Source organism: Ascaphus truei, chromosome 4, assembly GCF_040206685.1.
Source record: "Ascaphus truei isolate aAscTru1 chromosome 4, aAscTru1.hap1, whole genome shotgun sequence".
In the NCBI taxonomy this organism is placed as follows: Eukaryota; Metazoa; Chordata; class Amphibia; order Anura; family Ascaphidae; genus Ascaphus; species Ascaphus truei.
The window spans coordinates 406,538,678-406,610,766 of record NC_134486.1 but is presented as its reverse complement, the minus strand read 5'-3'; the positions used below and the strand labels follow the sequence as shown (position 1 = coordinate 406,610,766).

The 72,089-nt window shown below is 42.7% G+C and overlaps 1 protein-coding gene, 1 long non-coding RNA gene and 1 pseudogene across 2 annotated transcripts in view; 1 reads left to right on the top strand and 2 right to left on the bottom strand.

The window, feature by feature from the left end:
- PBK (PDZ binding kinase) overlaps nucleotides 1-13,665 on the bottom strand; it is a 14,482-nt gene extending 817 nt beyond the window's left edge. Inside the window, exons 1-7 of the mRNA XM_075598715.1 lie at nucleotides 13,361-13,665; nucleotides 8,625-8,721; nucleotides 3,590-3,732; nucleotides 2,502-2,671; nucleotides 1,341-1,470; nucleotides 465-638; nucleotides 1-209 (exon numbers count right to left, since the gene is read on the bottom strand). The exon at nucleotides 1-209 is cut by the window's left edge and continues 817 nt beyond it. Of these exons, the coding sequence (XP_075454830.1) occupies nucleotides 7-209; nucleotides 465-638; nucleotides 1,341-1,470; nucleotides 2,502-2,671; nucleotides 3,590-3,732; nucleotides 8,625-8,721; nucleotides 13,361-13,418 (975 nt within the window). The 5' untranslated portion in view covers nucleotides 13,419-13,665 and the 3' untranslated portion in view covers nucleotides 1-6. The remainder of the gene's footprint in view (nucleotides 210-464; nucleotides 639-1,340; nucleotides 1,471-2,501; nucleotides 2,672-3,589; nucleotides 3,733-8,624; nucleotides 8,722-13,360) is intronic.
- Nucleotides 13,666-37,702: 24,037 nt separating this feature from the next.
- On the bottom strand, nucleotides 37,703-50,009 carry LOC142492210 (uncharacterized). Its single transcript, XR_012800812.1, has 3 exons — nucleotides 49,922-50,009; nucleotides 38,452-38,820; nucleotides 37,703-38,366 (listed from the first exon to the last, which is right to left on the bottom strand). It is a non-coding gene; the product is annotated as an uncharacterized LOC142492210 (long non-coding RNA).
- Nucleotides 50,010-58,342: 8,333 nt separating this feature from the next.
- Nucleotides 58,343-64,389, top strand: LOC142492448 (uncharacterized; annotated as a pseudogene).
- Nucleotides 64,390-72,089: the final 7,700 nt, after the last annotated feature.

Here is a 72,089-nt window from a genome sequence, read left to right as displayed (position 1 = left end):
AAATGCTTAGTTTTTAGCATCTGCCTCTAAAACCTCCAGAATTTGGACAGCAGAAGGTCGCTCCTTTGGGTCTTCACTTGCGCAAATGTAGAAAAGCCCAATTACTTTCTGATAAGATTCATCAAGTTCTTCCATATTAAGTGGGGGTCTTGTCCCCAAAGCCTCGTAATATGCATCCTCATCAAAGTCATCTTCCTCAAAGGAATCATCTGTACAAGTAAAAGTAGTAAAGAAATGATATTCACATCACTGTTAAGATGACACAAACTACACATAGGAAATAATTATGCCTGGCCATTAGCATGTTTACAAAAATCCCATAATAAAAACAAGTTTATGTAGAGACTACAAACCCACTAGATCCAGACAGTTCAAAAAGAGTCTATACAATATATTTGACTATTGACAATATGCAATTGAAAAATGAAACACTGAAAAGTGACGTAGTATTATCTGCAGTGTACCTTCATCAGTCTCGGGCGGCAAATTCATATGGGGGACAGAAAGGGTCATCATCTCCCAAAGGGTGAGACCAAAAGCATAGATGTCCGACTTGTGTGTCACGACCCCATCTTCATTCAAGGTTTCTTTCGGGTTCCATGGCTCTGTGCCGATGTAATTGGCAGTTGGATCACTCACTAAGGCAGACAGAAAGATGATTAAGTTTCACAATTTACCCATGGTCAGATGTTAGTGCCCCATACGTGTAGGTTTGCTTCATTATGGCATCTACAGTTTCAAGGCCGTTTTTTCCCTGCATGTTAGATCTACTTCTACAAAAACTAGAGGAAGTCAGAACTGTAACACAAGGCTGTTTTCTTGTGTACAAGAATGATCTTACAGACAGAATAATAGCCCTTGGAATCCTGGAGAGAGTATATGATGTCAAGAGATACCAACACATGTTCTCCGATAAGGCGAATGGCCCTAAAGTCTGTTATTTGTCCAATGAAGACAAAAATGGACAGGTCATTTGATGCAAGGGATTTTGCTCATGTAATACAGATAGATGTAGCAAAGCTTAGTTTCTCCGGTGTCACGCAACCGAAGGATAACCGCTGCGGCATGTCCCATTCAGCCCAGACCCCTTCCTCCCTCCCCAGAACTGACGACTTTTGCTTCTTCGTGTGTGGCGCCGGGGATGTAAAGTCTTGCTACATCTGTACCTACTTTACTTACTGTAAGATACGATCAAAAAAAATCTCAACTGTACGACTTACATGGACAATGGTCATGGTGAAGACCTGCTTTGCTGGTCCGTGTGTGGGTACCTTATTTCGATAAAGCCTCATCACTGGGTGAGGGTGATACAATATACGCGGTCCTTAACAGTGACTTACCAGTCATGTTTTCATCCAGTGGCAGGGATACTCCAACATCACAGATTTTGATGGATTCAAAGTCACCTTTAATAACAATATTGGATGACTTGATGTCCCCGTGGAGTAGTTTTTTCTCATTGTGGAGGTACTACAGGACAAGTCAAGAGAATATAATTTACATGTTCATTTATTCCACCCCCTCCACACCAGTATCAATGTAGACACACAGACACACGTTTGATCCAACAAAGCATCCCAAGCAGATAATATACAGGGTTCCACATACATTATATTTAGGTGCCATGCCCAAGTGGTTTCTCACTTGCCCCCTTTTGACCCGACACTGAACGGGGAACACAACCCTAGAACTAAAAGCCCACTTGAACAACAACTATTTGATCTCTGTGGGATCAATGTTTTGCAACTGATAACATTATGCAATGGCAAACACTGAAAGACATATATACAATTGGTACCTGGACACAGGAGTGCATCAGAAGCTCTTGTGTACGAGTGTATTAAAAATCTACTGGCCCAATAAACATCAAGCGGTTTTACTTTTTTATAATACGAAGTGTGTGCCCTCTACTCAAGGAACATTGCGGACCGCTTCTCAAAATAATTTATACACTTGTACGTATATATATTGTTTTATAAGAACTTTCAGGAGCACAGCATTGCTGAGAAAAGCCAAAATGTTCGATATAATAAAATATGACCAACATCCAATGCTCATTTAAGCGAGTCCAGTTAAGGGCATCACAATCTCCCAAGAATGAGTGTCTAAAGCACAACTAAATACTATTGGAATTCTATATTGCATGAACAATACTCACACAGACGAGACCCAAAAGGTAGAAGCTGCTGTCTGTGAGTAGGGTCACTGGCTATACACTTCTTTAATCCAGGTTGTGCTGAAAAGCTGTGTAATACGGCGGGCATACATTTATAGGGGTCCATGTTAAAATGGACATTAAGTCACAGGTAACACTGTGCTGATTTGCATGTCATTTCCCAGAATCCATGGCTGTAGTGGAAGCACTGAGATAATGGGGAAAGGAAGGGCTGCAGACCGGTCTGAGAAGTGAATGTGCTCACAAGTGATATTTTTATTTGCAGTATATAGTATGAAGAAAGGTTGGATGCATTTATTGAAACATACACATGGTAGTGCCGTACCTTCAGGCCTCGCGCCATATTCAGAGCAACTTTTAGAATGGTTGAAGCAGGAAATGGACCTTCCCCATTTTCATTCTTTGCCTCTATGAGGGCATTAAGAGACTTCTCACCCCCATATTCCATCACTAGGCACATGCTGCCATCATTTGCTTTAGCAAAGGCACGATAACCTTAGAGAAACACAGGCATGGGAAACATCTGATTGAGTCGAGAGTACATTGCTATCTAGTTAAGATAACAAATCACAGTACAGTACTTTTATTCATACAATGGCAATATAGCAAAATATAACCTTCAGAAAATAGGTATTTGTTACATACTACAACAGTCCAGAGCAGTTAGTTAGCATATAAAATCCTTGCTGACAAGAACAGATAGGCACACATTACTCTTGTAAATCTTTTTGAACCTGTACCCTCTTTATGAACTTGAAGCTTTATTAATCTCCTGTTCGTAACAAAAACTAGTTGGGGGAAAAAAATAGACAAACTGTGTTTGTTTGACAGCTGTTAACACTTTAGGTCAGGGGTGTCAAATTTACTTAATATGAAGGGCCTAATCAGATTTCACTGTACTTAATCTGGGCCATATGTACCATAAATGATCAAAATACACCAGCTACTCATCCACATGCTCCCCTCACCCTGATTCTCCCCCTCATCACCCAGTTTCTTCCCTACATTCTCTTTCACCTGCCTCTCCTCTACACGTCCCCCCCTCACGCTTTCTTACTCCCCACCTCAACTCTAACAATTTCACAGGAGCACAATATTACATGCCCTCACTAGCAGAGGGGCGCCACAAGTCCCGCACCACCCCTCCCTCGCCCCCCCCCCCATCCCTCTCAAAGACAATAAGGGTGGGGGCCACACCTCCCATCACTGCAATGACAAACAGGGCCGCAACTCCACCCCGTGCTGCCCGCCCGACCATAATCTGCCGACTACGCTACAGTGGGCCACATATTTGACACACCTGCTTTAGCCTCTCCTAAACCTCATTAGCATAAAATAAAATGTAAACATGAGAATCTCTCAGAAATACCGTATACTGTAAACACATTGACAGCGGGTCTTGTTTACACTCACCTACAATGTTAGGGTGTTGCAGATTTTTTAAGATACTGGCTTCCTCGTTTAGTCTCTGTTCATAGACGTCTCTGCTGGAGTTGTCACACTGACGATTAATTTTCTTCACAGCCCAGGGAGAATGAGAAAGGCCTTTTGGAGATCTGTGGATTGAAACATAACATTAAGTTCTCATATCTGTAGTCTAGCACATTAGATATTTGCGTGTAACATTATAGAAACTCGGCAAAAAATAAAAATAACACCAATGATTTATTCTCAATTTTGTTACAACCACTGAAAAACATTTGAAAGCAGCAGTCTGGCCCAAGTACAGTTTCTATGCATCATCTTGCAATAATAGTGTGTAGCCAGGTGTCCCCATCCCCCCGGTCACCTTACCTCGCGTGCGGAGGCGCCACAGGCAAGGCATGCCGATGCCCGGTTATGCATAAAGCTACGTGAGGGTAGTAGGGGCGAGCTGTTTGCCACGGGTTGCCATGGTGACGCAGGACACACCCTTATGCAAATATGCAGCTTATGATTGTACAAACAGTATCTACGACGCTACGATTGGTCGCGCATGCGCAATCACGATAAGCTTACACCAAGCGGCCACCATACTTTATGTATCATGGTGACGCCGTACACTCCGATATGCGCATGCGCAGTCCCATAATCTGCCCTAATGGAGCCACGACGGTGCACATTAAACATAAATAGTGCTCTTGTTTGCGCATGTGCAATTACGATATGGCAACAGCAGATTGAACCCAGGCAACCACCATACTCTTTGCTTGCTGACATCTGACCAATCCCTTAAGCAATAAAGACACACATGACCATCAGCCTGCAATCTAACAGGTAAGGCTATTACTGACAACAGGTGAGCTATTTTGTGGGCTTTTCTTATGCTCCGATTGGTGAATTGGGTGTCATGAGTCACAGGGTGTTGGTATAAATGCATGTCACGGTCATTTGACCATTGCACTGCCCTGAAGAAGGTCGCTCTCTGCAGACCGAAACGTTGGCTGGGGTGCCTGTATTTTTCTACAATACAGAATAATTTTGAATATCATTCCTGGTGTGCTGTCTCCGCATTGCTGGACTCCAATCTGGTAATATCTACATTATTCTTACCTATGGGATTAACATCTGGATTTTTCATTACTACAGGGTGCTGGTTGTTGCTTTGCATTATATATAGAAATATATATATAAAATTTGTCCACTCCCACTTGAATACTACTCTGTAGTTTTTTAGTGAACCCCACAGCCGAATTTTTGCTGATCAATCACAGGAGAACGGATACATCGGCAACTTGGCTAATGACTTATTGTGTTGATTCTATTGATGCACATGTTAAAGGGGGGAAAAAAAGCTGTGTGTGCTGTGCACGCGCATAGTAAGTGAAACTTCTTTGACTTTTGTCACAGAAATTGACTTATAACGCCCGTGCTCGGCACACATGTGTCAGTCAGTGTATGTGTCAGTCAGTGAGTATGTATGTGTGTGTGTCAGTCAGTGTGTGCATGTGTGTCGGTCAGTGTGTGCATGTGTGTCAGTCAGTGTGTGCATGTGTGTCAGTCAGTGTGTGCATGTGTGTCAGTCAGTGTGTGCATGTGTGTCAGTCAGTGTGTGCATGTGTGTCAGTCAGTGTGTGCATGTGTGTCAGTCAGTGTGTGCATGTGTGTCAGTCAGTGTGTGCATGTGTGTCAGTCAGTGTGTGCATGTGTGTCAGTCAGTGTGTGCATGTGTGTCAGTCAGTGTGTGCATGTGTGTCAGTCAGTGTGTGCATGTGTGTCAGTCAGTGTGTGCATGTGTGTCAGTCAGTGTGTGCATGTGTGTCAGTCAGTGTGTGCATGTGTGTCAGTCAGTGTGTGCATGTGTGTCAGTCAGTGTGTGCATGTGTGTCAGTCAGTGTGTGCATGTGTGTCAGTCAGTGTGTGCATGTGTGTCAGTCAGTGTGTGCATGTGTGTCAGTCAGTGTGTGCATGTGTATCAGTCAGTGTGTGCATGTGTGTCAGTCAGTGTGTGCATGTGTGTCAGTCAGTGTGTGCATGTGTGTCAGTCAGTCAGTGTGTGCATGTGTGTCAATCAGTGTGTGCATGTGTGTCAGTCAGTGTGTGCATGTGTGTCAGTCAGTGTGTGCATGTGTGTCAGTCAGTGTGTGCATGTGTGTCAGTCAGTGTGTGCATGTGTGTCAGTCAGTGTGTGCATGTGTGTCAGTCAGTGTGTGCATGTGTGTCAGTCAGTGTGTGCATGTGTGTCAGTCAGTGTGTGCATGTGTGTCAGTCAGTGTGTGCATGTGTGTCAGTCAGTGTGTGCATGTGTGTCAGTCAGTGTGTGCATGTGTGTCAGTCAGTGTGTGCATGTGTGTCAGTCAGTGTGTGCATGTGTGTCAGTCAGTGTGTGCATGTGTGTCAGTCAGTGTGTGCATGTGTGTCAGTCAGTGTGTGCATGTGTGTCAGTCAGTGTGTGCATGTGTGTCAGTCAGTGTGTGCATGTGTGTCAGTCAGTGTGTGCATGTGTGTCAGTCAGTGTGTGCATGTGTGTCAGTCAGTGTGTGCATGTGTGTCAGTCAGTGTGTGCATGTGTGTCAGTCAGTGTGTGCATGTGTGTCAGTCAGTGTGTGCATGTGTGTCAGTGTGTGCATGTGTGTCAGTCAGTGTGTGCATGTGTGTCAGTCAGTGTGTGTATGTGTGTCAGTCAGTGTGTGCATGTGTGTCAGTGTGTGCATGTGTGTCAGTCAATGTGTGCGTGTGTGTCAGTCAATGTGTGTGTGTGTGTGTGTCAGTGTATGTCTCTCTCTGTGTTGTGTGAATGTCTCTCTGTGTCGGTCAGTGTGTGTATGTGTGTCAGTGTGTGTGTGTCAGTTAGTGTGTGTATGTGTGTCAGTTAGTGTGTGTATGTGTGTCAGTTAGTGTGTGTATGTGTGTCAGTTAGTGTGTGTATGTGTGTCAGTCAGTGTGTGTATGTGTGTCAGTCAGTGTGTGTATGTGTGTCAGTCAGTGTGTGTATGTGTGTCAGTCAGTGTGTGTATGTGTGTCAGTCAGTGTGTGTATGTGTGTCAGTCAGTGTGTGTATGTGTGTCAGTCAGTGTGTGTATGTGTGTCAGTCAGTGTGTGTATGTGTGTCAGTCAGTGTGTGTATGTGTGTCAGTCAGTGTGTGTATGTGTGTCAGTCAGTGTGTGTATGTGTGTCAGTCAGTGTGTGTATGTGTGTCAGTCAGGGTGTGTATGTGTGTCAGTCAGGGTGTGTATGTGTGTCAGTCAGGGTGTGTATGTGTGTCAGTCAGGGTGTGTATGTGTGTCAGTCAGTGTGTTTATGTGTGTCAGTCAGTGTGTTTATGTGCGTCAGTCAGTGTGTGTGTGTGTGTCAGTCAGTGTGCGTCAAAGTGTGCGTGCGTCAAAGTGTGCATGCGTCAGTGTGTGTGTGTGTATGTGTTTATTGGCAGCAGTACCAGCATCATGAATGTTGAGCGGGTGGGGGAGCTCACAGGGGGGGGGAAGGAATAGGCACATCATTCAGGGGCGGTGTTCGGTACATCACTGGGGTGCGCGTGCATCAGAGTGTGCGCGTGCGTGCGTCAGTGTGTGTGCGTGCGTCAGTGTGTGTGTGTCAGTCAGTGTGTGTGTGTCAATCAGTGTGTGTATGTGTGTCAATCAGTGTGTGTATGTTTCAGTCAATGTGTGTATGTGTCAGTCAATGTGTGTATGTCAGTGTGTGTGTGTGTGTGTGTCTGTCAGTGTATGTGTATCTCTCTGTGTGTACACACCGTATGTCTCTCTGTCTGTGTCCTGACCCCTCTCTCCTGACTCCCCCCACCCCCGGCGGAGCTGCGGACCCGGGGGGCTCAGTCTGAGTCTTCTGAGCAGATACCCCCCCCCGGCGGCGCGCTCAAGCTCCCCCCTTCCCCACCCCCCGGCAGCGCGCTCAAGCTCCCCCCTTCCCCACAACCCGGCGGCGCGCTCAAGCTCCCCCCTTCCCCACCCGCTGGCGGCGCGATCAAGCTCCCCCCTTCCCCACCGGCGCGCTCAAGCTCTCCCCTTCCCCACCCCCCGGCGGCGCGCTCAAACCCCCCCATTCCCATGCTGTTAGGAGCGGCGCCGGCCTCCCTCCTCCTGTCCATCGGCATGGCAGCGGGCGGGGAACGGCGCCGCTGCCAGCCGCTTCTGCGCATGCGTGGCACGCGGCATGGCAGCGGGCGGCGGAACAGCGGCAGTTAGGAGCGGCGGCTATCGCCACCGCATATGTGAGCAACCGGGTGTGGGGTGTGTAGGAGGGTGAGGGGTGCGGCGGCGATTAGGAGCGGCGCCGGCGGCTATCGCCGCCGCCACATGTGACAGGGGACGTGTGAGCGGAGCGGTGTCCATTACGTGACGTCACTTCCGTTTCACATTTCGCCCCCCATCTATCCAGTTTTATCCCATCAGAGGTGCCACTAAAGAAGTTTCACTTCAAAAATAATAATAATTAAAAAAAAAAAAAAAAAACCGCCAGCTTGGACTGCTGCTTTAATTGGACGGTCATTTTTAGTGGTCAGTGAACATGACATGTCGCTGTAAGGGAAGAAGTTGCCATAATTGGGTAAAGATTTTACTAGAGCAGGAGTGGCCAACACCAGTCCTCAAAAGCCACCAACAGGTGAGATTTTAAGGATATCCCTGCTTCAGCACAGGTGGCTCAATCAGCGGCTCGGTCGAAGACCTTGGAGATTGGATTTGCCACCCCTGTACGAGGCAGGATCTCTGAGAAATACCAAAGACTGTGGTAGCTTCTCGAGTTTACATTCTAAAAGTATTCTTAGGAAAAACATTTGAGCCCCGTATGCTTGACAACTGCTTGCGTGAGAATACTGAATGGAGGAGGCAAAGTGACGTTTCAGAATATAGCAAAAACAGATCCTTTTCCTTGTGAAACATTTGATTGTCGTGAAATTGTAACAGTGTTACATTTATGAAGAATCCCTGTCCTTGGTGACATTTGGCCCTATGTGGACCTGAGCCTTTAACACCGCATAGGATTGCGAGCGGTTCATGCCTTTGATCTTACCTTTTCATAAGGTACACGCTGACCCCCGTGCCGTACCCAAACTTCTGCATGAAGGGTGAAGCCGGAATCACAAAAGATGGTGACGTTGTACAGACCCCTGAAAAAGATATGATGCAACAGTAATCCACATTTGTGAAGCGGACAGCAGTAATTCAGAGTTAGTGGGGTGTATTGCAGGAGATTCAGATCACATGAACAGGAGTTTTGTGAAGACATTTTTTTCCTCATTTGAAGACCTTCTTAAGTATAACGGTATGACAAAAATATCAAAACATTGACTGCGTTCCATAAATTCCCCTTCATGTGATGTACCTATGCCTTTTTTCCCCCTCAATATTTTTTTATTATTTTACTAAAAAAAATTAACATCTTACTTATATGTACAATTTTGATAAAAGAACAATATTAATACATCTTAGTAAAAACAATTATCTTCATAACAATATTGCTTTCCTATTTTCTGTATGTTGCATATCAATATATAAATCTCTTTGGATTCTTTTAATTTCAAATTATTTTTTAAACATAGAAAAGATAAAGAAAAAGGATAGATAAAGATGGGGGGCAAGAGAGGAAAGGAATGGGAAGAGGGGGGGGGGGATGCTTAAGGGCTAAAAGGTAAAAGAGACAAGGGATAACAACCAACCATGATCAGGATTCTACCTAAAAACCAGAGGCCACAGTTCCCACACCTTATAGAAATTATCTAATTTTTGATTAAGTTGATCTGAAAGTTTCTCCATTAATTTAACTCCATTCACTCTTAATTATTGTATGTCTCGATGGTACATTTATATTCTTCCACGCCGCTGCTATAGAGCAACGGGCTGCTGTAAGAACAATAGAGATAATTTTTCTCATCGTATTAGATACCTCTTCAACAGGCTTTGCTAATAAATACGTTAGTGCGTCTAGAGGGATTCTTGTATCTGTCATTTCCTGTAACATATTCTGGATTTTTGTCCAAAACTTTTGAATCTGTGGACATGACCACCATATATACAGGAGGGCCCCGGGTATATGGCGGGTTCCGTTCCAGAGGCCCGCCGTGAAGTGAAAATCGCTGGAAAGCGGATCCCGCGATTTTCAGTTCTGTGCATGCGCAAACCGGCATTATTGTGATATTAACATCAGTCAGCCTTGGATGCCCATGAAATTGTAGGAACAACTATTACATGCAGTATAAAAAGGGCTGTAACCTCTGAGGCCCGTTCTATACTGCATGCGGCTGTGTGCATGCACGTGCTGCATGCTTTTTCCTGTTATAGAGCTGGGAGCCACAGGTACTGTGTGTGTGTATATGTGTGAGTGCATGGGTTGTGCGAGTGAAGAAAGTCGTAAATAAGATGTTTTAAATGATTTTTTTATTTATTAAACTTTTTTTTATTTGTGTACACACACACACACACACACACACACACACACACACACACACACACACACACACACACACACACACACACACACACACACACACACACGGCTCCACGCTATGCGCGCACGCGGCCCTTGTACAGGAGGGCTGGCTGACTTCAGCCATCTAGAACTGCCGTGCGCGCGCCCGCACTATAGAACCAGCCTTAGAATTTGTATTTGCTAGCTGGGAAGCAGGAGGTTTCCGGAGCTGAACGACATTGATGTCAGCTCAAGGGACCCCCTGCTTCCTGAGACGCTTACTAAAGAAGGTGATGCAGCCCATGCGCACAGAAAATGTATGTTTAAAGGTCCAATAAGAAGCTGCGGCATCATCCCTTGTGGATTCCCATTGGCCTGCATGCCGTGGGACCTTTAAAAAACAGCAGAGATACACCGGCAGCACCTTCCTAAGTATATCGGGGAGCAAGGGGTTCCCGGAGCTGAAATGAACTGAGTTCAGCTATGGAGATCCCCTGCTTCCCAGCTGGGATGGATTGTATATTTATTTTACAGACAATGGTGCTTTAAAGACACACAAGCTTCAAACAAGGCAGTTCTGCCAACCTAAATGGTGTCTTGGCACCCCCCTTTCCCTTCCTACCTCAAAAAAAAATTACATTTCATGGTGTTGCCTCTTTCCTCTTAATCCCTTTTACCATCTGATGTTGAGTAAGAAGGGGCAGTAAGGGTATTATTTAAAATAATTAATTTTGTTATAAAACTGTAATAAAAGTCAGTTATATTTTGAGCATTTATTCAATGGGTTTTAAGGCGTCTTCCAGCTTTGGAAGATGTCTTATGGGAGAACACCACAAAGTAAATATGGTCAAGTTACCGTATGTTGGCAACAGAAATGTACTTTTAAAAATAGAATATATATATGTATGTATGTATGTATGTATGTATGTATATATGTGTGTATGTATATATATATATGTAGGTGTGTGTGTATATATGTGTGTGTGTGTGTGTGTGTGTGTGTGTGTGTGTGTGTGTGTGTGTGTGTGTGTGTGTGTGTGTGTGTGTGTGTGTGTGTGTGTGTGTGTGTGTGTGTGTGTGTGTGTATATATATATATATATATATATATATATATATATATATATATATATATTAGCTTTTGATGGGGAATCCCTCCAAGCACACACAAACCTGTAAAAAGGAAATTAATTAGCTTTCCCTTTATTTCCAGTTTTTCAATAATTAAGAGACATTAACCCCACTTACCCAAAAGAAAACAAATTAACACCTTGCCTGCCAGAGTCCTGCAACCAATAGCATCCACCAACAAAACATACACTGACCCCAGGGTTAAATAATGTAAATTAAAAGGACCACCGCATGCACGCGCGCAGTGCATTTTGCCCGCTGTTGAATGCTTACCGATGACGGGGTGCACCAGCGTCTCCCGACATTCTCCTGCAAGTCCTGTCTCCCCTATAAATCCCATGAAAATGGCTGCCGCCACGTTGCCATGACAAAGGGGCGCTGCATGACGTGACAAGGTGGCACATTGCCATGGCAACTTGACGTCACGTTGGCATGGCAACAAAGTGCCATTTGACACCGCACAGAAATTTTCACGAGTTGGAGGGGGAGACACGAAAGTTGCAGGAAAATGCCGGGAGACGCCGCCGGTAAGCACTCGACAGCGAGATGGGGGTGAGAGTGGGGTGTCCTTTTTGTCTTTTTGGGCGAGCGACATTTTTTTTTACAATTTGTCAAAATGTGTGTGATAATATATATTGTATGTACGCAAGCACGCACTGTATGTATTAATGTATGCAATGTATGTACGCACGCATTGTATCTATATGCATGTACGCACGCATGCATTGTATCTGTATACGCACGCATTGTATCTGTATGTACGCACGCACGCACGCACGCATTGTATCTGTATGCACGCATTGTATCTATATGCATGTACGCACGCATGCATTGTATCTGTATACGCACGCATTGTATCTGTATGTACGCACGCACGCATTGTATCTGTATGTACGCACGCATTGTATGTACGTACGCACTGTATGTATGAATGTATGCAATGTATGTATGTATGTACGTACGTACGCACGCATTGTATCTATATGCATGTACGCACGCATGCATTGTATCTGTATGTATGTATGTACGCACGCACGCACTGTATCTGTATACGCACGCATTGTATCTGTATGTACGCACGCACGCATTGTATCTGTATACGCACGCACGCACTGTATCTGTATGTACGCACACACGCATTGTATCTGTATACGCACGCATTGTATCTGTATGTATGCACGCATTGTATCTGTATGTATGCACGCATTGTTTCTGTATGCACGCATTGTTTCTGTGTATGTATGTATGCACGCATTGTTTCTGTGTATGTATGTATGTATGCACGCATTGTTTCTGTGTATGTATGTATGTATGCACGCATTGTTTCTGTGTATGTATGTATGTATGCATTGTTTCTGTGTATGTATGTATGTATGTATGTATGTATGTATGCACGCATTGTTTCTGTGTATGTATGTATGCACGCATTGTTTCTGTGTATGTATGCACGCATTGTATCTGTGTATGTATGTATGCACGCATTGTATCTGTATGTATGCACGCATTTTATCTGTATGTATGTATGTATGCACGCATTGTATGTACAGGTATACCCCGGTTTAAGGACACTCACGAGTAAGTTAATCGGCAAACGGCAGCTCGCGCATGCGCCTGTCAGCACGTCCTGAACAGCAATACCGGCTCCCTACCTGTACCGAAGCAGTGCGCAAGCGGGGAGACTAGAGCCTGTTACATATGCGTTATTTACATCAGTTATGCACGTATATTACGATTGCAGTAAAGTACATGCATCGATAAGTGGAAATAGGCAGTGCTTCACTTTAAGTACATTTTTGCTTTGCATACATGTTCTGGACCCATTGTGTACATTAAGGCTGAGTCGCCGCTGGCGCTGAGCGCGCTCATGCTTAGAGCATGAGCGCTGGGTGTCCTGCAACTTGCGAACACGCAAGCGGGGGGTGGGCGCAATTGCAGGCTATCGAGCAAGCGTGAAAGTTTAACATTTTTATATACAAAAGCGCCAAGCGTGTGTTCCCACGCATTGCGTGAGCATGCATATATATATATATATATATTTATATATATGCATGTAACCGCTCCAAGCGCCGCCCACTCAGCGAGCTCAACGCCAGCGGGGACTCAGCCTAATGCGGGGTATGCCTTTATGTATGCAAGCATTGTATGCATGTACACATGTACGCATTGCATGCATGTATGTACGCATTGTATGTATGTATGGAGCATATCTCACCGGGTGAGCGCCTTCTCCCCGCTTTGCGAGGGGTTTTGAAGCTGTCGGTTTCTTCCATCGCAGCCTCCTGCAGTATATGTTCCGGCGCCCGGGCCTCTGCGCTTACTGAACCCCGTGTATATTACAGGATTGGGACAATCCCGGCAATGATAAAACCTGCCGCTGCCGCCTCCAGTGTGTGTAATAATAATAACAACTGGAGCAGCGCTCTGCCTCTTCCCGCGCTTCACTTTCAAACACCGGGCACGCGCACTTCCCCCTGCGTGAAACGTCAGCCGCGACACTCGGCCTCCCTGTTGTGAGACGTCAGCCGCGCGCCCCCCGCCTCCCTGCTGTGAGACGTCAGCCGCGCGCCCCCCGCCTCCCTGCTGTGAGACGTCAGCCGCGTGCCCCCCGCCTCCCTGCTGTGAGAGGTCAGCCGCGCGCTCCCCGCCCTTCTGCCGCGACCAAGTTCCAGTTTGGAGGCGCGCTCCCGCTCTCCCACACGCAGCGGGGGCGGCGGTTGGTGGCGCGGTGACGTGATCCGGGAGCGCGCTCTGCGTGCTGTATATAAAAGCACAGTGTGACGGGCAGCTGCGTCAGATAGGAACAGGCGGCGGGAGAGAGAAGCTATAATACATGTGGGGGGAGATGTTAAAATAAACGCGGTGGATGGAGATAAAATAAACGCGGTGGGAGGAGATGGAGATAAAATAAACGCGGTGGGAGGAGATGGAGATAAAATAAACGCACGGGGAAAGATATAATAATCGCGCGGGGGGGGGGGGGAGAGATAAAATAAACACGGGGGGAAAGGAAGATATAATACACGCGGGCGATCAGTGGTCAGGGCCGATGTTTCTTTTGACGGTGTGAACATGACACCTTATAGCAGAGAAATAAACAGCAGCAGCCAGTTATATAAAACATTGTTTGGTTCTCTGGAGGGGGGACATTTTTGTACATATATTTAAATTAACACTGTTGTGGTCCTCCTTCCTCTATAAAGGGACATGCTGCCTGTGTGAGGGAGCTGCTCCCTTTTCTCAGGCATAGTTATATAGACATTTACTCTGTTATAGGTGCAGACCAAGCAATATGCAGGGCCGCCAACAGAAATCATGGGGTCCGGGACAAATGAAAGGAGCGCCCCCCCCCCCCCCCCCCCCGAAAAAAACCCACCCAAGTTTAAATGAAATGTTTTCTTGTTATAATACTGAAAAAACATTTACAGTGCAGTCTGTTTATTTTAATATTTTCAACAAAAGACAAAGATACCCAATGCTACATCAAATGTAACAAAATGCATAGTTAAATACTTCAATGTTGGTATTCTCTTTGGCCGAAGCGTTATAAGCCTGCAGTCACGGCATGACCATTATGCAGGTCCTACACTACCTGTGAAAATTCTCATTTACTTACCTACTAACCTCCAACTAAATGATACCAGTTGAAAATTAATAAACGCATAATTCCAACAAGCTGTAACACCAGGACCCACCACATCATATATATATTTGTTTTTTTCTTGCAAAATGAGTGCTCTGTGAGGCCGAATGTATATAACAAAAGAAAGACGCCCAATGCTACATCCATTGTGATGAAATACATAGGTAGATATGTCAATCTTCATATTCTCATGAATAAGGGTAATTTAGTTAAACATTTTGGCCAAAGTGTTATTGTCACGGGAGACCATAACTCCAAAACCACAGGGATTACTAGCACCAGACAGGACAAAGTTGTAAAATAAAATGGGGTTTATTCTGGCACGCCAGCAGACACGACAAAGATGTACAAAACACGATACAATATCAACTGGAGGCCTGGGGAGTAGACTCTAGCCTCTCTAGGTGCAGGGGCCTGCTTCAAGCAGGCTTGCCCTGTCTGCTTCTCATCCAGGATCTCAGTGCTGATCACACACAGCAGCCTCTCTGAGATATATCTCCAGCTGGTTACTGTAAAGATCAAACTCCTTCACAGAATGTCTCTCTGTGTCTCAGTCCTCTGAGGGTAGATCTCCACACCTTCCCAGAGTGTCTCAGTCTGTTAGTCTCTCTGCTCTCAGATGCTCTCTACAGGCAGATCTCCACACTCTTTCCCAGAGTGTCTCTCTGAAGGTAGCTCTCAGATGGTTCTCTGAGGGAATCTCCACACTCCTTCCCAGAGTGTCTCTCTGAAAGTAGATCTCCACACTCCTTCCCAGAGTGTCTGTCTGTTAGCCTCTCTGCTCTCAGAGGCTCTCTGAAGGTAGAACTGATTCTCTGATCAGCAGCACCCTTTTATATATCCCTCTGTGGCTATCATTTGCATGGGAGATTCTACTGGACAATTCAAGCACAGATTAAGTTAGTGCCACAACAGCCAGAGGGCATGCTAAAACCCATCACTGATTAAATCAGAGTCTGTGCAATACAATGCTTTTCCTTCCAGATATGATCAGCAACCTTTCACCTCCCCCCAGGAGTCCCGACACCTAGCTGTCCCTAATCCTATCAATTCTATAGAAAGCTTCAACTAAGTGGATTGCATTTACAACAAATAGACTTTGAAATACATTCTTACAGACATGGAAATACATTTACACATTCCCTGTTCTTCCCCAGATGTTAAATACATTTGACCAAAATAATTCTTAAAAAGGTGGTCAGGTTACATACATGTAGGGGTAGCTAGCTGGGCTTCATAACCGTTGTGTAATGCCAGCAACCCCTACCGTCACAGTTATAAGCCTGCAGCCACGTCACAGGATGACTAATTGAAAATCCTAAAACTACTTAAAATTGTCATTTACTGTACCTCTGCAGTGGAGGGAGAATGGCCTCAATAGACCTGTCCTACACAAACACATGAAAATAACCTTCTACTTATGAAGTGGGGTGTGGTGAGCTTAAACCCTGAAAGGATGGGCCAAAAAGCTCCAAACAACTGATATAAATTGAGAAAAAAAAATTACATTATCGCAAAGATTGTCATGGGCTACTATTTACATTTATATTAATCTTCAAAAAAAATAATATTTGTAATCGCTCTAAGACTGATGTGTTGCCCAACTCCTCACTGTTAGGCTGGCAAAATCTTGTATCAGGTCGCGAAAATTTAGTTTTTGAGCGAGTTCGTGCTCAATGGACAGCATTGCTAGATTGTTGATGCGCTGTTCATTTGTTTATTTGTGTGTGTTTGTGAAGCTGGGTCTATTTGCATGATGTTGAAGTGATATCCATCATCATCGTTCCAAAATATGAGTGGGTATTGAAGTGCATCATATGTGCGATGTGTTTCTGAAGTGCGCCTGCAACTTCGTTGATTTGAGGATCATTAAAGCGACATTCATGTTGACCAACAGGTGTTTTGTCAGTTCTTAGGCTAAAATGACAGATAGTGAGTAGATTGTCACAGCAGGCATTTTGTGTAAATCTTTTCCAAGACAGATTAATTTCTTCATACAGGTGCAAATAAATAATATATATATATATATATATGTAACCCTCTTTCCTGCTGACTAGACAGGCTACTGATGCTGTAAATACCTGCTGGCTCACCGAGATCTGAGCCTCTGCTAACTTGGAGCCTGGGGCAACAATAGTAAATGGCAGAACCTCCACTTGCCCAGGATCCCCTATATGTGAGATTCCACTGGACAAGAACAATAATAACAACCCACAAGTATATGTAACAGTTTACTATTTTTTATATATATATATATATATATATATATATATATATATATATATATATATATACAGTGGTTGACAAATCACCAAAAAATCTACTCGCCACACAAAAAAATCTACTCGCCACCTAGTACCAAACGTGTGCTGCATGGGCCAATATTTACTCGCCCGGGGGTTAAATCCACTCGCCCGGGGCGAGCAAATGTATAGGTTTGTCGAACACTGTATATATATATATATATATATATATATATATACTTTGGTCCTAATAACACACATGCATGAAATAACATTAGCGAACATACACACTTATATGGCAGTTATAACCTTGAATGACATATACACATATAAGAATGATATAGCTGTATACCAGTAGTTCAGAGTGCATCCACTGTGCAAGTGTCCCTTCCCCACCACCGTGTGCACCCCACAACGTCACTCCACCGACATCAGCGACAATCTCCCCCATTGAACACTGAGCAGCAGCGGGGATTGGAGAGGTATGGATATAGGGCAGGCCTGCACAACACGCGGCGACGGCTGCTTTCCTCCTCCTGAGCCCCGCGAGCCGAGCCCGCTCTCCCTTCCCCCGCGAGAAGAGCCTGCTCTCAAGTGCGGCACTTCCGGTGCCCGCTGCTTGCGAGCGCGGCCAGTCCCGCCGTGATCGGAGGCGAGGAGGTGATGTTATGGGCAGGGGGATATGTGCAAGGGAAGGGGGTTTGATGTGCAAGGGAAGGGGGGGGTTGATGTGCAAGTATATATAAACACACACGTGTATGTGTGTATATATATATACACACACACACATATATATATATACAATGTATATATATATATATATGACGTGTGTGTGTATATATATAGAGAGAGAGAGAAGAACAGAGAGCGCACATACCATAGTGTAAAACAGAACATTTAATCAATAAAAAAGAGGACAAGGGGATTAAGGACACTCACAAAAGTACAAGATAAAAAGGCAGTTTGTGATATAATCACCACCAACAAGGCAACACCGTCCAGGAACACATCAGTTGTTCAATAGTCCCTCCGGTTCACCTCCAGCAGTTTTAGGACGATTGGAAACAGTGTCTCTTTGCATCAATGCGATTTCTGATTTTTTTCAGCCTCAGATCAGCTCCATGCGCTCTCCGGCCGTAAAGCGCACACTGCGTGATGACGTAATGTCGTAGTTGCGTGCCCTGACGCGTTTCGTCACGACAGTGACTTTATCAAAGGGAATACCAACATGGGGAGGGCTCGGTATTTATAGGCTCAACGATACAAAGGGGAGTGGCACCGGGGCAACCAGCGGCCAATCATCAGTGCCCATGCAAAAGACCACGACACTAGTGATCAGCCAATGGAAACCACCGTGTCAATCCTGTCACAAATACAAATGCTACACATAGTATGATATATTCATTGGCATATAAACTGCAAGTATAAAAAATGGATTCATATTTCCTCTAAATAGAACCACATCACAAACAAAAGTACATAAACCTTAATAATACACTAAAAATGATCACAAAATATATAAACTATAAAAATTATAAAAATTAATACTAAGAACTCACAGCAATAAAACTACATACTTACATATTTATGTGCTAGTGCCCGCAGATGGACACATATAAAACATGTCACATATGCGTGTAAAGCACAAACAAAGAAAGACTTTCATTTATAATAAATCATTACACATTCGCAAATTCATAATAAAAGTGTATATATATAAAAAACAATATTAAATACACATCTATATGTATACAATAATATACATAACCCAAGTCTCTCATCATTATCATAAAAATAGAAATATTCACAATTAAACTCCATTATATATACAGTGTAATATACATACAAAATGATGTATATACAAAGAGTGATGACCAAATCAGTAATCATAAGGGGAAGCATATTTTATACCATTCTAATACCAATATGGATGAAATTATGATTTCTTATACCCCAACTCTAATATAAGAGAAGGGGAAAGGAATATTATCTTCCCCATAAACTATCAATAGAAATGATTCAATCAAAATCCAGATCCAAAGGCCAAAAACTATTTAAAATATAATAAATTCTAACATCACTGGACTAAAGAGGAGTGAATAGATGGAAAATTAAGATAAAGAAAAATAAGGGGAGGAAGGGAAAAAGGGGGGGTGGGGAGTATAGGAAAGGGGGAGTAGGGGGGGGAAAGGAGAGGGGGGAAAAGGGAAAGGGGTAAGGAGACAGGTGATGGGGGAGGGAAAAAGGTGCTGCACATGCTACAACAGAGGAGAGGGATGGCAGAGTCAATAAACCAGGACTGGGGATTACACCAAAGTACTAGTGTCTAAACAATCATTGAGTCCACCAGGGGTTAAATTCCCCAACTGGTGGATCCCTTTGACACAACATTTTATACCGATCCCCCCCTCCAGCAGAGGCAGGAATGTGTTCAATACCCATAATTAGTAGAGAATCTGGACTCCTATTGTGAAAACATTTGAAATGTCTAGAAAGATTATGGGTATTAAGACCATGCAACATATTCCTCCTATGTTCGAGAAAACGGGTACTAAGGGATCGTGTGGTGCGACCCACATATTGCTGGCCGCAACCACATTGTATAAGGTAGACTATATAAGTTCTAAGGCAATTAATACTGCCCCATACCTCATATTTCCCACCTTTTCAAAGGGAGACAAACTCCGATGTAACAGTTAAATGTTTACATGTAATTCAGCGGCCTCTGCCACACGTGGTTACCAAAATGGTCCACAGGTGTGGCATTGGCAGCAGCATCAACCGTGGATAATTTACTCGGAGCTAAAATTGTTTTGATATTTCTAGCCTTCCTATATATTATTGGTGGTCTATCAGGAAGAATATTACCCAAATGGGGATCACACTTCAAGATACTTTAATGGGTATTAAGTATACCCCTGATGGTTTTAAAAGATTGATTGAAAGTGGTGATAAATCTAGGATTTCCATCGATATTACCCGATCTATTCCCAGATTTACCATAGCCCCCATGTACCTTTATGGAGTCTTTAGATTTCTTGAGTAGTGTGGATCTGTCAGAAGCCTGTGCCCTCCTGAATGAGTCGTTGAGAAGGACGGGATCATAACCATTCATTGCAAATTTATTGCTCAGGTTCTCTGATTGAATCAAGAAATCGCTCTCTTTGGTGCAGTTCCTTTTTAAACGATAGAACTGTCCCAAAGGAATATTTCTGAGCCACTGTGCATGGTGATTACTGGATGAATGAACATAATTGTTAACAGAAACGGGCTTCAAGTGAGTGGTGGTAATGATGTTACCATCTGTATCCGAGGTCAAAATTAGATCCAGATCTGTATCCGAGGTCAAAATTAGATCCAGGAATACCACAGAGATGGAACTAATTTCAAATGTGAACTTCAAGCCCAATTCATTTTGATCAAAAGAACTCAGGACATCAGGCAAAACTGACATCACCCTCCCAAATCATAATGATATCATCGATGAAACGACCATAATATACAAGGCCCGCCCCCAGTTCGGCATTTTGCCAAATAGATGTTTCTTCCCAATAGCCCATAAAGAGATTGGCATAACTGGGGGCAAACCTCGTACCCATGGCCGTTCCACAAATTTGCAAATAAAATAAATCCTCAAAAGAAAAATAATTGTGCGTCAAAATAAAAGTGATACTATCTAATAAAAATCTCTTGTGTGATGTGGGAATGGAAGGATCCGTGTTGAGCCAGATGTCAATTGCCCTGATCCCCCTGGATTGATCTATGCACGTGTAAAGCGAGGACACGTCACGTGGCCCAGATGTAATCGGGCTTCCATTTGATCTCAGAGATGGAGTCGATGACATGTAGTGTGTCCCTAATATGTGACCTGAGCTTGGCTACAAAGGGTTGAAGATAATAATCAACATATTAGACAAACCAGACGTCATCGACTCCACCCCCGAAACAATGGGTCTTCCAGGGGGATCAGTAAGAGACTTATGGACCTTGGGTAAATTATAAAATATAGGGATACGTGGGTGCTCAGAATATAAAAATTTAAATTCTAATTTAGTGAGTACCATTATCCAAAGCTTGTGATAAATGTGATTTTAACTCAAAAAGAAATGCAGTGGTGGGATCAACCGACAAGGAAGAATAGGAGGCAGAGTCACCCAGTAGTCGAAAGGCCTCATTCAAATAGGCCGATCTATCCTGGATGACTATGCCCCCACCCTTGTCGGCTTGTCTGATGATGATATCCTTATTGTTCTTAAGATCATTGAGTGCATCCAGTTCACCTTTTGAAAGATTGGAATTAAATCTATATGGTTTAGTGCACAGTGACTCAAAATCTCTTAATACCAGGTTGTAAAATGCATCAATAAATCCTCCCTTTGACTGATAAGGGAAGAAAAGCGATTTCGGTCTGAAGGGGGAATGCATGACCAATAATTCCTCCTCCAGACCAGTATCTGACAATTGCGTGGGATGTAAAGTAAAATTGAAAATGTCAATAGAATTGTTACATGACTCCGTCAATGTCTCCGACTCAGTCAGCAGGTCCACAAGGGCCTCTGTACAGATATCTTCCTGTGTACTTGTCCCAAATGTGGACCTAGCTTGTACTCTATTTTTCTCCTGAATATTAAAATAGCGTTTTAGAGTGATCTTTCTAATAAAGCTATTTAGGTCCATTATTGATTAAATCTACTGTTTTACACTATGGGACGTGCGCTCTCTGTTTTTCTCTTTCTATAGTTACCTTCTGAGAGTAGCCGTGGATCCCTGATCATTATTTTGTTCTATACTTGAACTTTCATCGGACTTGTACCTTTCTTCTATATTTTGTGTCGTTTTTTTTCTTGATTGTTATATGTAATTATTATTATTGGCATGGTCTTTTCATATTTTTGTTATATTTTTTATCACTTTTTTTCACCATTATGGTTTTTTAATATTGCTAGATTGTTAATTATATCATAATTCTTATTAACATTATTCACAATATTTGTACTGTTATATATCACTTTGTTTCACAAGTGGCGCTACTGAAATTTTTCTCTCTCTATATATATACACATACACGTGTGTGTGTGTGTGTGTGTGTGTGTGTGTGTGTGTGTGTGTATATATGTGTGTACACACATGTCTATATATATATATATCTCTATATATCACCCCTCCCTTACCACTGTCTCTCTTCCACGCCGTTCTCTCCCTACTCTATATATATATATATATATATACATATATATTTCATCCCTCTCTTTCCCCTCTATATATTCCACGCCTCATCCCTCCAACCCCCCCCCCCACATATCCGTCCGTTGGTGCCCCCCACCCCCACCCCCCAACCACCCCTGCATACAGGATTAGAAATAACATAAATACAACAAAAGTAGAATTTTCATAACCATTAAAATATTTATTTAAAAGTGCAAATGCAAAATAATGTAAACTTTGTCATTAACATAACGACAGATATAACTTATTAACTTAACACACTATATAAAAATTTAACTTGATGAAGAAACACGAAATTTCAAAATAATTTCACTATTGTGAGGCTACATATTCCTCAACAGTCTCCTGCATTAGTTGCTGGAATTTCTTGCAAAATCGTATTTTCTCAATTCTATCCAGAGGAGACATCCTGACGTGTTTTCCCATGATGATGTAGTAACCAGTAAGCTTAATTGCTGATAAATCTCTTCAAAGTTTGAGCTAAAAATTCTAATGCTCTTGTATTTTGCTGTCCACCGTGTTTCACTCAGCAATGGCAGATTGGGAATAAGAGATCTTCTTTTTGGACTCACGGAAAAACTTGATGATGGCTTTCACTGTGCCAATAGAATTCCGTATATCAGGAACAGCATTCAGGTCATTAACAACCAAATTAAGTTTATGTGCAGCACAGTGAGCAAAAGTAGCTTTAGGATATTTTCTCTTTATTATGGCTTGAACGCCACCTTCCTTTCCTGCCATTGTAGAGCATCCATCATATCCTTGGCCATGGAGTTTTTCTAAGTTTAATCCAGATTTAGAACATGTATCGATAATCATATTTGCAATTGAGATAGCATCCATTTCTTTTAAGGTTGCAAATCCAAGGAATTCTTCTCTGATGACAGCTACGGAGCTACTTGTGTCTACAAAACGTACTCCAAGTGACATCTGTTCTTTTCCGGATATGTCAGCACTTTCATCAGCAATGATTGAAAATCCATTTGACATATTGACTAAGGATACTAGATCTTCTCTTATTGTTTCTTCACATAATTTAATCAATTCATTTTCAACTCGAACTGATGTATAACGTGCATTAACTGGTGCATTTTCCAGATGGTTCTTCAGGATCACATCTGCTGCTTCAATGCAAAATTAGTACAGACTTTGCACGTTTCCGGTTGTACTTTTTTTCCCACGTAAACCAATGTCATGTGTGCCACAAAATAAGAGTGGACAAAATTGGAAACAACATTTTCCGATTTTCTGCAACTTGCCTTTTCACAGTGCTATCTATTTGGCAAACAATACTTGTTTCCGGTTTCTTTCTGATCGCCAAAAAGTGAGTTGCAGCAACTTGTGCGTTTTTATGCCAAGACGATGAAACATGGTTGCGTGCACTTTCATGGAAGTCTTTATATTTAGTGAAAGGCGTAGTTATGAATGCTCTTTGTGTCCCACGATGAACTGGCTGTGGAAAAACAGTGCAATACTTGCAAATCGCACCTTTCAGTTGTGAATATTGATTAATCCACACATGACGGAAACAGCGTGGTCCACCTGAATCCTTCTTGAAGTCATACTTTTCTGGTGGGGTATAAGTATTTATTAGTAGATTGTATTTAAAATCATCTGTTAGTTTTTTTGAAGAATTAAAATCCAATCCAATATCATTTACAGGAGCATCAACATCTTGGCTACATTCTGTTGGAGCTGAAACTGGACCTGCAGAACTGCTTGTGCTTGGTTCTTCTGCCTCCTGTTCACCATGTCTAGATTCTTTTCTTGCTTCCTTATCAGATTCGAAATCATCGAATTTGTTTTGCAAAAAAATTGCGGATGTCCATTTCTAAAAAGAAATGGGGATCATTAAATACTCATTAAATACTTTGCTCATCATCGGGCTGGCGGTATTGAATACCTGCGCAGGCGGTGACATGTTACCATGACAATGTGGCATCACGTGATGCCTCGTCACCATAATGCATCCCGTTGTCATGTCAACTTGATGCCACGTGACGTCGCGCAGTCATGTTGACGGAATTTGGAGGGGAGGATACAGCCAAAGGCAAGATAAATAAATATATAATAAAAAGATCTAAAAAATGTTATCTCCGTGTTAGGCTGAGTCCCCGCTGGCGCTGTGCTCGCTTTGAGCTTGGTGCTTGACGAGGTTACCTCCAGCCACTGCTGTCTTCCCGGACGCCCATGCTCACCCAGCTCCCTGCTCCAACTGACACTCTTCAAACACTGTCTTAACTGTCATCATCTCACAGCTTCACTGGTTGCCTAGCAACATGTAAACTGCAGCCTCTAAAGCTGCTATACTCCTATCTATCTAATTGCAGCCGCCCTATTGGCTAAGCTGCAGCATGTGACAATCCCCTGAGGGATACCGGGGCTATACGTGGTTCAAATGACCACATCAATTTATAGCCTCAGAGTGGATGTACAATGATATACTACTGGTCAATGTATAGTTGGTAATTTCACTTAAGCTCCTAATGTTGATATATCCCACTTAAGATCCACAGTATTCAAATATACTGTTATTTGAAAAACACTCTAAGGCCGAGTCCATAGACGGACAGGCCGTGCTGAGGCGTGCGGATGCTCCGCGCTGAGCCCCTGCATCCTCAATGAGGATGCCTTGAGAGGGGGCTCACGTGAGCGTCCGCAGGCGTGCTGACGAGTTGGAGGTTTCAGCCGAGCGCCAAGCTGTTTTTCAGCGTGCTGTTGGCTGAAAACCTCCAATCACAGCACAGCAGCGTCAACGTCACGGCGCCGGGACATTGACGTCAGTGCGTTGCGGGCGATTGGCCAAGCGACGTCACTGCCCCGCCTCCAACCACCTCCCCCCGGCTCCCTTTGCGCACGCTGGCTCGCCTGCAAGTCCGTGCAATCGCGCTGACTGAAGCAGGCGAGCCTCAGCGTTAGCGCGCCTCCGCTCTCCCCACACCTCTATGGCCCTGGCCTAAAAGTGTATTTATTCCTCGAGGTTCTACTGACCACATCAATTTATAGCCTCAGAGTTAATATGGATCTGTTACATACTAATAGGGACCATAGTGCACATCGTCCCTGCTAGTCAAAGTATGTGGGAATGGTAGCAAGATAACATAGATATCACTGCAGTGCTTAATAAAGCAGTGTTGTCGCTTTTTGTCCACTTAGTGTGTATGTGGATGTAACCCTCTTATCCCCAACCTGACATGAGATGGGGGGGAGGGGTGTACACTCCTTTCCAGGTTATGCTCAGGTGTCTTGGTGCTGTATACCTGCTGGTAACAGGAGGGCTGAGAGCTCCGCGATGTTGTAGGGAGAACCAGGTCAGGGACAGTAGGTGATGGGACAGGTTACCTAGCTCTTTTGTCTCTGGGTGTTCAGCACCTCCAGCCAGTAGGGATCCTCTGGGGTCTGTAGAGGAAAGGCCCCCACTGACACTCCTCACGTACAGTGGCAACCAACTTTATTCTAACTCGGCTAGCTCCGCGAATTTCAGATTATCCCGGTGATGTGCGGTTTTGTATCGTTTTCGCCCGTAGTGTATTGCGTTATTTTCGCGGCTGTGATTTAAGCATTTTATTCCCGCTGTCTGCAATACTGCAATGCCGTGTAAAAACTCATGGGGGCGTTTGCGAGCTGTTGTCTTTGAAGCCGTCCCCTATAACTCCTAACATACAGTACTGTACACATACAGTACTGTATATGCACATCAATGATACTATAGGCCGGCGGGGGCGAGATGTGTTTGCAGCAGAAAAAAAGCCTCAAATATTCTGCTGTTTAAAGCGAGTGGCTGACCAACTTGCTAAATGCAAATAATGGTCGCTGTACGAGAGAAACGGTTTATGCAGTGAATTTAGTAGTTATTTGGGAACTAAATACCATATAGGGTCCCACAAATCTACCATGTTAATACTCGTTTCAACTTCTCTTATAATTCACTCAGCCAGTGTTCATGCCGTCTCTGCCACTGCTTGAATCTCTCACAGGTGTCGCCACATCACTACCACCTGACGTACGTTTCACGCCCACTTAAGCTTTATCATCCTTTTCCCATCTTACCCCAATCCCTTCTATGCATGCTGCATAGGTAACAGCTGAAGCTCCTCTCGTTACTCCCTCCCCCATGCTGTGCACAGATTGTGCTTTCTCAGTGCTGTTTGCTGGCTCCTGTGCAAGCTTCGCAGTGTTTGCAGCACACAGGCCGCTCTCCGATAGTGAGGTCCCACTTATTACACTGTCTGTACCTGGGACTCCATGATCAGGTGTGTGAGCTGCTGTTTGCTGCTTCTCTCTCTGCTCAGACTCCGCGTCTGATCTGCTGGTCTCAGGGGGCTGTGTTTGGGAGACCCACCCTGTACTCCAGCTGGTGCTCCCTGGGGAGTAATCTCTCACCCTCAGGACACTATGGTGGTTACATACTCTGTCATCTCTCCTTTCTCGGGCAGAGCTTTGAACTTCTTTCCGGAGAGCTTCTTAGCCCCTGTGCCTGGGAATTGAGGCTCTCAGGTACCCCACCTGGAGACATACAGATGCCTTCCTCTGACTCACTGCTCATGTTCTCATCCAGTTTCCTCGCTCTTTCCTTTCTCTTCTGTTTCTTTATTTTACTTATCAATGTCTGCAGTTTCTTCTCTTTCTCAGGAAACAAACTTTTGTTTCATACACACACATAACACACACACACACCTCCAACTGCTGCTTCTGTTGCCAAGGTACTGAGGGCTGTGGTTTAATCAATACACACAGATATTCTCAGGGATACTACACCAGTCTCCAACTTCACATGAATACATCAGGAAAAAGCTTCTAGGAATACCTGAACAATTTGTTAAATAGCATTAACAGGTTTGACATTCCTTGCTTCAGAAATTCTGTTTTAAAGCAGCTACCCCAATTGGTAATCCCCCCACCCCCATTGATTCTTACATTATTGGAATCAGGGGGCCTCTATTATTGAACCATGCTATTATCAGCTCCAGCAGCCCCATGGTTTCTGAAATACATACACATTTTGGTGCCAGTGTTTTCCTCTCCCTGCAGGAATCGAGTATGGCCTCCAAATCTTGCCAGTTCCACAGCCCATCAAGCTGCTGCAATGTCATTGGTTGTAGCTTCCTGCTAGATGATGCTGGCGGCAATGTTGATTTCCACATATACTGGCACCTAAAACTCTTAAGACACATTCTATAAAATGTGATTGCTCCGGATCAACCCCTTCACAGTTTGCAGAATAATGTTCTAAGTACTGTACCTTGAAAATTGGGGGATGCGTGAGTCCTGGGGGCTGATAATAGTACGATTCCGTTCTCCAGTTTTGTAAAAAAAAAAAAAAAAAATCAATGTAACATTTTGGAATTGCTGCTTTCAAGTTTTTTTCACCCAAGAACGCTCATATTCGAATCATATTGCCAAAAAAGCCAAGCTATTGTTACATAGTTACATAGTAGATGAGGTTGAAAAAAGACTTCCGTCCATCAAGTTCAACCTATGCTAAATTTAGACAACAGATACTTTATCCTATATCTATACTTATTGATCCAGAGGAAAGCAAACAAAAAACCCCATTAAGGGGAAAAATTAATTCCTTCCTGACTCCAAGAATTGGCAATCGGATGAATCCCTTGATCAACATCCTTCCCATGTATAGTTATTTGGTATATCCCTGTATACCTTTTCCATCTAAAAAGATGTCCAACCTTTTTTTGAACAAATCTATTGTATCTGCCATCACAGTCTCATGGGTAATGAATTCCACATTTTAACTGCCCTAACTGTAAAGAACCCTTTCCTTTGTTGCTGGTGAAATTTCCTTTCCTCCAACCTTAAGGGATAGCCCGAGTCCTTTGTACTGCCCGTGGGATGAATAGTTCTTTTGAAAGCTCCTTGTATTGTCCCTGAATATATTTGTATATAGTTAACATATCCCCTCTTAGACGCCTCTTTTCTAATGTAAATAAATCTAATTTACCTAGCCTCTCTTAAGTTAGAATGTCCATCCCCTTTATTAATTTGGTGGCTCTTCTCTGCACTTTCTCTAGTTCCATAATGTCTTTGTGACGGGGAGGAAAGGGTTAATACCTGATTTGCCATGCATTACTGTTGTTGCCCTGTCCCCGCCATTTTTATTCCCCATGTGCAGGCCATTCCCTGTCTGCGAAGGTAAAAGACAAGATACATTGCTTGCCATACCCTCTAACCAACACATGATAGAAGATCTTAAATGTAAGGCAGGAGGTATTTTTTTGTAAGTCTAAGCAGGAATTACTTGGACATCCAGCTGTGATATGGGTGAATGAGCTTCGGTATTTTTATGACCAAGCCTGAAAGGGTTGTAATTATTTTTATGATGGAGCCTTAAAAGGCTCCCTCAGATTTAGAGTCCCCCTGTCTAAAAGAGTGTCAATTATGACAAGAACCATAGGCCCATAATGTATACAATACTGGCAAACTGATGCACAGCAGATGTCAGGCTAGTGACACCTCTAAGTCAGAGATCAGACTTAGTGGCTCCAAGAAATGGGTGTAGCCCAGGTATGCTAAGTGGCATGGGCGTCAACCTGACCTATGCGCCCTGCCCACCGGACAGCCCTTTTGACCGGTCTTATGAACTGTGGGTCACTTCGCTATTCGTGGTTTTTTTTGTTCCCACGAGGGGATTGGATCCACATGTTAAAGATAGCTTTGGCCAGTCTATAACTGTGGCCTCCCAGGTATTTCCCAGTGGGATTCCTGAATTTTAATCCATGATGTAAAGATGCACGACTTTGTTCCAGTACAGCAGCAACCAGTCCTGGAGTGAAGGGGTTAACAACCACATAACCACAGGACTTTTAAAACCAAGGCTGCATTTCTTGCACTTGCAAGCAAAGGACCATTTCTTTCATTCCAAGGACAATTTATTTCGTGTCCTGATCCCAGTGAGTGTGGTTTTAAGTGTATTCTGCAGATGTCGTGTGTTTGTCTATTAAGGAAATAAATCACAATTTATTTTGCAACTTGTTCTGTTCAATCAAGTACCCAGAAATATAAATTTGTTGATAAAAGTTGATCTCATCGTGACAGTCTTTTCTTAGGATTGGTGCCCAAAATGCATTGTTTGAAATCCCCCAAATTCAATATGTTACAAGCAGATGTAGCCCTGTTTCCCCTTGAACACAGGCTACTAATGCTGTTGTTAATCTGTTGGCTCGCAGGGCCTGAGCCTCTGCCACGGAGAGCCTTGGGTGATATATTACCTCTACTTGATGCAGCGCCTCCATCTAGGAGGGAACCCAACGGAGTGGAAGTTGCTCCCCTCAGGACACCAATACAATGATATACACACTGGATGTAAAATAACAATTACCTTTACTAGCATACCACAGTGACCTCATACGCATAAACATCACGTACTCCTTCCCACTAGAGACAACTACCCAAAGCGTCTCACAGGATGCAACCCTCCACCGTGTTTCCCACACCGTGTCCAATGTCCCACACCCAAACCCCAGTGTGTGGTGACCACGCGGCCACTATGAAGAGAATGTTATACTTGGTGTGTGTGTGTGTGTGTGTATGTGTGTGTGTGTGTGTGTGTGTGTGTGTGTGGTTACCTGCCGAGCGCTCCTGCTCTCAGGCCAGCAGACTACTTCACAAAGGATCCGCAGACAAGTGATACCTTCCGGGGCGATCCCACCCGGATATTATCTTTCTCTGAAGAGGCCTGATCCCAAACCTCTGCTAGGGAAATGCAGCGTCCGCTGTATAACTAACTATACTATCTATAACTAACTATAAACACTCATAGAGCAGGTTCACTATTCTAGGGCCTGTCCCTACAGCAACCACAAGCTGTATGTGACTCAAGGCCTACCTGAGGCCTAAGGGGGTTCTCTGGCCAAGTGTAGAGGCTACTTGTCTCTACACATGCAGCTCCTACTCACTGGACTTGACTGACCAACCCGCTCCCCTGCGCAACCTCCTATTCCCTTCCTGCAAGGATCCTAGTGCCCTATTGGCTCCCTGGCATCAGGTGGTCGGTCCTAACACTCATGGGACTTGTAGTCCCCTGCTCTAGCCCTCTTCTGATAAATCCGGGCTTCGCGCGCTACTGCTCTAACTCCCTGCGCATACGCGAACCTCAAAATGGCGGCGCCGTGACCGTTCGGGCCGCCGCGGAGCCTCCTAGTACCGGAGCGCTCCCTTGTCTCGCTGGCAACCTGCCTAACGCTCCGAACTGCAGCGGAGGTAAGGGCAGACCTGGGGACCTGGCTACACAGATATATTAATGTCTTACACCAAGAAACAGAAGTCACTGTATAGGCATCAAAATGATGCTTGTGACATGAAATAAAAACATATAAAGTAAATATATATATATACAGACGCTACTGATACTGTCTTTTACCTGTGTGGCTCTCAGGAGCCTAAGCCTCCGCTCGGGGGGGCCTGGGGTACATATATATAACTCTATCTCGTGGTGGAACATCTCCACCTGGGAGGGATCCCGAAAGTGCGGGAGGGGTCCCTCACAGGGCTCAAACCAATGACACACACTTGGTATGAATAAACAAGAATAACCTTTACTGATCGGCATATAATAATCTTATACTCTAAAGTCCCAATGTCATTCACTCCCTCTTCTGAGTTTATACCCCTTGCCCACCACCGTGTACCCCCACACCGTGTCCACAGTAACCCTTGTCAGCATTTTGAGCAATTCCCGGATCAGAGTGCTCTCAAAATCTCGACCTTGGTCTGAGTGAAGCCGGTTTGGAAGACCGTAGTGAACGAAGTACTTCTCCCATAGTATTTTTACCACTGTGATGGCTTTCTGGTCTTTCGTGGGGAAGGCCTGAGCATACCGGGTGTAATGGTCCGCGATGACCAGCACGTTATATTTTCCTCGGGTATCGGGCTCAATACACAGAAAGTCTATACACACTAGATCCATTGGGCCAGAACTCTTTAGGTGGGCCATGGGCGCTGCTCTTGTAGGCAAGGTCTTGCGTTGTATACACCAGGAACAACGGTGGCAGTGTTGTTCTACCGCTTCTCGCATTTTGGGCCAGAAGAAGCGGTCTCTGACCAACCCAAAGGTCTTCTCTACACCGAGATGCCCATGTTCATCATGTAGAGACTTCAATACCATATACTGTATCTTAAGTTTTGGGTAGAACCGGTTGTCGCCTATCAGGGTGGTTGTGATATTGTACTACCCTATAGAGTAAGCAATTGTCAATTTCAAACTTGTCCACCTCACGCATTAGCAACGCGATCAGGTCTCTGGGAGCACATTTTCGTAGGGCTGGATTCTTCCTTTGAACAGCTTGCCTAATGATGCTGATTACCGGATCTCTCATTTGGTAGTCCACTAGGTCTTTCCATCGTATTACCTTGTCGTGAGTTATATTCATTCCCTTTGGATCGCAGTAGGCGGCTTTGATAGCCTACGACCGGCATCCTAAGGAATCTGCAACCCATAGTTCTGAGAAGGCCACTTGATTGTTGACGATGGCAGCCGTGCTACACATTGCTACACATTGCTCGCATCCCTGGCCCCGGTATTCCCACTCATCATCATCTGTAGTAGCACTTAGTCCTGGTCGTCGGTATAGAGCGTCAGCTCCAATGTTCAAAGGCCCCGGCTTATTCTTCAGAGAGAATCTGCAAATACATAGAGTTGCCAGCCATCGGTGCCCAGCTTCATCCAACTTGGCAGAGGTATTAATGTACGTGAGGGGATTGTTATCCGTCCTTACCTCAAACGTAACACCGTAAAGATAATCATGGTGTTTTTCCGTGATCGCCCATTTGAGAGCCAGGAACTCTTAACTTGTGTACAAGGTATTTTTGTTCACTGGGTGTCAGGCTGCGGCTGACGTAGGCTACGGGCCGAAGGCCCTCGGGGTGCTTCTGATGTAAGACGGCGCCCAGTCCATTGAGACTGGCATCCACATGCAGCACGTATGGTTGTTCTGTATCAGCATACGCAAGCATCGGTGCTTCGGTCAGGCTTTTCTTCAAATTCAGGAAGGTCTGTTAACACTCGGACGTCCACTTATCGCCAACCGGTTGATGGGCTGACGTGGCTTTCCTTCCTGTATCTTCGGGATATATCTTCAAAAGATTGTTCAGGGGTTTAGCTCGACTGGAGTACTCTTCCACGAAGCGACGGTAATACCCACAGAAGCCCAGGAATGATCGCTGTTCCGTGACATTCTCGGGATGAGGCCACTTCACTACCGCTTCTACTTTGGCCGGATCGGTGGCAATTCCTTGAGCAGACACAATGTGTCCCATGTAAGTCACCGAGGTGCGACAGAACCGACACTTGTCGAGCGACAACTTCAACCCTTCTTTTCCACCTTAAGCAGCCTTTCTGCGTGCTCCTCCAGGGTCTTCCCGAAGACAATGATGTCGTCCAGGTAAACTTGACACTCCCGAGGATTCATGTCCCCGATAGTTTTCTCCATCAGTCGCTGGAAGGTAGCAGGGGCTCCACATATACCTGGGGGCATCCGCGTAAATTGGTAGATACCCAGGGGGCAGACGAAGGCTGTCTTTTCCTGGTCCATTTGTACTCAAAGGGACCTGGTAGTTCCCAGATCGTAAGTCGAGAACACTGAACCATTGGCTCCCGGTTAGAGCATTCAGAATCTCTTCAATGCGAAGAAGGTTGTATTGGTCGGATACCGTACGATTATTCAGGGTTCGATAATCGACACAGTCTTACGGATCCGTTCTTCCTTACCACCACTATGGGTGACGCATAAGGACTCCGTCAAAATCCCAGCGGTCTCCATTTCTTTCAGGACGTTCCTTACACCGTCCACATCCCTGGGGGCGATGCGAGGAGAGCGTTCACGGAACAGAGTGGCGTCACTCAATCTAATGGTGTGTTGGGCACTGCGATTGCAACCCACATCCATCTCACTTGTGGAAAACACCGTCCTTCGTTCATTCAACTTGGCTGTCAGTCGAAGCTTACACTCAGTTGGCAGCGTCGAATCTCCGAAGTTGAAATCCAGATCGACTAACTGCTCATCCACTGCAGCGGCGTTCACCTGTGGTACTGTTTCCACAGGGCTGACCGGATGTATGCGGCCCAAACTTCGTCCTGCATCAAGGTCCATCGGAATGGGGAGATTTTCTGAGCATATACTTAGGTTCGTAGAGGAATTTTAGTCGTCCACTCTCACTTCGGGGATTACCCTATACCAGGGGTCATCAAACTCTTAGTCCAAAAGAGCCAAATATGAGTAGAACAACTATTTAGAATTTTTCAAAGAGCCATAAATATATTTTTACAAGTACGGTTGATTTAAGAAGACAGTGAATTGATAACACGTTATAAGTATTTATTTATTAAGTGGAGAAGGTTTCCTGAATACAACTAAAGTAAATATTCAAAAAATATATTTCTTGACATTGTTAACATTATAAACATTTACAATTTAACAGAAACAAAATTACACACAATGCACAAGCATTCCTTAAAACTAATGCGAACAATGTCCTTGCATTTCCTTGGAAAGTTTATGTATGTTTGGTATGTAACTTGTAGTTTTTAATTTTAAGCACGACTCCAAGTTCTCATCGATTATTTGGCTTCTTAATATACTCTATATGATTCATGCTTGAAACAGATTGTTCACATACATATGTAGAGCCGAAGATGGTAAGAACAGCAAATGTAAATTTTTTCAACTGATAATATGAGTTCAGAAGGCTATTCCAAGTATTAAAAATCATTGTGTCTGCGTTCTGTAGATCTTTTAGAGCAGCCCACTTGTGTTGTGAAATTAGATTGCATTTTTCTTTCTCAAGATTTTCAAGTTCAGTATGAAGACGTACAAATTTGGAGCTCCATAACTCTTTGCTCGTTAAGTCCACCAATTGCATTTCAAAAGTGCCCGTGTAATTAGTTGACATTGGCAGTGAGAGGATTCCTGAAATCTTCGCAGAAAAGATTCCCTCATATTTATAATAGCTGTCCTGAAATAATCAACGTTAATGAGTGCATTGTTTTCTCGGTGATATTTTGACAATTCTTCAAAATGAATTAAGGTTCCGCTCTCTAAATCTTCAGCAAAAAGAACCAATTTCCTTTCGAACGAATTAACTTCTTCTAGCATCGAAAACGTAGTGTTTCCTTTTCCTTGTCATTTACGATTGAGCTGATTTAGTTGTGATGTGATGTCCACCATGAAAAATAATTTTTGCAACCACTGGTCGTCTGTTAATTCTGGATATTGAACATCCTTTTTGTCGAGGAATATTTTACTTTCGTTTAAACAAGAAGCAAAACGCTTTAAGACATCACCTCTTGAAAGCCACCACACTTTGTTATGCAGGAGAAGGTCTTGATATTCGTTATCCATTTCACTCAGAAACTCTTTAAATTGACGATGGGTAAGCGCGTTTGCCACAATGCTGTTGGTAATCTTAATGACCAATTCCATAACTTTACCAATTTCTTTTGGAAATGTCTGTGCACAAAGTGCTTCTTGCTGGATTATACAATGGAACGTAAGTACCTTGTGATTAATTTCTCCTTTTAAAATTGAAACAAATCCTTTTCTCACCCCTGTCATACTTTTTGCCCCATCGGTTGCAATTGACACAATTTTATTTAGTGGGATGTGATTTTTTTCCATGCATTCAGTGACCGCTTTTGCTATGTCCTCTCCACGCGTTTGGCCCTTGAGTGGCAATAATCCCAGAAGTTCTTCTTTATTACCCCCAGATGTTACATAGCGCACAAAAAGGGAAACTTGGGCTGTGTGCTTTGTCGCAAGACTCATCTACCGCAATTGATAAATATGAAGCCAATTTTATGTCTTCGACTTGTTGGTTGGTCACATTTAAAGACATTTTAACAGTTCTATCTTTTACTGTATTAGCAGATAACTGTAACGCTTTAATATTTTTTAGAATCTCTGTTTTTAAAATTCCGACAAAGTACTTCAGATGCATTTATAAAACAACGTTTTATGTACTCACCATCTGTGAATGGTTTTCCTCTCTTAGAGATTTCCTAGCTCACGATAAAGCTTGCAAGATTAACATTATTGGAAGATTGCATCCAGGAACTAAATACAAAACTTGATTTTTCATATTTTTTCCGAAGTTCTTCAACTGCTTTCTTTCTCGTGTCACCGACAGTATATGTGCTCGCGAATGAGCCGTGTTTTGTCGTGAAGTGTATCTCCAAATTTGACTTCTTGTTATGCGCCAGTTTTTCTTGGCAAATAAGACAGGTTGGAAGGCCACCTAAGTTCGAGATAAACGCGAAAGACTCCATTCCATTTGAAATTCACGGTGTTCATCTTCTGTTTTTCTTTGTTTCTTTTTTGTAGCCATGTTGGAGGGCGTCTAAAACATTTTCTTTACATATAATAAATACATGATTATAAATGTAATATTTTTAAATATTAAAAGCATGCATGAGACGCTTGCATTTTTTTATATAGAAAATTATAATGGCAACAATACCTGTGATGAGCAGACTTATAACTTGTAATACAACTTGGTTGAGGTGCGGATTCAAAATTAATGTACATATAAAAAATACTCCCACCTCGCCAACACATAAAATATACCCCCAAGCCCCCCCATCACATCAGGCTGCCCCCCATCATTATTCCCCCATCACATCAGGCTGCCCCCCCCCATCACATCAGGCTGCCCCCCCATCAGCTTCCGTGATAGAGGTTCGCACGCGGCTGTCACGTGTCAAGTCAAGGTTATGCTGTAAGTCCCTTTCATGCAGGCTTTCGCCGGTATTAGCCCTGGCCAGGTAAGTGACGTATGCCTCTGACATCTCTTGGTAGTATAAGTGGTCTATCTTTAATTGAGTTATTGCTTGCTCGAGCTGTTGTACAGAATTGCCGGCGGCGGCGACATTGCGTACCCCAAGTGCGGTTGTTTCCCAGGCCAACTCTAATTTGGCGCGGTGCGCTTCAATGTCAGTCTCATATTTTTTGCGGGCCTTTTGTGTCAGTGTGACTGTCCGTTTGGGCCTTGCGCCTGCCCGCGCCTGTTGCAGTTTCGCAGCGGTCTCTGTGTCTGAGTGATCGCTTTCCTGCGTGATGTCTGGTGAGGCTCTGAGTTCTGCCATGCTGTAGGTGTGTGTAGGCCTTTTGCCAGTGTGTGTGGCGTGCGGTCTTTTACCTTGTCAGCGATGGGCGTCTGTCTCAGATGATGCCGAGCGGTGTCCTGCAGCGTGCAGTGTAGGGGTAGCTGTACTCACAGGTGTCCGGTGGCTCTGACCCGTGTCCTGGCGGGTGTCCGGTAGCGTGGCCCTTGATGGCGCTGGCCGTGGGGACGTGCGCAGGGGTAGGTGAGATGGTGGCTCCTCACTATGGGGCTGTGCAGAGGGTGAACTCAGACAGAGAAAAAAAGGCAGTTAGGTTTTGTGTAAGAAGCACTGTTTGTTGCAAGGCTGCTGTGCAGTGTAGGCTGCTGCTTGTCTGTTAAGGCTGCAGGCTGTTTGCAGTTTGAGCTACTTGGTGCTTCCTTAATCTGCAGAGACTGCCCTATTTGTCATGGAGTCTGGAGTAGACTTAGCTCAGATAGTGTCAACTCAGCCCTCTTTTCCAAGCACGACAAGGTCTGTTTCTTTTCTTACTTTATTTGGAGAAAGCAGGGAAATACAGTCTCTTGTGTAGAGCTGTAGGTCTAAATATCTCTGAGTGCTTAGTAGTAAAGGGAGGTGAAAAGATAATCCTACAGCACCATTACAGGGGTTACAGCGAGGTACTCACTCGTCCAGTGGTGTGGTGGAAAGGAAATGGCAATGTATGCTGGGTAGTAAGATAGTCTGGGGACAGAACATCTGTGGGCAGAGCAGAGGGGGAGAAAGCAGACTAGCCCATTTGAGAGAAAGGCTGGGGCTGCTATGGCAACTCACAGGAGTGTCTGGGGGAGCTACAACATGTAGCAATAATGTTGCATCTCTAATACAGCAAGCTGCTGGGAGAGGGGAAATGGCACTGTATTTATCACACAAGCACTGTGTTTGTGTGCAGAACCAAACACATACAGCTGGCACTAATAAGCTGGCAAGCAGGGCTGCGAGGAAAGGGGGGGGATGAAACAGAAGTGCAGACAGTAATATTCCATGACAATAGCTGTTATGTTTTTTAACATCGTGTTTGCTGTGCATGACATTTAAAGGTTCATATAGGCCTGTGTGACATGGTTAATTTAGTAATGCTATGCGCAATATGTCGCCAATGTTCTTTCAACAATGCTGTACTGTATAACAACTGTGGTATATGAGTAAGATGCTCTTTACATTGAATTTTTTTTTATCAACATAACTTTTCCATTACACTGACTGTGTCCGTTGACATACTATCTAGCTAGGAATGTTTGTGGAGAGGTAGTTCCTATGGCAACGCTATCTAGTTTCCTAGCCATGCATGAAGAACTGTCAGGATTCCTTCTCAAGGGCATGGGGGGGGGGGGGGGGGGGGGCGGGAGTGTACAAATGTAAGGGGGCCTCTTTTGGATTGCAAGTAGTTTAAATACAGGTTATTAAACATATTTTTCGTGTTGCAGTAGTATTTACAGAATAAAAAATACATGTATATTGCGTAACTGTATGATTACCAACACGTTGTGTGTCAATGTTACTATACAAAAGCATAATTTATTTATTTTGGTATTGTAGATGTGAATTACTGAACCTGAACATTTTCTACCCTGTGACCTACAGTTCCAGATGTGTGCAAACGTCGATATTAAGTTGCTCTGAGTAACAGAAATTACATGATCTACAAAGAAATTTGTAAAACCATTATGCTTCTTAGTTATGTGGATGGCAAGACTGGTATACAATCATGTTAGTTCTTTTAGCTGAACATACTCGTTTTGTGAGGCATGGATAGGATTTGTCATGATAAGTCTGTTTGCACACCCTTGTCCTGAACATTGCAGTACGATAATTTTGTGCACGATATGTTTATATACCAATAACCATCTACATGCGCTGCTTTACACGTGTGCAGATGGCAATTGCAAAGCATGTAGGTATGAATAGCAAATGATGAACCATATGTTTTAAAATAGCAAATGTACATACCATTACAATGTTTACACGTACTATGGTCATGTAGTATACTGACTTCAACCTACAGGAAACATAGAAAAACAGATGAGAACAACACAATACATCATAATACGTTGCATAAATGCAAACATTTTAAACTTGCTTACCATGGAAATATGTGTCTATTACATTCCTGCGGGTCTGTGAGCCACTTGGTGATGGGTTGTCTTCAACAAGTTCAGGACCCACGGCTTCCTCCATTACATCTTCTGGGAAGTTGTAGCACACATTATTTTTAACCGCAACGTTGTGCAGTATACAGCAACAGATCACTATTTTAGCCACCTTGCTTGGACTGTACATCAATGTTCCTCCTGATTTATCCAAACACCTGTATCGGCTTTTTAATAACCCGAAAGTTCTTTCAATGACACAACGAGTAGCAATATGTGCAGAATTGTAATTTTCATCAGCACGGCACGTTGGGTTAGGCACAGGGGTCATGAGCCATGGTTGCAAGGCGTAACCGGAGTCACCTGTGAAGAAATGTAAGCACAGTGCAATCATTGGTATAACTGCTATAATCCTAACAATTAACCAAACATGCGCTATTATAAACACATCGTTGAAATTACAACAATATATGTCAATTTTCAGTGCAGTTCAATACTCACCTATTAGCCACCCATGCGGGAAAAATCCATCCATAAAGCCTTTATAGACGGAAGAATTCATGAGTATGGAGGAATCATGGGTAGACCCAGGGAACTTTGCAACCACATTCATGATGTGCATCCGAGCATCACACACCAGTTGCACATTGAGTGAATGAAAGTGTTTTCTGTTCCGATACACATGTTCCTGCAGACTTGGCGGACTGAAAGCTATATGGGTGCAATCTATTGCACCAAGAACCGATGGCATTCCTGCAATGCTGTAAAACCCGTTTCTTACATCAATCCACTGTGTGTCCTCTCTTGGGAAGTGTATGTGCTTATGAGCTTGTCGGCACAGTGCATTTACAAATTGATTTAGGGAACGGGAGAAAGAGGATTGTGATATACCTCCGACAACTCCTACAGTTGTTTGGAATGATCCAGACGACAGGAAATGAATGGAGGCTAACATTTTCACAATCCCAGGAATTGCATGGGCCCTCTCTGTAGGTGATTCCAAATGTGTTCTAATCTCAGCGTATAAGTTAAGTATTGCTGCTGAAGATAGTCTGTATCGAACTACAACTTCTTCCTCGCTCAGGCCCTCCAAATAGGTTCGTTGCCTTATTAGGCGAACCCTGGGAATTCTATGCAAGTGCAACTCCCGCACTTGCATCTCCTCATATATAGGTTGCTCAATTCCCCCCCCCCCCCCCTAACATGATGTCTGACATGTCTCCTATCCGCCTCCACATCGGCCTCCCTGTCAGGTATCCTTCCCTCCAAGTTATTACCTATCCCCCGCCTTTTGTTAAAAGGAAGTATTCGCCTTTGCAGCATAAATTGCACGAACGCTATGTCTACAACATCCATGGCAAAGCTATAGTAGGCAGTGAAGCATGTACTGTAATCAATCCTTTATTAGTGCAGCTGTGCAGAGATGTGTCGTTACCCCTGCGTCATCAGTATGTACACATTCTATTGGCTTGTTTGCATTGCAATGGAACCGTGCTCAGAGCACAAAGTACAGTGGTGGTTAAGCATGGTGCTATCGTAAGACGATATGCCTACTGTAACGCTACATGCTGTTGAATGTGCCAAGTGCGACATGAACCTGGCAGTGTGTGTGAAACCGAAGTTCTGATAAAATGCATTTTCCGCCAGATACATCCATTACACTCAAGTTAATGTTGGTAGAACTGCATACAACAGTGCTGGAACGTGGCCTACATTCATATTTGTTGTACACGTTAACGCACAGTAGAAGTGAGTAAATGCATAAATGCATAAACGCATATTATGGCCCTATGAGGATGCTGTACAATCGCAGCTGTGAAGAAATGTGGTGAGCTGCGTGTGCATAGATACTGTAACCATATGTGGTTTTGTGTCATACATCCGTCCAATATTTTATTTTTACAATGTATTCCTGTGCTTTTCTGTCTAATATATCTTTAATGTGTGTACAATTTAACTTTTCTGTATTAGTAATCATGCCAAGATCATGAGATATATATCTATGTACATGTATGAATGGCTATAGCAGCAGCCAAAGATACATTATGACAAATCATGTGTAATTGGATGTAATAAAATATGCATAAACATTACATATGTCGTACATATACACTGTAATGACTGTTGTGCCATTCATACTTTGTCATGATCATATGCGAGCGTGTGAAGATGCAGTAGATTATGAATTTGGAAAAGTTTATGTACAAATGCACAAACCAATTGAAGTATAACTGACCACACACCGTAGCTTCAATAGTCAATGGAACAATACACACAGAAGTAAGGCTAGAAAAAGTGCCACATCCAATTTGACAACAGCACTACATCAATTCGCATGAGGCAGCAGTCAGTATGCATGATACAATGTTAACAAAGCAGGAATGAGGGTGTAAGTCATAAAATAAATACATTTCATTACCATAAGTGAAGTGTTACTGTATGGTAACATAAATGAATGGTACAAAATGTCGTGTAGTTCTTCACAAATGCGTCCACTGGTAATCACAATGAAAAGTAACAAAAAACTTGTACAATGTTACATGCGCACACACACCGATTACATGTAACCAAATATTGTAAAAATAATTTACTTTCTTATATGACACATATTCATAAAACAACAACCGTACATTCCGCTACAATGTGACATACTTGTGAGGAAACGTTTACGTAATCACATGGCGAACAGCAAAACAAATAAGAAGAAACACACTGGAACACAAACATGTTAAAGGGTATAGGCAGTATTTAAGAACATTTGTTGAAGTTCACACTCTGAACAGCGTATGTAGATTAAACATTGCAGCCAATGATTGTTACAGTCATGGAATTACCAAGACACGGATGTGTACATGGCTACATACAGCAGCAACACACTTTATTATAAGTCGGCAAGCTCTGCGAATTTAAAATTATCCGTGTTGTGTGCTGTTTTGTGTGTTTGTTGCCCGGGATGAATTGCGGTATTTTCGCGCCACGGATTTAAGCATTGTACTCCCGATGGCTGCAATACTGCAATGCCGTGTACAAAATAATGGGGTCGCTTGCGAGGTGTTCTCTAGGAAGCTGAGAAGCCGTCCCCTGGCGAGATGTGTTTGCAGCAGAGAGATCCGCTTCTTTCTCTGCGCAAACATCGGCACATGAAAAAATATTTTAAATACATTTTTATTCATAGTGTAGATGTACCCACAATAAAAACAATACACAGGCCCACAATAAACAGCATTATATTTATTAAATACATTACCCACCCCCTGTGCCCCCCCATAAATACAAGATTTATCCTTTTACATACAGGGTTCATAACGCAGCCCCACGCGAGTCCCCGGTGGGCTGGCGGGGCACCTGGACAGGCCTACAGGGTACCAGCAGCCCTTTTCAAACAGCACCATGGCCCCCAGGTGGTCTCCTTGGGTCACCGTGGCCCACAATTGGGTCCCCACGGTAGGCCCGCGGATGTCTGGGAGCCCCGGGTCAGACCCACAGGTGTCTGCGGGGCCTCGGGTGGTTCCCTAGGGGGTCTGGGGAACTCACGAGTGCTCACTACGGGTCCGCGATGCCCCCACAGAAGTGGGACTACACATCATCATCCCCGCACCACCGGGTCGGCGGTGCCCCCACAGAAGTGGGACCACACAGCTTCATCCCCGCAGACTACGGGTCGGCGGTGCCCCCACAGATGTGAGGCCACCGCTTCATCCCCGCATGTGTCACCCGTGGAACCAGCAGCCTGATACCCGTGGGATACCCGAGGAGATCCACAGGGTATCCCACGGTAATCCAGAGGTCCCACGCAGATCCACGGAACAAACACTGAATGTAAAAAAAAAAAACCTGCCCTATACATTCAATACATACAACCCCACCCCCCAACACCTACAGTACAATAATGTGCAACATATCTATTATCCAGATATGGATAATAGATTAATTGGCCATTATTAAAAACATTAACTAGCATATTCAAAGACATAAAGTACTACTGACCTCATCAATACGAAGTGTCCGTCGTCAGCAACATGCTTGTCTTGCCCACATAGCCAATACATAGCCAAAACAACGCCAATAAATTGCAAGTACATTCTCTTATCAATTCACCCCTTAAACACCTTTTCGGATAGTAACCGCAAAGGTCATAAAGGGGTTAAGCCACACTGGCCCGATTTCCACCCTTCAGCCATGAATTAGTACAGTGGCTTCATCCTGCAACTATATATATGTATAAAGTATACAGAGATATATATATATATATATATATATATATATATATATATATATATAACACACATGATGAACCAATATACAAATAAATGTGGAAGGGTTATCAAAACCATACTGTACAACAAATAACACTTCTCCAGACAGATACACAACATTAAAATCCATTTCCTTAAATGATCCTATCTGATCTTACAATACAAATCATACAATGCCAAGGAAAAGGCTCACATTGCAATCCAAGCAAATGAATGTTAACAATATCATTGCAAGCTAAATAGAAATAACTCCAAACATGTAAACTATGTTAACCAAGCAATTAAACAAAATTCAAATTTCCATCATTATTTACATCCCTAAACAATTGACAGTCCATCACGAACAATGAAACAATTACCTAACTAACGGCTGGAGCAGATCAATGTAGCAGGTGAAAACATAGAAGTTCAAACCGGAATACTAACTGTAACACCAAGGATAGCCCTGAACACCATACCAAATCAACAATTACATGTATCTAATTTTAAACTACTTTAAACACACAATCAAGCATAGCTGCATAGACACATCAATGTAAAACACATCAAATGACGCTTTTACAACAAAATCTTACCCTGTATGTATATATCTCTGTAGACCAATGGCCAATGTTTTTTGATTATTCTTTTAATTTGTGGAGCTAGTGGATTATACTGTGTAATAAATGGTGTATCTACAAACTGCGTAACCTCTTCCGCACCTTGAAATGTATTATATTTTAATAGTTCTTTTCTATGGACTGTACTTATTTTGTTATATGCTTTGTCCAAAATTGTTTTTTTTATATTTTTTGGATTCAAATTTCTCAAGCATAATTTTGGCTTGTTCTTCATACACTGGCGACACACTTTATTCGAGCTCGGCTAGTCCCACGAATTCGGGTATACCCGGGTGTATTGAGGTTTGTGACGGTTTTCTGCCCGAGTGCATTGAGGTATTTTCCAGGCAGGGATTGAAGCATTTTATTCCCGCTGGCTGCAATACTGCACAGTATATATATATACTGCATTACAATTCATGAATTTATGCCATCTGGTAGACACACGAAGCATTGCAGCCTATTAAATCCTAATCATTATCATTTAACAGATCAGCCGCCCGTCAGCCAGGCATGAACCCAGGCTGGGAAGGCAAACGCAACGGGGCTTGTCAGAGGTGAGGAGCGGCGCATTCCAGGTATCTGCCAGGTACATACTGGGTATTTGCTCGAATAAAGTGTGTCGGTGCAGTAAAATATTGTTATTGGTACAATTGCGTTTAATTCTACGCAATTCACCTTGAGGAATATTTTCAAGCCAAATATTTAGATGATTACTATCCGCCTCAATATAATTGAGGCAGCTGACTGGTTTGTGATAGGTTTTGGTACAAATACCTCCCTTTTCAATATAAATAAGTAAGTCAAGAAACTCAATTTCACTGGTGCTGAATTTAGAAGTGAAGTTTAAATTAAATGTGTTCAAATTAATATATTCTAAGAATGATAATAGTGTATCTTTATCACCTTTCCAAATAAAAAATATATCCACAAAACGTGTCCATAGTACTAAATTTGCACCGAACTTGTGTGGTGACCATATATATTGGTTTTCCCACATCCCCATGAATAAATTTGCATAGCTCGGTGCAAATTTAGTACCCATGGCAGTGCCCTTAATTTGCAAAAATAATTCCTCATTAAACCAGAAATAATTGTGTGTTAAAGTGAATTGAATTAAAGATACTAAAAAATCAATATGTGCTTTAGTGTATAAACCCTCTTGCTCCAAAGCTAATTGAATAGCTAAACACCCCTGTGCATGATCAATAACTGTGTACAGTGAAGTGACATCACACGTGACTAAATAATATTGTTCTAACCATACAATCTCATTTAACATATTTAAAATGTGAGTAGTGTCTTTTAAATGTGATTTGAGTTTCTTGACTTCCTTTTGTAGAAAAAAGTCCAAATATGCTGATAAGTTTGAAGTCATAGATTGTACACCAGAAATAATAGGGCGGCCTGGGGGGTTAACTGGATCTTTGTGAAGTTTGGGCAAATAATAAAAAATGGGTAATATGGGTTTTCTTATCATAATAAATTCGAATTCTTCTTTTGAGATTAATTTCTTTTTCAGTCCCAAAACTAGCAAGTTCTCCAACTCATAAAGAAAATCCTCTTTTGGATTTTTACAGAGTCTTGAATATGTATTTGTGTCATCTAATAATCTTAGTGATTCTTTTATGTAGTTTGCTCTATCTAGGATTACTAATCCGCCGCCTTTATCGGCTGCTTTAATTATTATATTAGAATCTTCTCTTAATTCTTTTATCGCCATAAATTCTTTTTGATTAAGGTTTTTCTTAATATATTTGTTTTGTTTGGACAGCTTTTCTAGATCTTCCTGAACTAGTTTTTCAAACATCTCTATACAACCTCCTTTGAGATAACTGGGATAAAAATATGATTTTGTTTTAAAGGGAGTAAAACGAGTTTCATTAGAGATAGTACATGGTACTTTATTTATATTAGATGTAGTATGCAATTTCTTTTTTAAGAAGTATTTTTTAAGTGATAAATTACGTACAAATTTTCCCACATCTATATGTTTTAAATGTGTTCATGGTATTTGAAGGGGAGAAGGACAGACCTCTATTTAATACCTGAATTTGGGCTGAGGTTAGAGTTTTTTTTTACTTAAATTGAAAATCCCTTGTTGATTAACTATTTTATCTGGATTTTCGGTTGTTTTGGTCTGGCACCCTCCTCTCTTTCCTCGTTTGGTGATTTTTCTCTCTTTCTCGTTATCAAAGATTTTTGCATTTCTCTCTCTTTGTCCCAATTTACTTTCTGAACTTTCTCTAGAAAAGGTGTTGAGCATTCAATAGGTGCGAATCTGTTTACAATTTCAATTTGTGATAGATTTTCTAAATCTGGTAATCTTTCCTCTCCTATCTTTTTTATCTTTTGTATTCACATATTTGTCTGTTTTGCCTTTTTCTCCATAAACTACATTAGTTTCTGTTTTTTTTTGAGTTCTTTCTCTAGATTTACTTTTATTTGAAAATCTTCTTCCATTATTAGGATTAGGATTAAAATTCTTTTTATTAAATCTCTTATTTCCATGATGATTTGTGGGTTCCTTTTTTTGATGATTATCAGTTCTCGGTGGCCCTTGATTAATTATTTTCATGTTTTTCCAATTACGATAACAATTGTTTTCATAATCTTCCCTATCCCTACGAAATTTCTTTTGCTTAGTAAGTTTGATCTCTTTTTCCGCCTCTTTTATTCTTTTTTTTAAAATGGGTTCAAATTTTTTGTATTCCTCACTTTCATAATGGGGTTGTAATTGAGTTTCCAATTTTTTGATTTCAGAATCTACAGATTCCCATGATTTCCTTCTAAACTGAATCATCAATTTCATCAGTTCAAATGAACATGAGTCTAATTGACCATTCCAAGTTTTAAGAAAGGCTTCGTCCATGGGATCTATGGTGGGTGATTTAAATAATCGCAAACCTCTTGGTATTCTCTAAGGTTTCTACCTCCCAAAGATCCTTTTTTTCTTTTATAAGGAGTCTTTCTAGTTTATGAAAACAATCTGAGAGGTTGTCTGCTTCTATTGCAGTATCTTCTATGACTATATCATCATCAAAGATATTTGACATATCTACTCCTCTCATAGCTCTAATATTAAATATATTTGATTGATATGTATCCATTTTGATGTTAAACAGACCAGAATGCTGCAACTTAGTGTGTGTATATATAGACTATAGAATACTAAGTGCGCAAAAAGATACAATTTACATCCAAAATATTAACAGTTGCTGCCTAATGTTCAGCTACACACAACAGCATATATATGGGGAAAGGGGGGAAACAACGGCGCAAATGACTGTTAACTGTATAATAAATTTGAGCATAAGTAGAATGGGGGTTTGGTTTGCCAATGATTCTGAAATGAAATGAAGAGAAACAAAATATAGTGAAGTACGTTTAGTTAAAATATATCCGCAAAAGTAGATCGCTGCTTACAAAGTAGCAGATGTAAACAAGCATGTAGGATATTATAATCCTCTCCGTCCTGCTGCCTGGAGTTGCTGTATGGATCCTTCACGTGGAACGCCAAGAAGCGCCGTGCTGGTTCTCCTCTGCCTGCAGCCCTTCTCCGTGACTTCCTGGTTGATCCTCTGGTCTCGCGGGACTAGCCCGCTGACGTCACTCCGCTGAGATTTTGGCCGAAATTAGGATATAATGTCCAGTAATGAGCAGGGGGTTCTGCTGGCATGTGATGTTGGATAGGGATGCTGAAAGTTTGTCTTAGAGCCTCCTCCCTACTAGTTTCGTCCTGGAACTAGGACTTCATCTGGGGAATGTGTGTGTCTAACTGGTTGTTACTTAAATAGCATATACATGTCCCTGATAGGTTAATTAGATAACCAGTATTAGGATATATATCACAGGTGGACACAATTAGTTCTGATATCAATATACAAAATGCTGAAACCCATCTTTTATACATATTGTTCAATAAAATTACAAACAATTTTAATACACATGATCATAAAATTTATATTTAAAAACATAAAATAAATAGATTATATTAATATAAAATATATATATTCTGAATAGATTTATAAAGATTTTTTCAAAAAGATTCTAATAATCTCATAAATGTTAAATTTATCAAAAATGGCAATTGGTAAGATGTTAATTGAATGTGATAGTTTCAAGATACGTTATTTCAATATAAATATATATGATAAAGATACCTTGTTTTAAGGTGATCAATTTTATCAATAGGTTACTATTTTCAAAATATATATATATATTAGGTATTGTTAAATTGGAAAGATCCTTGTTAACAAATTGGAAAGATCCTTTTTAGCATATGGTATATTAGCAGGTTCAATCTACATAATTTTAACTGGTTATAGACTGATTTTATTAAATGCAGGCATATTTAGCAAAGAAAAGCACCTAAGTCTATGGGGCCTATGCAGAGAGCTGCGAATACATGGCGTTGTGCATGTATTCGCCAACATTTGCTTCCAGTATGCAGAGAGCCGCGTGTGTACGGCGAATAAACAAGAATTCGCCACGAGAAATTTAAAGAGCTTGAAAACCGCCAAAGTGTTGGCGAGAACCATGTTTTTCAGTAAGATCGCCATGTTGTTAATACCGGCATATGCAGTAAGGGATTATAGCATACATTCGCCATATGGGAGTGACTGTCGGCGCTGAACACGCCAAATGAGAACGGCTCGAAAAAACGGCAGTATCTGTTGCGTTACATGGCTTACAGTGCAGTCAGTAACACAGCAGACACGAAACAGCAGCTGACATTCTTAGTACACGTTTACTATTTTGTAAGGCTGTCCCCTGTAATAAATAAATATTGCAGACAACCAATATGTTCACAAAGGGTAAAACAATACAATACATGCAGCATAAATGTACACCCCCCCTCCCTCTCTGCAAGTTTATCAGCTGATCGCAACCAAAAGCTATGCATTTGAGTTGTGAAGTCAGCTCCCTAATTGTTCAAAGTAGTAAAAAAGATAGATATGTTACAAATTATTGTTTCCACGTTCACAATATAACAAAAGCCCTGGTGAACACCATTGCGTTCACATGTGTGTGAAATGTAAAGATCTGGCGCAGGCAAAAAGGGTAACCCTGTGACAAGTGTCATACTGGCTGCTCAGTTATAAATGTGTGAACATAGTGCTAATGTGACTACATGACAATAAGTAAAGATATCATAGTTATGCAGTTGCAGAACATGTACACAAACATGTGGTCGTAGAAGAAGGAGAAATAAAGAGTAATCTCGTTGTTACAACGTGGCAACAAAGTATACCCATACAGAAAAATATGTTAACACGTTGTAATGCAACAAAAATACACACATGTTTCCCATATTTACAGTACTGTCACTCGGCCACAGTGTATGCTCCAGATCATTGCCATGGGACACATATGTTGATAAACCGGTTTCATATCAAAGTGTCTGGAGGTCAGTACCATGCTAACAGTAATGATGTAACACAGACAATACCATGTAGAAAAAGGAAATTGTAAAATAGTGCATTATGTATGTTGGTATTATGTACCAAATATATGATTAATATAAACATGTAAAAGTATATATATATATATATATATATATATATATATATATATATATATATATGTATATGTCAAAATAAAGTGAGTTATGCATATCTTATAATATTTGTGTAGTGCTAACGCAAGCCTATGGCAAATGCTATGTTGCCGCAGAATGATAGGTATATTCATTTTAGGTACTTTTGGGGTTAAATGAAAGTTCTCTACGTAGCCCTGGTTTGTGTCTTAATGTAAGTGTAGGTTTATACTCCCGTGGTTGGGGGTTATTGTGTCAGGGGCACTATGTTCTCAGAGTGCAGGTGCTTGAAAATGGTTGTTAGATAAGCGGCCAGTAATATAACTGTCAATAATGGTGAAGTGGGACATGACATTTGTTACTTCTAGTTTAATCATTGTTCATCATTACAAAAATGGTTTGTCTACCAATGCACATAGCAAATATGAACATCATCCTTGTTTGTGTTTCCAAAAATAACTGATAGGAAAAAGTTGTCTTAGCTTTGTAAGTAGCCTTGACCTATGTAACCATTGCAAAACCTTAATGAGGCACCAAAGTAATCATACATAAAAACATCAACACAGTGATGCATGTTTCTGTTCACATATCTGTCTTGTTGTGAAGTGTTTCACATTTACATACTAGTGTTGGGTTACACATTTATTGCGTGAGCGGAATATGCGCAACATGAATGCACGAGCATAACTATGTAAATTACAGTTCATGTGATGAAGCGTGTGGTCCCCAGAGCAGATCAGAGTTGTTGTGTTGCTCAGAGACCCACATTTTCCACGTTGTGAGTGAACGGTTTTGCCTACCTGTGCAACGAGCGACGCCATCTTTAAAAAGCCCTCCTCTGTAATAGTACGTTTTGAATATGCTGCTGAAACGGCAACAACATGGCCCATACAGGCGGCAATTGTAGGGGAAGCACGGGTTAAAAAAGGTGAACATGTAAGTGCTTCAACTGTTTTGACCACTTCGTCTAGGTCAATGTTATTAATAATAAACGTATGGCGGCTATAAAGTTGTGGAAACATGGACTAGTATAAAGAATGTGTGTTGTTGTTCATATGATAGTTACTTACATTATAAATGCGCAGGGGGTTAGCATAATTCACAGTGACAGGCAAAATTACGGATGAGGCGCAACTTCAGGAGATTCTGGCCCCTTTCATGGCTGAATGGTTGTCATGCAGAATGTGAAGAATGCGATCACGTGATGCGGAAAAGTTCAACTACATGCGATCCCGTCACAGCATTACTGAGCATATATCTGATTCACAGCGTTGTCCTCAGACGTGTAATAAATATACTTTAGTTCAGCAATAACCATGCTCAGGTACATTGCAAATATATATGTAAAATAAAGTATACGATCGTCGCTAACTGCGTTGTTTTGAGACACATCAGTACAAAATATAAGTAGCGTTAACCTGTGTGTGGTAAAAGCTACTGTGCTGAAGCAGGCGTACCAATAAAAGAACACATTAAATAACATGTACGCAAACATATGTTTAGGCATGCAGGGAATGTAGATGTTAAGAATGACCTTATCATTTCGTTGATTTTCTTCCTGATGTTTGTTCAATTGCACATGACCCATTGCCTCCGATGCAGCTGAAAGGCTACATGTTTTAAAAATTATTGTCTTTGCATAACATGTGTTGACAACATGTATAGTGCTGTGTTGTCCTGCATGTTCTGCTTCATGTTAGATTAACAACGTTATCAAAGTGACAATGTACGTTGCTACACACATCTGTATGTGACAGCATGTATGTAGCAAATTAGAATTATTTACATATATGTATAGAGGGAAGGATAAACTTTATAACACCAGAATATATATATATATGTATATAGAGATATATATTTACTGATAATTATATATATATATATATATATATATTTATATATATAAATATATATTTAAATATATATATATATATATATATATATATATATATATATATATATATATATATATGTGTAGCTGTATGTAATACAAACAATTACAGCAGCATGCTTTCACGTTGTCTGCTGAGGTACAGAACAATATTATTGAGTGAGAACTGTAGGAAATGTGTACCTTAATGTATCAAAAAATTTTCCTCATTGTGCTGATGTCATTTGTGTTATCTGAAATTCTTAGCTACTTGTAACGGAAAGTGTGGGCAATCTCACGAGTTTATTGTATATTATCCTCATCAGTTATAACATGTGCCAAACTGTTAGGCTATGTTGTTCGTAAGGAATGTAATAATATATGGTAGAAGGTGTAGCTAATACAACAGTGCAACAGTTCTGTAAACTGAAGCAGTACTTTGTCAAGTTATGCTTCATGTTCCCACAGTGACCTTTGTAACAATACTAATACAGGCAGAAAACTGAAATCGTTGGTGTGAAATATTTTATTTTACTGGTCTGTGCAAGTAGCAACATTAAAACATAAAACATTTGTCAGTAGTGGTGATAAAGTTCAGTATAATTATTTTGGTAACAAGCACTGTGTCCGCATTCCTCCACAATTATGAAGTTATTGTGCTCCCATGTGTGCAGTCGGTCTGTGAATAGAGAGACAGAGATTTAAAATTAACGACAATAATTCCTCAATCTGTACACTTATTTCCGCTCTCTATAATAGTGTAAAAAAGAACTTAAAGTTAACCGTTACGTCGCAGCATTGCAGGAAAATTAAAACAATTACCTTAGTAATGGCAAGAAATTTATTGCTGTCATGTTCAGCCTGTGCATCAAAACTTTTTCTTTTCTCTCTTCTATTGGAGCCATATGTGTTCTTTCACCAACATAACGTTGAAGCTGGCCGGTGCATACTTGTAAACCAGATGTTGATTGACTCTCCAAGGGCCTATATTCATTAGAACTTTTTATATGACTCCCCAAAAGCTGAATTCTGTTGCTGCATCAGGTATCCATTTGTAGGCAGATCTGCAGACGGCTGTCCATAGATTTTTAAAAAATTGCCAGTCTTCACACCTTCCACCATCTTCACACCTTCCACCATCTTCACAGGAGAGAAAGCCTTTACAATCCTTCCTTTTGCAATCCCCAACTGTGAACATGGGGTTAATTTCCAAGGCCCGTAAGTTTTCCCTTCACGAGCACTTGTTCTCATAAAACAATCCTGCAAGGATAGATTTTTCCTGATAGCATTTTTCCAAATCTTGGCATTTCCCATTACTTTGAAATATGCGTATTCTTTCTCTGTGAAGTCATAAATTTGTTGGACTGTTGCTTGCTTTGATATCTCATTAGAAATAGCGGCAATAATAATATCTTTGTACGTTAAATTGGGACGAATCGCAACAGTACGGTGTGTGTTCATCCTTGCAATACTGCATTGTGTAACATAATTTTGTTTCAGCTCTAAGGCAAAATGTAATGTAGCGAATATTAGATGTGTTTATCTGTGCCTTATCCTCTTCAAGGCTGTAACACAAAGGAAATACTGTATTTATGTAGACCTCCCTAACACAGATGTTCAATGCAAACGTGGTTTAGAAAGCATACAAAAGAAATAGTTTTCAAATTTTGTTTATTTACCGTATCTGTGTGCTTTAACACAAAACATTAGTATTACATTAATTCCCGTAACTTTCTATACACACTTAACATGTGCTGCCATTGTCTGTCACACATAGATAGGAAAAAAGTTTTAAGTTTTACATAAACCTATGAAGTTGCTTTTGATTGCTGTGTAAGGGAAGAAACCTTTCACAAGTGTGTGACATATAAAAAACAAATTTATGGCACTGTTTAGAACACTGTTAGTACTCTTTCTGGAGTTCTATAACTATATTTAACGCACTGTGTGTGAGATATTGACAATGGTGTGTACAATTAACTTTGGTAATGATGAAAGGAACACAAATTACCATACAGATGTTTTCGTTAGTTTTTGCTTCAACTGTAGTAAGTTACAACAATTATGGCATTTTCTTTGACCGTGTTAATGGTCCCGCTACTTTACATTGTTTATTTTTTTTTTTCCTGATACTTTTTTTCCCTAGCATTGCAGGGACACTGGCAATGCAGTCACTGCTCTTTGTTTTGTCTCCTTCAGTTTGAGTACATAACAGTGTGCTGGAACATAATTGTTCATGTAGGCATGACACAGAAGATGATGGGGTTGCGCACTCTAACATTTGTGATGTGTAAGGTGTGTCCTTTGCTATGCTTTCTAACAAAGTTACGGCACTGTGCACCGGTAAAGGGACAGATTGATTTTGGGGTGCAGTCACAATGTTATCTGATGAAATACATGTTGCAGGCTGGTGTGCTGGAATTTGTGCTTCAGTTTCTATTTGTCGCTCAATGTTCTGTTCAAAAACATCATGAGCCTCCAAAGTACCAACATATGTTGATGGTAAAAACGAACTCACTACTGTTGAACTGTGGAGGTCATTTTGTTTAAGTAGCCTCCATATATGTGTTATGTTTGCGTAGCTCTGCAACTGTACTATGTATAAGTTTTTGTACGCCTTTGATTTCTGTCACCATTTTTTCATGCACACACAGTAGTTGGGTATGTCTTTCTTCGTTGCTTTTGAGCAAACGTTGCTCTGCTTCTTGCAAGGACAGCAGTTGATGCTGGTGCTCACTGTCACTCTGCACACTTTCTGGCGTTCTATGCCTTGCAAATTGTATCTGGCCATCACATGAGTCCTGAGACACATTTCTGAGTGTCCTGCTCCCTTCACTTTGTACGTCTGTATGAAACAGAATATTTCATATTACTTAAACACAGAGTGAACAGCTCATAAGACTGTAGTATCTTTATAAATTCAAGAACAAATGCGTACACATCAATAGTATGGTCACACCATACCAGCAATAGCGACATAAAATTATTAGTTTTATTATTAATGAAGATAGCATAGCATACTGTAATGCTATAACAACGTCTACCAAACTAATTTGTCTCCGTAAATAAGTAATTAAATGTAATATAATATATGATTAATATTTGAAGTAAATACGTTGGCCTTAAATCACAATATTTTTATATGGCAATGCTATACAAGGACAAAAAAGTAATATAACCGTTTGTAACAGGTTATATAATAAAATTACATATTATAAGTCACCTTCAAAATCTGCTAGCGAGTTATCCGGGGACACCAATTCTGTGTGCATGCTGTCTCGTAGTGTTCCTGCTTGTTCATTGTCTGTCATATCTGCTGGACATACTGAGAAGTATGCAATGTATAAATGCATTTGGAACCCTATTTGAAGCTATACTGTTATTGCTGTACAGTTATTTAATGAAGTAGGTGTTATGTATAGAACAGATGTAAACATTTTTTTTTTCCACATTCACACAAGTGCTGATCTGTAAAATGGCATAAAGTTAGAAAATAGTAAGGTATTGTAACGTTTGTGTTTTTTTTTACGTATACTCTGCAACATAGTTATGTAACCATTGATGTTACTGTTGCATGTAATGATTATAATCTTGCAACAAAAAGGTGCAAAACCAGTGTTGCCATAACATAGAGAGATGATTGGCAGTTTCTGTGTCATGCTTTGTATAACTTGTTCTATGGCGTAGCATTTGTTTACTATAATGTATTTTACAGATTATAAAATTATTTAACATGTTTCACCTTCATGCATTTCTTTGTCGTACACGCCTATATCAAAATCCCCTTCCAATCCTTCCACTTGAATACTAGGCAATTTAGCACTTAGCTGCTCCTCCAGTGGCGTTAGATTTAAATGTAAAGCAGGGGGGCCTCCCCCTGTTTCTGTGGCATGCGAATTTATTTCTTGCAATTTGACCTTTAATTTCCGTTTTATGTCATCAAAGCGTTTGCGACAATTATCGTGAGATCTCACTTGAATCCCACAACCTGACACGGATTCTCTGATGTTCTTCCACAATTCTCTCTTTACGGAAGAGGGAGTTCTCACTGCAAATATACAGTACCAAAAAAGTAATGTCACAAAATTTTCACATTTCTTATAATAACATAAACTTATGGACAGTGCAACAGCTATTTTTAAATTTATTGGTATTGGTAGTAATTTGATTGCTAAGCATGTTAGGTCACAATTGTTTGGGTACTAAGGTGAGCTGTTTTTTAATGTACTGACAAGTTGCACACATGTGTTAGGTTTTTTACACAACATGAATGTACAGGCACAGGTGAGGAAGTTTAGTTACATGCCTGCCTTTCACATCACATATGTGTGTGGGACATACACGTTTGAGTAAATAATTTGTTCACTGTGCCATGAGTTTAACGTTTTGTACTTACTAACTAGATGCCCAAACAGCCGGTCATAGTTTTCTACTATGGCAGTGACTAGCACCCGATTCTCTTCATCACTAAATTTAATATTTCTTTTTCTCCCATCATGTCGTGCTTCTGTGTTACTATGTGCAACATCGATGTGTGTATTGTCTGCGTCTTCTACATCGGTGGAGGTCAAAACCATGTCCTCGTCGACATAATCAGAGGGCTCACTTGCAGCAGCACAGAAACTTGCATCACCTGCTGACATTGGGGCTGCAGGCACAGTTGTCGGGCGACGAACAGTGGCAGAAGGTTTTTGCTTGCCACCACCACCCACTGTCATAATACGACTTCCACGAACACCCCGGGTAGCCCTAACTCCACCACGCACACGTACACGACCAGCACGACGTACACCACCACGCACATAACCACGCACACTATCAGACACTGTACCAGCCACTGTGCCACGCAAATTACCATGCGCACTACCACGCGCAGTACCATGCACTCTACCCCGCATACTCCCACGCGCACTACACCGAACACTTCCACGCACTGTACCACGCACAATAGCACTCCCACTATTACTCACACTGGCACCAACATTAACCCCAACACCACCATCACCATAACGCACAGTACCACACACACGCGAGACACCTATTACTGCATCAGGCACTGTAGCAGTACCACTTTCTCCAACTGTCCTTCTTGCACTCTGTCCAGGCCTTTCATTAGCACTTACAGTTCCTGTCACCCCACTAAGTACAGCACCACGACTCCCCAACGCAGAGGCACTTCCAATCACACGAACATGGGTGTGTGATGCAGATGTAGAAGCAGATGTAGAAGCTACATCTCTCCCTGCATATGCACCCCTTTTGCTAAGTGTAGCTCTTTGCACCCCTGACATAGTGATATGTTTCTAATCGCTACATAAGTTTTTGTACTGAACCTTGCTGAATTTATGTAACTTCGTGCAAATGCCTACTGTTATAGTACCACACCGAATCTATTAGTACACAATGGTCAGCATGAATATTGCAGAATAACTGGTAGCCCCACACAACAGCCGTTTATGTGCTATGCCAATGTAAGGAACGAGTGTGTCAAACGCTCTGACAGGACAGTGTAGTGTCGTTTTGAATTTGAGCGCCAAATTGCAATGAAGTCTCGCGAGACTCGCGCGCGCAGCATGTGAATGCAGACATGCAAAATTTCGCCATATGCTAGTAGCTCCGTTCCACATGCCGAGATTAGCACTGAAGTATACTCGCCATCATAACACAGTGAGCTAATCTTGCCGCTTTTGCCTTCCTGCATATGGAGAAATAAACACGCCAGACTTTTCAACTTTTATAGCAATGGAGAATTTCTTTGCCGATTCTCTCTGCATAGGCCCCTATGTCTGTATACAAACCAAGTGGAACTAAGGTTTTCATTGTATGTATCCACTTGGTTTCCAGTTTGGAGATGGCATTAATATTATCACCTCCTCTCCAATTTTTGGCTAATTTATCTATGCCAATACATTTTATACCTGCTGGGTTGCCATTATGCTCTTCACAAAAGTGCTTAGATAGAGTGTGTTCTTAAGTCTCCTTGTTGTTCGTCCTATATATTGTTTTTTATGGACATGATCTTTATAAATCTATTCAGAATATATATATTTTATATTAATATAATTTATTTATTTTATGTTTTTAAATATAAATTTTATGATTATGTGTATTAAAATTGTTTGTAATTTTATTGAACAATATGTATAAAAGATGGGTTTCAGCATTTTGTATATTGATATCAGAACTAATTGTGTCCACCTGTGATATATATCCTAATACTGGTTATCTAATTAACCTATCAGGGACATGTATATGCTATTTAAGTAATAACCATTTAGACACACATTCCCCAGATGAAGTCCTAGTTCCAGGACGAAACTAGTAGGGAGGAGGCTCTAAGACAAACTTTCAGCATCCCTATCACACATCACATGCCAGCAGAACCCCCTGCTCATTACTGGACAATATATCCTAATTTCGGCCAAAATCTCGGCGGAGTGACGTCAGCGGGCTAGTCTCGCGAGACCAGAGGATCAACCAGGAAGTCACGGAGAAGGGCTGCAGGCAGAGGAGAACCAGCACGGTGCTTCTTGGCGTTCCACGTGAAGGATCCATACAGCAACTCCAGGCAGCAGGACGGAGAAGATTATAATATCCTACATGCTTGTTTACATCTGCTACTTTGTAAGTAGCGATCTACTTTTGCGCATATATTTTAACTAAACGTACTTCACTATATTTTGTTTCTCTTCATTTCATTTCAGAATCATTGGCAAACCAAACCCCCATTCTACTTATGCTCAAATTTATAATACAGTTAACAGTCATTTGCGCCGTTGTTTCCCCCCTTTCCCCATATATATGTATATAAATATATATATATATATATAGCCCTCTTTCATGCTGATATGGAGAGACTATTAGTGCTGTATGTACCTGCTGGCTCAGCGAGATCTGGGCCTCCGCTAACTGGGAGCCTGGGATAATAATAGGTTCTTGGCAGCGCCTCCACTTACCCAGGATTCCCAATAAGTGAGATTCTCCTAGGTAAGAATAATAACACACCTCAACTTTGTAACCTTTTACTAATACGTAATTGCATAACCTTAGCTTACACCTATAAGGGATAAATCTCATATAGTAACGTATAGGAATAGCTGATATTCAGTAATATACACCAGTGGCCTGGCCACTCTCCTCATAGAGTAATGTCCTTCCCACCACCGCGTGCACCCCACACCGTGTCCAATGTATACTCAGTCCCTTGGTCACTCAACCCAGTGTCCCCAAAGAACCCTCCCTCCCCCTTGATTACACACGGCATTGGTAGCTCCATGCAGGATCCAAACCTCGGCTTGTGATCCCGGGAGCAGAGAAGCGTTCCCGTGTGGTATCGGGGGAAGGGAGCAGCGCTGATTGAGACGACCCTAGGGAGCGATTCATGATGTATCTTCAGCACATGACTCGTCTGTGAACAAGAAGCAATGTAAGAATGTCCCAAACATCATAAATTACATGAGGTGTTGATGGAAATATGTTTTAAGGACTTCCACATTGCATAAATCTGTATGAGAATTGGAACAAGATTACCAGAAACTCGGCAGAGCATTCCTATACATCATCAGCCTTTTACTAAACTTACAGACACCGCAAGACAAGGAGAGGGTTAAAGAACAGAGACATGAAAACCTACAGTGGGACATACGGTAATGTTATACCGCAAATAATCCCCACAGGGAAGGAATCCTATTACTGCTCTGAATGTGGGAAATGCTTCAGTAAGAAATCGCATCTTGTTACACACCAAAAAATCCACACAGTGGTGAGACCCTATAACTGCTCTGAATGTGGGAAAAGCTTCAGTAATAAATCAAATCTTGTTACACACCAAAAAATCCACACAGGGGAGAGACCGTATAACTGCTTGGAATGTGGGAAATGCTTCAGTAAGAAATCGCATCTTGTTACATACCAAAAAATCCACACAGGGGAGAGACCTTATAACTGCTCTGAATGTGGGAAATGCTTCAGTAAGAAATCGCATCTTGTTACACACCAAAAAATCTGCACAGGGGTGAGACCCTATAACTGCTCTGAATGTGGGAAAAGCTTCAGTTGGATTTCAGATCTTGTTATACACCAAAGAATCCATACAGGGGTGAAGCCTTATAACTGCTCTGAATGTGGGAAAAGCTTCAGTCGGAAATCAGCTTTTGTTACACACCACAGAAACCACACAGGTGTGAGACCCTATAACTGCTCTGAATGTGGGAAATGCTTCAGTAAGAAATCGCATCTTGTTACACACCAAAGAATCCATATAGGGGAGGGTCCCTATAACTGCTCTGAATGTGGGAAAAGCTTCAGTAACAAATCAAATCTTGTTATACACCAAAGAATCCACACAGGGGAGATACCCTATAACTGCTCTGAATGTGGGAAAAGCTTCATGCCAGGTTTTCACCCGGCCCTCGGAGTCTTTGATGCGGAAGACCGGGCATTTGAGAGGCTACCTCATACACCCCCTCCCGCCATCGGTCGGCCAGTTTATGTTTCCCTGGTACCCCCAGGTTACGGAGAAGTACTGCATCGCCAGGCTTAATGTCTCTGTGTTTCACTTTATGATCATACCGCCTTTTATTTCCGGCATTCAGTTTTTCAGTGGATCTTTCGGCTTGTTCGTATGCCCGCTGTAGGTTCTTTTGCAATCTCTGTACATAGCGGAAGTGGGTAGTATTATGTACTCTATCAGTGGAGACTCTCAACTGTATGTCCACAGGCAGTCTAGCTTCCCGGCCAAACATGAGGAAGTATGGCGAGAACCCGGTAGAATCGTGTCGTGTACAATTGTAAGCGTGGACTAGGGTTTCCACATGGCGACTCCAATTAGTCTTTTCCACTCCTGTTAACGTGCCTAACCTGTCTAGTAGGGTGCGGTTGAACCGTTCCGGCAGTGCATCCCCTTTGGGGTGGTATGGCGTAGTACGGGACTTTTAGATATGTAAGAGGTTCAGCAGTTCTTTTATTAATTTGCTTTCGAAGTCCCGTGCTTGATCGGAGTGGAGGCATTGAGGAAGCCCATAATGCATAAAATACTTCTCCCAGAGCACCTTAGCCACCGTAATTACTTTTTGATCTTTGGTTGGGAAGGCCTGGGCGTAACGGGTGTAATAATCGGTAATGACCAGCACATTTCCTATGCCATGGCTATCGGGTTCGATGCACAGGAAGTCCATACAGGTCCATAGGTCCCGTACTCTTTAGATGGCCCATTTGGGCAGCCCTAGTGGACAAAGTCTTGCGCTGAATGCACCGCACACACCGTCGACAGTGATGCTCTACGGCTTCTCTCATTTTGGGCCAGAAAAACCTATTTCTCACGAGTCCAAAAGTCTTGTCTACCCCCAAATAACCATGGTTGTCGTTTAGAGCTTTCAATACTAGATACTGCAGTAGTTTTTGTAGCACTAATTGTCATAGATTCGGGTGGTTATGATATTCTACTATTCGGTATAACAAATTGTCTTGTATTTCGAATTTGTCCGCTTCCCGCATCAGTATACCTCCTACATCCCCCGGACCCTGTCGAAGGAGGGCCCGGCGATTGTGTCGGATAGCATAACGAATGGCCCCTGCGACCGGGTCTTGTTATTGGTATCATACCATATCTTTCCAGGCTATAATCTTGTCGGGTGTAACATGCATGCCACTAGGGTCGCGATGGGCTTCGGGTATAGCATTTGAGGTACACCCTAGGGAGTCGGCCACTCGTAATTCGGCCACTCGTAATTCTGAGAACGCTACTTGATCATTTACTATGGCTGCGGTGCAACATAGAGCCCTTATTCCGGGTCCCGGGATTTCTTGCCACTGATCTTCGTCGGGGGTAGTGGCCAACCCTGGTCGCCTAGACAGGGCGTCCGCTCCAATGTTCAAGGGGCCAGGCTTGTATTGCAGGGTGAAATTGTAATTAAAGAGCGCCACCAGCCAGCGATGGCCGGCCGCATCGAGTTTGACGGAAGTCATGATGTAGGTGAGGGGATTATTGTCGGTCCGCACCTCGAACGACACACCATACAGGTAGTCCCGAAGTTTGACCACAATGGCCCACTTAAGGGCCAAGAACTCAAGTTTGTGCACTGGGTAATTCTGCTCGCTGGCAGTAAGACTGCGGCTGATATACGCGACGGGTCGCAATCCCTCGGGATATTTTTGATGCAACACTGTCCTAGGCCGCTCAGGCTAGCATCTACATGTAGTTTATATGGCTGTTCGGGATTGGCGTAGGCCAGTACTGGAGCCGCCGTCAGGGTCTGTTTCAGGTCTTTAAAAGCTCGTTCACACAACTCGTTCACACAGTCTTCTCCATTAGCCGCTGGAAGGTGGCAGGCGCCCCACATATGCCTTGGGGCATACGGGTGAATTGATCGAACCCTAGTGGGCAGACGAACGCCGTCTTCTCTTGATCTTCTGGGCTCATGGGGACTTGGTAGTAACCCGACTGAAGGTCCAGTACACTGAACCATTGGCTCCCGTGTAAGGTATTTAGGATTTCTTCTATACGGGGAAGATTATATTGGTCCGGTACCGTTCGATTGTTCAGCGTCCGATAATCCACACATAATCTCACGGTCCCATTCTTCTTTCGCACGACTACTATAGGGGAGGCGTAAGGGCTTTGTGACTCCATGACAATTCCGGCTTCTTCCATTTTGTTGATAGCAGCCCGTACATCCTCTACGTCCCTAGGGGCGAGCCTACGGGATCGCTCCCGAAAGGATTTTGCATCAGTCATCCGAATGGTGTGTTGGGCATTGCGACTACACCCCACATCCATCTCGCTGGTAGAGAACACTGATCGTCTTTTTTCCAGCTGTACTCTTAATCGTTCCTTCCAGGCTTCCGGCAGTTTGTAATTCGTATACGTAATTGCATAACCTTAGCTTACACCTATAAGGGATAAATCTCATATAGTAACGTATAGGAATAGCTGATATTCTGTAATATACACCAGTGGCCTGGCCACTCTCCTCATAGAGTAATGTCCTTCCCACCACCGCGTGCACCCCACACCGTGTCCAATGTATACTCAGTCCCTTGGTCACTCAACCCAGTGTCCCCAAAGAACCCTCCCTCCCCCCTGATTACACACGGCATTGGTAGCTCCATGCAGGATCCAAACCTCGGCTTGTGATCCCGGGAGCAGAGAAGCGTTCTCGTGTGGTAACGGGGGAAGGGAGCAGCGCTGATTGAGACGACCCTAGGGAGCGATTCATGATGTATCTTCAGCACATGACTCGTCTGTGAACAAGAAGCAATGTAAGAATGTCCCAAACATCATAAATTACATGAGATGTTGATGGAAATATGTTTTAAGGACTTCCACATTGCATAAATCTGTATGAGAATTGGAACAAGATTACCAGAAACTCGGCAGAGCATTCCTATACATCATCAGCCTTTTACTAAACTTACAGACACCGCAAGACAAGGAGAGGGTTAAAGAACAGAGACATGAAACCTACAGTGGGACATACGGTAATGTTATACCGCAAATAATCCCCACAGGGAAGGAATCCTATTACTGCTCTGAATGTGGGAAATGCTTCAGTAAGAAATCGCATCTTGTTACACACCAAAAAATCCACACAGTGGTGAAACCCTATAACTGCTCTGAATGTGGGAAAAGCTTCAGTCGGAATTCAGATCTTGTTATACACCAAAGAATCCATTCAGGGGTGAAGCCTTATAACTGCTCTGAATGTGGGAAAAGCTTCAGTCGGAAATCAGCTTTTGTTACACACCACAGAAACCACACAGGTGTGAAACCCTATAACTGCTCTGAATGTGGGAAAAGCTTTAGTCGGAATTCAAATCTTGTTATTCACCAAAGAATCCGCACAGGGGAGAGACCCTATAACTGCTCTGAATGTGGGAAAAGCTTCAGTAATAAATCAAATCTTGTTACACACCAAAAAATCCACACAGGGGAGAGACCGTATAACTGTTTTGAATGTGGGAAATGCTTCAGTAAGAAATCGCATCTTGTTACACACCAAAAAATCTGCACAGGGGTGAGACCCTATAACTGCTCTGAATGTGGGAAAAGCTTCATGCCAGGTTTTCACCCGGCCCTCTGAGTCTTTGATGCGGAAGACCGGGCATTTGAGAGGCTACCTCATACACCCCCTCCCGCCATCGGTCGGCCAGTTTATGTTTCCCTGGTACCCCCAGGTTACGGAGAAGTACTGCATCGCCAGGTTTAATAATCCCCACAGGGAAGGAATCCTATTACTGCTCTGAATGTGGGAAATGCTTCAGTAAGAAATCGCATCTTGTTACACACCAAAAAATCCACACAGTGGTGAGACCCTATAACTGCTCTGAATGTGGGAAAAGCTTCAGTAATAAATCAAATCTTGTTACACACCAAAAAATCCACACAGGGGAGAGACCGTATAACTGCTTGGAATGTGGGAAATGCTTCAGTAAGAAATCGCATCTTGTTACATACCAAAAAATCCACACAGGGGAGAGACCTTATAACTGCTCTGAATGTGGGAAATGCTTCAGTAAGAAATCGCATCTTGTTACACACCAAAAAATCTGCACAGGGGTGAGACCCTATAACTGCTCTGAATGTGGGAAAAGCTTCAGTTAGATTTCAGATCTTGTTATACACCAAAGAATCCATTCAGGGGTGAAGCCTTATAACTGCTCTGAATGTGGGAAAAGCTTCAGTCGGAAATCAGCTTTTGTTACACACCACAGAAACCACACAGGTGTGAGACCCTATAACTGCTCTGAATGTGGGAAAAGCTTCAGTCGGAATTCAAATCTTGTTATACACCAAAGAATCCGCACAGGGGAGAGACCCTATAACTGCTCTGAATGTGGGAAAAGCTTCATGCCAGGTTTTCACCCGGCCCTCTGAGTCTTTGATGCGGAAGACCGGGCATTTGAGAGGCTACCTCATACACCCCCTCCCGCCATCGGTCGGCCAGTTTATGTTTCCCTGGTACCCCCAGGTTACGGAGAAGTACTGCATCGCCAGGTTTAATAATCCCCACAGGGAAGGAATCCTATTACTGCTCTGAATGTGGGAAATGCTTCAGTAAGAAATCGCATCTTGTTACACACCAAAAAATCCACACAGTGGTGAGACCCTATAACTGCTCTGAATGTGGGAAAAGCTTCAGTAATAAATCAAATCTTGTTACACACCAAAAAATCCACACAGGGGAGAGACCGTATAACTGCTTGGAATGTGGGAAATGCTTCAGTAAGAAATCGCATCTTGTTACATACCAAAAAATCCACACAGGGGAGAGACCTTATAACTGCTCTGAATGTGGGAAATGCTTCAGTAAGAAATCGCATCTTGTTACACACCAAAAAATCTGCACAGGGGTGAGACCCTATAACTGCTCTGAATGTGGGAAAAGCTTCAGTTAGATTTCAGATCTTGTTATACACCAAAGAATCCATTCAGGGGTGAAGCCTTATAACTGCTCTGAATGTGGGAAAAGCTTCAGTCGGAAATCAGCTTTTGTTACACACCACAGAAACCACACAGGTGTGAGACCCTATAACTGCTCTGAATGTGGGAAAAGCTTCAGTCGGAATTCAAATCTTGTTATACACCAAAGAATCCGCACAGGGGAGAGACCCTATAACTGCTCTGAATGTGGGAAAAGCTTCATGCCAGGTTTTCACCCGGCCCTCTGAGTCTTTGATGCGGAAGACCGGGCATTTGAGAGGCTACCTCATACACCCCCTCCCGCCATCGGTCGGCCAGTTTATGTTTCCCTGGTACCCCCAGGTTACGGAGAAGTACTGCATCGCCAGGTTTAATGTCTCTGTGTTTCACTTTATGATCATACCGCCTTTTATTTCCGGCATTCAGTTTTTCAGTGGATCTTTCGGCTTGTTCGTATGCCCGCTGTAGGTTCTTTTGCAATCTCTGTACATAGCGGAAGTGGGTAGTATTATGTACTCTATCAGTGGAGACTCTCAACTGTATGTCCACAGGCAGTCTAGCTTCCCGGCCAAACATGAGGAAGTATGGCGAGAACCCGGTAGAATCGTGTCGTGTACAATTGTAAGCGTGGACTAGGGTTTCCACATGGCGACTCCATTTAGTCTTTTCCACTCCTGTTAACGTGCCTAACCTGTCTAGTAGGGTGCGGTTGAACCGTTCCGGCTGTGCATCCCCTTTGGGGTGGTATGGCGTATTATGGGACTTTTTGATATGTAAGAGGTTCAGCAGTTCTTTTATTAATTTGCTTTCGAAGTCCCGTGCTTGATCGGAGTGGAGGCGTTGAGGAAGCCCATAATGCATAAAATACTTCTCCCAGAGCACCTTAGCCACCGTAATTACTTTTTGATCTTTGGTTGGGAAGGCCTGGGCGTAACGGGTGTAATGATCGGTAATGACCAGCACATTTCCTATGCCATGGCTATCGGGTTCGATGCACAGGAAGTCCATACAGGTCCATAGGTCCCGTACTCTTTAGATGGCCCATTTGGGCAGCCCTAGTGGACAAAGTCTTGCGCTGAATGCACCGCACACACCGTCGACAGTGATGCTCTACGGCTTCTCTTATTTTGGGCCAGAAAAACCTATTTCTCACGAGTCCAAAAGTCTTGTCTACCCCCAAATGACCATGGTTGTCGTTTAGAGCTTTCAATTCTAGATACTGCAGTCGTTTTTGTAGCACTAATTGTCATAGATTCGGGTGGTTATGATATTCTACTATTCGGTATAACAAATTGTCTTGTATTTCGAATTTGTCCGCTTCCCGCATCAGTATACCTCCTACATCCCCCGGACCCTGTCGAAGGAGGGCCCGGCGATTGTGTCGGATAGCATAACGAATGGCCCCTGCGACCGGGTCTTGTTATTGGTATCATACCATATCTTTCCAGGCTATAATCTTGTCGGGTGTAACATGCATGCCACTAGGGTCGCGATGGGCTTCGGGTATAGCATTTGAGGTACACCCTAGGGAGTCGGCCACTCGTAATTCTGAGAACGCTACTTGATCATTTACTATGGCTGCGGTGCAACATAGAGCCCTTATTCCGGGTCCCGGGATTTCTTGCCACTGATCTTCGTCGGGGGTAGTGGCCAACCCTGGTCGCCTAGACAGGGCGTCCGCTCCAATGTTCAAGGGGCCAGGCTTGTATTGCAGGGTGAAATTGTAATTAAAGAGCGCCGCCAGCCAGCGATGGCCGGCCGCATCGAGTTTGACGGAAGTCATGATGTAGGTGAGGGGATTATTGTCGGTCCGCACCTCGAACGACGCACCGTACAGGTAGTCCCGAAGTTTGACCACAATGGCCCACTTAAGGGCCAAGAACTCAAGTTTGTGCACTGGGTAATTCTGCTCGCTGGCAGTAAGACTGCGGCTGATATACGCGACGGGTCGCAATCCCTCGGGATATTTTTGATGCAACACTGTCCTAGGCCGCTCAGGCTAGCATCCACATGTAGTTTATATGGCTGTTCGGGATTGGCGTAGGCCAGTACTGGAGCCGCCGTCAGGGTCTGTTTCAGGTCTTTAAAAGCTCGTTCACACACGGGTGTCCATTTGTCCCCGAAGGGCTGTCGGGCAGGGTTGGCCTTCTGGCCCATGTCCAACGGATATATCTTGAGTAGGCCGTTGAAGGCTTTGGCCCGGCGGGAGCACCCCTCCACAAATCTGCGATAGTAGCCGCAGAACCCCAAGAACGACCGCAACTCTCCCACATTGTCAGGGCAGGCCCAGTTGACAACAGCTTCTATTTTGGCGGGGTCCGTGGCAATCCCCTCACCGGACACGATGTGTCCTACGTACGTCACTGAGGTCCGGCAGAACCGGCAATATCCAAGGAGAGTTTGAGCCCTTCCTGTGCTAATCTGTCCAGTACCTTCAAGAGTCGAGCCTCATGCTCTTCCAGGGTTTTCCCGAAGACTATCATGTCATCTAAATACACGAGGCATTTTCGGGGGTTCAAGTCCCCTAGAGTCTTCTCCATTAGCCGCTGGAAGGTGGCAGGCGCACCACATATGCCTTGGGGCATACGTGTGAATTGATAGAACCCTAGTGGGCAGACGAACGCCGTCTTCTCTTGATCTTCTGGGCTCATGGGGACTTGGTAGTAACCCGACTGAAGGTCCAGTACACTGAACCATTGGCTCCCGTGTAAGGTATTTAGGATTTCTTCTATACGGGGAAGATTATATTGGTCCGGTACCGTTCGATTGTTCAGCGTCCGATAATCCACACATAATCTCACGGTCCCATTCTTCTTTCGCGCCTCCACCTGCGACAGCTTCCGCCAGAGGGGTAGTGGGTCTTCGCAGGACTTATATACTTTAAACACAACCACACAGCAGGATACCTTAACCAGTTAACTTTACTTGCAAGCAATATCTTCACATACATATATATATCAGCGGCCCTCCCTGGAGGAGACACTCTAATCAGCGTCACGGCTAACACCTACCCTCCCATCTCCCTCCACCGGGTGATCCCACCCAGTGTCCAGTCCCCTTGGGATAAGTCTTCCCACCCTCAAGTGAGTCAGATATCTATATGTGTGAGTGTGACTGCGCAGCCACTGTGTCCCGAATGAAACGATGGTACCGTTGGTGCACTTGGAGAATTACCTGCCGGGTACTCCGGTACCCAGTACTGCTACAACTCTTCACAAAGGATCCGCGAGGGGTAGATGTCGTCCTCTCACCCACGTGGAAGTCCAGGGCGATGCCACCCGGACACGTAGCGGCTTGCGAGCGGGGTCTGAGCCCAGACCTCCCGCCAATTAGAACAGTCCTGTTATTCATTGTGCAGCACTAAGGGGGATCCGGAATCTCACTATGGCAAGTCCCTAGCTCCACTTGTCTCTACTGGGACTCAGGGCCTAACTGGGCCTGGGGCATGCGGCCTACTTAGGCGGCGGTTGGCCTCCTCTACACCGAAGCTCTGTCTCCTCTCCAGCCAGCTCTGAACCAACGTGCGCGCAACCACCTCCTTTTCCTTCTCAAACTCCCAGCTCATTGGCTCAGCTCTTTCTCGGGGACCCGCGGGGGCTGATGGGACCTGTGTCTCGCTACCTCCCTCCAATCGGAACTCTCCTCATTCGCTGGCTTTGGTACTCTCGCCTGCGCATGCGCAACCTCTGGCTAGGTTAGGTCTATACTGGTGCCAACCAAAACATGGCGTCTTGCATGACGCGGAGCCTCCGTATCGGAGTGCTCCCTAATGCAGCGCACCCTCCCCCAACAACAAGGGTGAGAAGGGGATCCCGGCTACATCTATATAAAACACAACAGTATACCGCATCAACACAGCGTATCACTGTTGTCCATAACCTGTCTTAAATTATGATATAATAACAATAGACAGTGGTGCTCAAGGATAGTGGGTATGTATAGCAACGAGAAAAGCAACCTTGTGAAATAGCACACGCCGTACCAAGACAATGCTAACAATGCAAATTTATTACTGAAGGTATAAAAACAAGGGTACAAACTTATAACAGGAGGGGGACTCACATATACCAAACAAATATATTCCTACAGGCTAAGGTACATGAATGAGGCAAATAAAAACACTTAAATTATTCAGCTAACAAGCAGCTCAATGTCAAGCATGCAGATAGATCACTAGCACAAAGTACACATTTGTGCACTTCTGTGGAGTGGGACCCCTACATTTTTGCTGACAAGAGGCTCTGGTCATTTTCTATTTGGCCCTTGACACCAATGCGTCAAATGGTGATGCATTTACAAGTGTAATACTTGTTCAATTATTGCCTCCATTTTTTGCACCTATTATCCGAATACAGACAGTCATCTCACTTTTTGAAGTGCACAAATCTGCAGTTTGTGCTAGTGATCTATATGCATGCTTGACATTGAGCTACTTATGTTTGGTGAATTGCTTTGGTGTTTTTATTTGCCTCATCCATGTACCTTTGCCTCAAGTAATATATGTTGGTCGATGTGAGTCCCCCTCTTTTAATTTTCTCCCCTTGTTTTTATACCTTCAGTAATAACTTTCCATTGTTATCATTTTCGTTGTATGCCCGTGTGCTTTTCCACAAGGTTACTTCTGGTTGATATATATATATATATATATATATATATATATATATATATATATATATAAATTTGTATATATAGATATATAGATATATTTGTATATATATATATGTATGTATTTATATATGAAGGAACAAAAAAATGTGGCGCCAGAGTGGTACTGAAATCAACTATAAGTGAAACAACTGTAGTAATTAATATTATGGATAAAGTGCATATAGTTATTAAAGTGTACCTAAACTTCAAATGTGCAATAAACGTGATACAGAAAAAATTGATTAATTAATTACATAACACAACACCATAAAAATATATATTATAAATTGTGGAAAATGTACAAAAAGTGCAAAAAGTGCTTGAGAATAAAAAACATGAAAAAAATCAAAATCCAACCAGTCCTTCAATAATCAGTCCATAATGGGAGGTATAGATGTTTAAAAGGGGGTCTTCGGCTGCTCTCAAATGGAATAAACCAACTCCACGAATACCTATAAACAGAAAAAGAGAGAGAGCGCACGCCCCATAGCATAACATTGTATGTTTTATTTAAAACAAGGGGAAGGGGGGGGGGGGAATCAAACTCACAAGATTTAAAAGTAAAACAGGCAGTTTGTGAATAATATCACCACCATCCGGTTCTGCTGGGCAAAGTCACTTCCCGACCGCTGATCAGGATAGCCGCCAACCGGATACCAGGGACGCCGTTTTCTCCGTCTATTTACTGCTCAGATTCAGCTCTCCACTTCCGAGATGTATTTATATATATATATATATATAAATCTATATATTTATATAATTATAATTATATATGAATATATATATGTTTTTAAATATATACATAATTATATAAAATTATATCTATATAAAAATCTGTAAATATTAGTACCATACTGTATACACATATTCATATAGAGATATACATAAACAAACATATCTATATGTATATATACAGGAAGGCCCCGTGCTTCTCGGCGTTCCACTTATCCAGCGACGACGAGAAGGGGGCCGACATCTTTAAATCGTAGTCGCGCATGCGCAGAACGGGCGGGTGCGCCCGGCGCGCATGCGCGGACCGATGTCTGCGCGTGCATAACGTAGTTTGCGCGCGCAGACCATAGGCCGCGCATGCGCAGAACGGCGAAAAACGCCGTTCTGTGCATGCAGAGAAATGAAAATCACCGGATTCGCTTTCCGGCGATTTTCACTTTACGGCGGGCCCCTGGCACGGAACCCGCCGTATACCCAGGGCCCTGCTGTATACAAATATACATACATTTATATATATATATATATATACATACATACATACTGTACGTATATACGTATGTATTTATATATATATATATATAATTTTTTTTTTTTCCTCCATAAAAAGGAAAGTGTTCACATTTTTGCTATTGACTACATGTATTGTAACACAATACTAGGACATGTGCTGGCTGAAATGTCATTCTTAGGGATCATCAACTTAGCGCCTGTTAAGATTTACAGTTTAATTTTTTCAAATCGACATGACATATAACAAGCAGATTATTTTAATTCACTGCAAATAATGTAATCATGCATCATTATAACCTTGTGGGAAAACATGTTGATATACACCAATGTCGAGGTCACCAGGCAATCCTGAGACCTGTATTGCTGGCATTTTTGCACTCAGCTGCTCCTCCAATACAGTGAGTTTTAAATGCTCAGCTGGTGGTCCTCCCCCTGTCCCGGAGGCATGATTCTTGATGTCTTGGAATTTAAATTTTTTTTTTTTTTATATCCCCAAATCTTTTCCTACAATTGTTGTGGGATCTTATTTGGTTCCCATAACCAGAAACGGACTCCTGAATCTGCTTCCACATTTGCTATTTTACCAATGCAGATGTTTTTCCTTAAAAACATGTAAGAACAATACCATTAGCACTTTAATAATGTTTTATTTCATGTATGTTGGTCCAGTTCACATGGGATGCAACAGTACATGTGTAGCACATAATCAATTACACTGTATCTATTGGCCAGAGAAATGTGTACAGCTTTGTTTGACATCGTTTATAACATGACTTGTGACATTAAACACTGGTTTTTAAGGTCCTGTATACTGGATCTTCTTTCACACAGGAAACAATGAAGGTACTGTAAGAGCTAACCACATGCAGGTCACCAAATTGATGATATGGCAATGTCTCTGTTGTGTGAGGGAGGACTACATTGCAATGTTCACTTATACATATCAACTGCCATTCCATGAACATTACTTTCTTACCTACTAGGTGACCAAATAGCCGATCATAATATTCAAGGATACCAGTTACGAGAACACGGTTCTCCTCGTCATTAAATTTTATATTTTGCTTTCTCAGGTTTGTTGTGTCATGCTCAATTTCCATGTCACCACTTTCAGGTTCACTGGTGTATCTCTGTTCACATGGCACTGACTGATTTATAATGGAACTGTCACCACACTCACTTGCCATTCTTCCACCAACACTCAAACTTATAACACCAGTCACACCTGCATCCGCAATCACCATTGCATCAGCACTCACCATGCAACCTGCACTCACACAGCCACCCAGACTGCCCCTAGCACTCCCCCTACAACTCGCACCGCGACTCCCCCTACCATCCCGACTCCCACTAACACCCAGACTGCCCCTACCACCCCGACTGCCCCTACCACCCCGACTGCCCCTACCACCCCGACTCCCCCGACTACCCCTACCACCACGACTCCCCCTACTACCACCACTCACACCTATCACAGAACCACCACTCACCACACCGTCACTCACTCCATCACCTCCAATCACCCTTGCACCTCCACTCACCCTAACAACACGACTTACACCAGCAGCAACAGACACACCAGAATGAACACTCAATACACCACTCACACCTAACCTCGCCACAGCAGAAGCACTCGGCAATCCAGTCACAACAGCACCACAAGTACGCCGACTCACACCAGTCAATTCCATACCTTTCATTCCTTAGACACGTACAAATAACATGTACATTAAACAGAAAAACACAGTGCCACACTTTTACCTAACTAACAAAAAAAAACGGTTACATTAATGACAAATACACAAATGACAACATAAACAAACAACTCCGTTGAACAATACCGTAACACTGTTAGTCAGCACTTCAGGAAAACTTTTTCCTGTCACACTGACAGGTATTGCTTTGGGTTTGGGTTGCAACAGTAGCTGTCTTCAATTTATAGCTGTTATTACGACCCCGTTTAATTGCCGATTCACTATAACCTCTTGCTCTGAATAACATGCGTTATAGATATCCAATGTTGAGCAATTACGACGGAGCCTAATAAATTCTCCATTAG